At 34.5% G+C, this 72,089-nt stretch overlaps 1 pseudogene; it reads right to left on the bottom strand.

Moving 5' to 3' along the window:
* Positions 1-10,844: 10,844 nt before the first annotated feature.
* Positions 10,845-40,078, bottom strand: LOC143647702 (inorganic pyrophosphatase pseudogene; annotated as a pseudogene).
* Positions 40,079-72,089: the final 32,011 nt, after the last annotated feature.

A 72,089-nucleotide genomic window follows, 5' to 3' on the forward strand; every position in this document is an offset into this window, starting at 1 on the left:
AGTTCTCTTGTTAAACTGTCCCTATTATGATACATAGACATTCACAAATACTACTGTGATTAAAGCTATGCTTTTGGTAAAAAGATAGATCCATTTTAAAAGTGTGCATCTGTACTGGATTAAATAGTGCAGCCCAAAATTGATGTCCACACAAACATTTAGAATGTGATCTTATTTGGAAATAAGGTCTTTGTTGATGTAATTAATTAAGATGAAATCATAATATGTTAGGCTGTGTCCAAAACAAATGCTGTCATGTTTTTGTTTCTTTGGCTGCCCAAGCAAATACCATACAATGGGTAGACTTAAATAACAGGAATTTATTAATTCAGGTTTTGAGTCTAAGAAAAGTCCAAACCAACGCATCATCAAGGCAATGTTTTCTTCCCAAAGACTAGCATTCTGTGACTGTTTGCCTGCAATCTTTGGTCTTTGGCTTCTCTGCCACATGGCAAATGCACGCGGCAGCCTCTTTTGGCCTCTCCTTTCTGTTCTGGAGAACAACTTTTGGCTTCCCAAGGCTTTTTCTCCAGCTGTCTGAATTTCATTTTGCTTATAAAGAAACCCAGTAATAGGATTAAATCCTATTTTGTTTGGATGGGGCCACACCTTAACTGAACGAACCTAATGTAAAGGTCATACACACAGTGAGTTCATATTCACAAGAATGAATTAAGGACATGTTTTTCTGGGGTGCACAAGTTCAAACCATCATATCTTATAAGAAGAGGGAAATTTAGATATAAGCACCCAAATAAAAGGGGAAAAAAGTCATGTGAAGAAGGAGGGAGGGATTAGAATATGCTGCCACAAGCCAAGGAATGACTAGGCTACAAGAAGTTAGAAGAAGCAAGGAAGTATCCTTTTCTAGAGTCTTTGCAGGGAGCAGGACCTGACCAAAACCTTGATACCAAAACCAAAAACTGACCATAAGTAACCTGCTTATAAGCATGACAGGTAATATAGTCTGAAGATTGTTCATTGTTTTCTCCATATATGCAATGCATTAATTACATTTGTTACAAATAAGTATGAGATCCCAAATCTATTCACTCAGAAAAAGTTCTTAAGTAAACATAAAAAAATGATTAAAATGACAGAAAATACAAGAACTATTAAAAGGAACTACTATTCGGTGATAATATTACAGCTGATAATGACTTCATCAAACTACACTCCTATATCAACTTATTTTTTACAATTGACAACTACATTTTAAAATGCATGTTAATAAAGATTATCTCAAATATTTCAGTTAAAATTACTACATCTATTACTGGAAAAAGCTTTTGCTAGGTGCCATGTGAAGAAAGTGAGAGGAGAACATGCATATTAATAAAGCTTAGACCATGTAAATATATCCAATAAGATCTGCTCCATTATGTATTGGCTTTGAGGTAGTCACTTCTCTGCTATCACTTCTTTTTCTCATTAACCACTGATAGCAAATCATCCTGCCCATCAGAATCATTCTCTCCTACAAGTGGAATTCTAGATTTTATTCCTCAGAATATATTTCCAATTCCATTTGAGTTGGTTGGCAACACTATTTGAAATCAAATTCAAAGTCCAGACAAAGGGAGAGGATGATCATTCTTTCTTGCTGTTGCTAGTTGGACCTCGACTGTTAGAGGTCTGGCTGGGTACTGCCTCAGTGATGTCACTGCCAAAGGGAACTTTTGAGACTAAGATGCCTGATGGTAGCCCATGTTAAGCCCTAAAGATATTGTTCTTTTAGTTGCCATGCTCAGTGAACTTGGCTTTGCCTCAAGTCAGGAAAAGCATCTCATACCAGTCAGCATGTCGTAAATCATGCCGCAAAAAGCCACAATCTCAGAAATCTCATGCCCTTATTCTGAGCCCAGTTCAAAGTCTAAACTTCTCCATATCTCATGGTGAGTACTCCTTTTGAGGCGCTTTAGCTTTGCCTATACTGATCTACTGCTTCTTTGCTGGGCTTCTTTGAAAACCCTGTGATATATGTCTTGCTTTGCAAGACAATAGCATTTTTAGCATAAATCTCTCTCTCCCAATCCCACTCCACTCCACCCCTTGAACCCCAGAACATTGAGATGTCTCCTGGCCAAACACACACATAAACTAAGGAGGGCCACTCAAGTTTTTCTTTTCCGTGGTTGTTTTGAATGAAATCAGAAGGACCTATTTATTTTAAAGAAATCCTTTCTCCAAAGGATTGTCAATTTAATCCCTACTTTAAAACTTATTCTGCTACTAAAAGGTAAGTAACACTTAAAATGAACTGTTGGGAATGAATAGAAACTTAAGACATCACTCCACACTAATAGTTTCCTACCCAACCATCCACTTTATTCATTCTTGGTCCTTTTGTATACAATTCTATGTGCTCTCCCATTTCATGGCATTTTTCTTTATAAATAGGACACCATATTTTTCTTTCCCCATCAGTTCCTCCCTTATAATATAGCAAGATAATACAGAAGAATCAATAATGTATGTTCTCTACTCATTTTTAAATAGTTGGTACATAAATATACACACAAACACTTTAATAATATAATTGTTGCTAGTTGTGAAAAACATGAAATGATATGGAATTAATTTCTAACCTATTTTCTAAAGAAAGCTTCTGTAAAACTGCTATATTGAATCCTATTTCTCTTCCCCTCTGTATCCCTATTTGTTTGCATAGATTTGTAGCAGGGAAAAATTAATGTGTTATTCATTGTTTCCCTCCTGTCCCCTTTTCTTCATTCTTATTGGATATATTTTCATAGTTTATGTTTCATTATTGTGTGTTCTTCTCTCACTTTCTCCTCACAGCAACTAGCAAAAGCATTTTCTTGTAATAGATTCAGTAAATATTAATTGAATAATTAAATTATTTGTCAGTCTGTTGTTCATTGTCATAAGCTGATAAGCAAAGAAATCTTGTCATATGAGCAAAAGTCCAGGTGGGAGGAAAAAACAGATATATAGAGCAAATATCTGGTGATAATTTTTTTAATGAGATTCATTTCCCTAACTTTCCAGAATACCTAAGAAACCTAAGAAATTATGTTTAATGCTGTTTCCTTAGATTCTAAGTTTCAATAACATGAGCATCTTTCTTTCAATTAAAATTTGTATCTTATGTCCAAACATTTTATTTTCATGGTGCATAGATAGAATAACAAGAATGAGGGTACAAAGAGTGATGTAGGGAAGGGGAGAAAGCAAACACAGAGCCATACATTAGCCAATAGGATACAGCTTTTCATAGAAACCCAATTGGCTACTGTGACATCTGGGAGCATCTCCTAAGATGCTCCATCTCAAAACACTCACTGTTTTGAGGGTAGGAAAGGCAGATTGCACAGTGAATGGCCATGTCTCTCTGTATGGGATATAACCTTCTAGGTCACCACAAACATGTAATTCAGGGTTGTGTTTTCCAGCTCCTTTAAGCAGTCATCACAAGTACATGCTTTTGGTGGTTTCCATCCCTCTTTCTTTCTTTTTACTTTTTTTTTTTTGTTGTTGTTGTTAGCTCATGGTCCAGGAATCAAACCCAAGTCTCCTGCATGGAAGGGGAGCATTCTTGTTGATTTCTTTTTATCAATGAGTTTGCAACAGGGATGGAGGACACTCTTTGAAAGTAATAAGGCAACAGGAATGACACTCTGGATTTTAAGACTGTGGGCACAGTGGAGAACATCAATAAGACTGACCCAACAAGGAATCAAGGCAAGGTCCCAAAGCCTAGGAGGACAGTTACCAATACAGTTAGGGCTGTGTGTAGACTAGCTTGAGCACAGATTGTTTCATGAACTAAAGTGCCCAGGCTTCAAAACAAGGTCAAATTAGGCAAGGAGCTTCTAGAATTGGACTACCTTTATATACTAAGATATGAGCTATCTCAGAATCAAATTTTGGTACCAATGACTCAAAACATTGGTCCCTAAACCAACAGCATTTAATTGAGCAAGATTCAGAACTATGGCATGATTTGGAAGAGGTACAAGAAAACCTGATTTAAACTTTTCTATTAGCCTAACAATATAAGCCTCTGAGTGAGAAATTATTTCCAATTTTTTTAATTTCTTACTCACTATGTATTTTGTTTCGATTCATGAATGCACTCTCAGGAATCATAGCTCAGCAATTTCAGAGAAGCCTGATTAGATAGACTTTCAAAGTATTACAGAATGTTGTTAAAACAAAATAAAACCAATAAGCAAGCAAGTAAAACCTGGGCAAATGGCAGATGAAAAAGGAGAAAAACAATGAAATTAATTTTTTAATGAGATTCATTTCTCTAACTTTCCAGAATACCTAAGAAACCTAAGAAGTTGTGTTTAATGCCATTCCCTTAGATTCTGTTTCCATAGCATGAGCATCTTTCGTTCAATTAAAAAAACGGCATTTGAACTCGAGTCACCTGATAAAGATAATTTCACATCTTGATTCTTCTAACATGCATCGTTGTGAAAATAATTTACAAATGGAGTTGTGTGCTTGGATCTGTGCACAGAATAGAGCCAGAGGCCACATCATTTTATTTTAGGGTCTTTATGGGACTTAATAATGATATATCAGAGTCAAACTACACATCAACCCTAGTCCCCTGCCTCAACTCCACTCTGCACTATGTAAGGTCCCTTGGTGTGGGGCATGACTCAGGGAGTGGGGAGGGGGGCACAGGGAGGACTGAGGTCAAGAATAATGTCTTTCTGTAGAATAAAGGGTTTAAAGTTAGAAATGAAGTTGTGTCATAGAAAAATTGTATCAGATTTTTGCACAACTGAGCTTCTTGACGCACTCTCTTCCTCTCTGTCTCTCATTTTCTTGTGTAGATATACACCAAGTTAGAAATTTGACGAATTCCCCAAAATATAGTCATATCCCACTTTGAAACTTTATTTTATTTAGTAAACAGTTACCAATATCACTAATGACATAAAAACCTAATTTAAGTAACATATTAAGGTATATGGATGTGCTATGCTGAACTTATTCATAGCTCTGTTAGTGGACATCTTGTTAAATAAACCCTGAGAAAAACTCTGACTACTCCCTAAAGAAGCATTTCTAGAAGAACTATTACTTGTAAAATGTTTAAGGGCTCTTGGGGTATTGCTAAACTGCACTCCAGAAAATTCATTCCAATTTACAATCACTCCAGCAGTATATTAGAGGGCTTATTTTACTGCAACCCTTCACGGGAATTATTATAAAAATATTTGGTAGGGAAAACAAGATAGAATGTTGTTATCAGTTCGTATTCATTCCACCTCCTTTGGACTACTAGTGGCAGAGAACATGTCTCAACACATGTGCTGGTTATTTGCATTTCTTCTGTTTGATTGCCTGCACATTCACTGTTATCTTTTTTAAAAATAATAGTTATGTGATTTTTTTTTTTTTACATTCAGATTTTCAAATGCACTTTAAAGCATAAAGGAGGAAAGTGATTTTGTCTAGTAATATCACACTAAGGAGCACAGGCTTTGCAGTTGGTTTGGAAGGCCATGCTTCCTCATTTCTGTTATTTAGTTTGGTGTCTTTGGATCAGTTACCTATCTTCTTTAGGCTTTAGTTTCTTCATATACACAAATGGAAGGAATAAAAAATACACCCTTCCCAGTGTAGCATTTTAAATAGCATAACATATCCAAAGTAATTAGTATGATGGGAGCATATTTTATACATTCATTAAAGGGTAATTAAAAAAAACTAAATAAAAAATGTTAAATGGGCTTGAATGGACAAAACAAAATGCAATCTTACTTTAAAATATCTTGTAAAATATATAATAATCAAGTCAAGGAGCTCATCCCATGTCGTAAGAAATGAGTGCTTTGATGTCATAGACCCATTAGATTATGTGAGGGAATTCCCTACTAATGACATTATGGAATCTTCTCCCTAATGAACCATGAGCACATTATATGACCTTGTTCATTTTTGTTCTTTTTCCACGCTTTTAGCCTTTTAACTGAAAATGAACAGGTTTTTAAAAGAAAAAGGAAATCGAAACTGGCTTTCAAAATATACTTTATAAATACAGATTTGGAAGTTATAGAAGTTAAGTTGCATTTCATGTAAGGAATAAAAACTGCAGCAAATAGTGAAAATAAAAAGGTCCTTTAAACTATTGAACACATAACAGGGCATCCAGAGATATGCGGTCCTGACATTGTTCTGGGGGCTCTGTGTTGTCATCGAGGATGCAAACCTTTCATCCTGCCTCTCAGCCCTCCATGGAGGCTTGTCCTTCATAACTGCAAGAGGTCTATAGTGATTCCAGACTTTAGGTCCTCACTGAACAGTATTCAAGGCAAAGGTGAAAGGAAGAGGATGGAAAAAGTCTTCTCTCTCTTCAACTCTCTCTTGTATCAGAGATAATTTGTGCCCCTAATTCCTCCCATTGTTTTTTACTTTCTATTTCCTTGCCAGAATTGGATCACACCTGTACCTTTAGACAATCTGAGAAGAATTTACTCTTCAGAATTTAAATGTGTTAAGCCAATGAAGCGCTTTACCCTGGGGCCATCTACCCTTGCTTTCTGTACAAAGTTGAGTTCTGTTAAGATGTGAAAAAAAGGGCACTGGTTGTTAGTATACAATTATATATCTTCAATCAAAACAATTGTTAACAGCTTAAATAATAGGGGTAATCATACTTATTTGTTCATTTAATTCCAACACCACCTTTTGATCAAAATCTCATGATCTCTGGCACAGAAATTAAGGAACACATTCATAGTCACCAAGCTAGCAACTGGTTGAGTCTGAATTCCAATTCAGTCTGATTCCTGAGTTCAAATTCTTAAACATGCACAACTTCAAAGAGATTAACTCTGAATTTAGACAGTTCTAAAACAACAGAGGAAAATTGGTTAATCAATGAAGTTCGATATCTTAATGATAATTTACCCTGAAACAACTATTGTACTTAAAAAGAAAATTGTGCACTGAAAAATCAGCTCTGCAAAAATGTAAAGGAAACATAATCAATGTAGTTGAGAGATGATAAAATGAAGTACAAGAAATTAACTTATGAATCATTTGCACCAACCGGGAGAATTGAATGTAAAATTAGCTTTCACAATTTGAAGCATGCTTTAATGCTGACTGGATAAAATTTTACTATAAGAAATATATATTTTCCATTATGCACGATGACAAGAGGTATGCAGATTTCAAAATTATTAAACATACAAAAAGACACTACTACTGGTTAATTTCTGAGATTTTCCTTGATCAGATACAATGTAGGCTGTCTTTTGTTGGCAACATCAGATCAGATTAAGAAGAAAAACAGAAGCCACAGGTGCTGCTTTTTTTTGTTTTTTAATTAGGCCATAACATATTTTTTCTAAGAGTAGTAGCTGATCCAGCTCATAGAACAGACTTTGCTTGGGTTTTCTTTCTAATACACTATGCAAATACTAGCTTTGAAACTTTGAGTCATGAAAGCAATGTGCTGTAAAGAACATGATCTCTGAAGCCACGTTAAACTAAACTCTAGACTTAGAATTAGAATTAGCTCCATTTCTTGACCCAGAACATTTTCTACTGATTATTTAATGTATCTGAGCCACTGTTTCCACAGCTATAACGTGAAATGGATGTGTGTAAGGGGTGAGTGGGTAGGGAGAAGAATATCATTTATAAGGAAATTGGAAGCACTTAATGACACATGGTAGAAACGTAAGAAAATATATGCTTCCTGCTCAAACTTTTTTCTAGCCAGCTAGGTCATGTTTTCAAGCCTCCCGTCCTATCCACTGACTGATCATTCTCTGAATTGACAAAATATCCTCTGGCTAATATTATTATTAGCTCCTTTCCTTCTCCTTCCTACATTTTCTTTCCTTCCAACATTTCCTTTCCTTCCTAACTCACTATCACTCCAACTTATTTATTTTATTTGAACCATTCACTATATCCTGAAAACTTTTTAAAAAATAAACACATAGATTGGGTCACCATGACAATTATTTCTTAAAGGAAACCTTTTAGGCTGTCAGGACATTTTAGAAATTTACCGCCCACATCACAGGCCAGCTCTGCCAACTTGATGAGGTTACTTTTTAGCCCCATCCTGGCTCTTCCCCAGTTTTCTTTCTCTATTTGCTCTTGCTGTTTTTGTCCTTTGGTACTGAGACCCTTGGAATAATACCAATGCCCTGAAAGCGTTTACATTCTCTATTGCTAATCTAAAGATCACCTTGAGAAGTTGGTTATCTGAGAAGTCATTTTTTTTAATTGTCCATTTAATAATTGCAAGCCAACTCCATTACTAAATTGTAAATGTAAATTCTGAAAATTAGTTATAACAGATATATTCTACATACAATGACTTCAGTAATTTTATTCGATGAAGATGTATGTAATTATAAAGACATATATACATGAGAGAGAAAGCGTTTTTTAATAAATATAATATAGCTCTTACAGCTAAAGTGTAGTTGATGACAACAATTTTTCGGATGTATTTTCCTTAGTTTTATGCAAGGGAATAATTTTTAAAGCTGGCATTTTGTCTTTAGCAAGTGTTTAAAACTTTCAAATAATAAATTGTTCAAGGAAAATAAACATAGAGAAAAGAATGCAAATCATAATTATATAACATAATTTTCAAAAACTGAACACACCCGTGTTCAAACACGTCAAGAAACAAAACGTGACTTGTGCATCAGTCAAGGTTCAGAATACTAAGTGTTTTGTTAGAGGAATGTGATCTTCCATAATTAGCAGCAGTTAAGCAATTTCTGAAAGTTTTTGGTTTTTACGTTAATGCTAGAGCAAGTAGTCAGGAAGAAAAGATGAATTTAAAGTGAGCGAGACCTGAGATAGGCTCTAACCAACAAGCCTGAGCAGGAACCCACAAAGATTGAAAGGTGTGTCAGTTTTCTTTCCCTCCAACCTCCATGCTGTGGCATCCCACAGGAAAAGCTGACACTCTTCCTCATAGACCCAAATGTCAGACTGGTAAAAGGAAGGAGGGGGGGACATGGAGCTGCTGCAGGCCCAGTTGTTACCCCACAGAAAGGAGAAGATAAATAAAAACTTACATGAGCAGCAGAAGCACCTGCCTGAATTTCTGAGCATAAAAAGAAAAATAGCTGCAGCTTCACTTCTGCCTCGAAATGTAAATCAAAATATCTCTTTTTGGTCCATCCTAAGCAGAAACACAAAAGAAAGGGAATTCTGATAAACATAATTTAAGCCAGCTAAACTGACACTTCACAATACCATCAGAACAAACCTCCAAACCTGCCGCTTGGGCCCCTTTATAATTCTCTACCCCACCCAGAAGTAACCATTATCTTAATTTCTATAGTAAATTTCTATTAGCTAATGCCGTAACCTAACATTGCCTGCTCTTGGATTGTATGTAAATAGCATTATACAGCATATACTCTTTTGTATCTAGCTTCTTTTATTCAATATTATATTTTTATTAGATTCATATATATTCATTACTTGTAGTTATAGCTAGCTCTTTCTCATTGCTAAATAGAATTTCATTGTGTAAATATGTCACAATTGGATCATTCCTTCTACTGCTGATGTGTATTTGGTTAAATACCAGTTTGGGCCTATTTTGAATAGTGCCTATTTTGCTTTGCCAGGGCTGCTATAACACGTAGCACAAATACCACAGACTGATTGGCATAAACAAGAGGAACTTATTGTCTCACAGTCTTGGAGGCTAGAAATCCAAAATCAATGTATAGGCAAGCCACGCTTTCTCCAAAGTTTTTAGAATTTTGGTGCTTGTCTGTCAAAGTTAATTAACTGTCTCCTTCTGTCTCCTACTCACTCATCCTGCTATGTCCATATTTTGCTTATAAGTACTCCAATCATTTTGAATTAAGACCCACCAAGATTCAGTGTGGCCTCTTCTTTATAAGATCTTCAAATTTCCCATTTACAAATAAATTCTCATCCACAGGACCAGGGGTAAGGATTTGAACATGCTTTTGAAAGGGAATGACTCAATGCTTCTATTAATATGTCCTTTAGTGAATAATATATATGTATTACTGTTGGGTCTATAGATAGGAGAAAAAATGCTGAATATATGTATACACACATTCAGCAGATATTGCCAAATTGTTTCCAACAATTGTAAAAATTTATCTCCCCACCAGTAGCATCTTAGGAATTTAATTGTTCCATATCATTAATATTATCAATGCTTTCATTTTTACTCATTTTTGTGTGTGCATTGCTGGTACATCATTGTAGTTTCAATTTTATTTCCTTGGGACTACACTGAATACATTTTCATTTTTCACTGACCATTCTGATATTCTTTTTCCTTAAATGCCTATTCAAGTATTTTGACTTATATTGGAGAAAGGTGTGATATTGGTCTATTTTTCTCATATAGATTTGTAGGAATGATTTATATATGCATATATATATATATTTGGGATGGGTCAATTGTTAAATATATATGTGAAATGTTACACCTATCTTCAAAAATTTGGTTATATACTGGTTTGCAGCTGTTATAGACCACAGAAGACTCCATGTTCTTTTTTTTTGACAGCAAAATAATTTTATTTCTAATACATGGTGCACATATACATCTAGTATGTGTTTATCTTGCACATCTATTCACAAATGACTTCCAAATTACAACATTTGCTTTGATATATAAGCATGTAATAGAGTTATCTTAGTTGAGCTATGAACAATGTTTTTAGACTGACAGCATTCCAAATATATGGGATTGGTAACAGCAGAATTTGCTTTAATAAGATTAGTTCTCTAAATTTAAAGCTTTGTAAAGCTACTACTTTTGCAACTAATACTTCCGATGAAAAGGATGCAGCAGTATCAGTTTGTTTTCCAGAGACATTTCATTAGTTTTTCTGGTGATGAACCCATTTATACACACCTGTTGGGAGTGTGCAGGCAGATTCACAATGGGGTGGTAAAGTATCCACAATGGCTTTGGCAGCATTGGGCTCACACTTGAACGGGCTGTCAGACACTGTTGTATTCATGCAACTGATTCCTTTTCCATCAGTTTTCTTACTCACTAATGCTCTCCAATGGTCATGAGTGTGTTTAATATCATCAACTGCAAAGTCCTTATCTTTCAATTCTGCCTTGAAAGCAAATTCATTCTCTGGCTTTCCATCAGGAACCTTGTACCTTCTAAACCAGTCCACAGTGGCTTCTAGATAGCCAAGTTTCAGCCATTTGACATCATTAATATCATTATAATTGGCTGCATCAGGATTATCCACATTAATGGCAATGACTTTCCAGTCAGTTTCCCCTTTGTCAATCATAGCCAAAATGCCCAAAACTTTCACCCCAATTATTTCACCTCTTGCATATACCTTGCTTCCAATTTCACATACATCGATTGGGTCATTGTCACCACAACAGCCTGTGTGTTTGTCATTGTGTCCTGGGTCTTCCCAAATCTGAGGTATAGCACCATAATTCCAGGTAAATCCTTTATAAGGGAACAAATTGGCAACATAATGGAGTTTCACATCCTGTTTAATTGGGTTTAAAGGGTCCTTTGTAGGAATCTCCATTTTTGCATTAGACCATTGTGGTACTTCAACTACCATGTGGAACACATCCTTATCTGCATAAACTGGAATATTATGGAGTGGAAATATATACTGTCCTTTTTAATCCACTCCTGTGGGTGCGGACCTTTTGTGGGTAAGACCTTTTGATTAGGTTGTTTCAATTGAGATGTTACCCACCCAATTCAAGGTGGTTCTTATTCCTTTACTAGAGGCCTTTCTGAGAGGAGAAAAGGCTGAAAAACAAAACAAAACAAAACAAAACAAGAACGCTTTAGAGGAAAAAAAAAAAAAAAACAGTGAGAACAGAGAGAGAAAAGACCAAGAGATGCTAAGAAAGGACCCAGAGCAGAGGCCACTGGAAGGAGATGTTGAAAGCAATAAAACTCAGGAGTGAAGAACTAGCAGATTTCAGCTTTGCAACTTGCTCTCTGACCAGGGAACCCCAGATGTTGGTGGCCTTTCTTCAGGGAAGGTATCACCCTGCTGATGCCTTAATTGGGACATTTTCATGGCCTTAGAACTGTAAATTTATAAACTAATAAATCCCTATTGTAAAAGCCAACCCATTTCTGGTATATTTCATTCCAGCAGCTTTAGCAAATTGAAACAAGGGGATGCCTGTTTGCTCTCTTAAAAAATGTGCCTGACGATTTATGTAAAATAAAAAATTTACATGGAATCTGAGATCAAATAGGCTATATGAAAGTAATTCATTATGTTCAAATTATGCATATGAAAGAAAATATATTATACTAGATCGATGTATCTAAATTTGCATGTATAAGAAATTAATATCTTGTGTAATTATAATATCTTCTATAAGTAATCATTTAGAATATTTGTCCTAAAATTCATCCAATATATCGTTAAACAGTTTCTTTAATATACAGAATAAAAGGAGAGCTTTAAGTTATCAAATATGACATTTAGACAAAAGGAATAACATTTTAGATGAAAACTAATATGTAATTTTATAAAATAAAAATACCATTTTGAGTAAAGCATAATTTATAAAAGAATAAATATCCAGTAAATATAAATACAATAGCATTAATATATAATAAAACACATATGCAATCGACCTTTTACAGAATAGCCAAATACCCTTGAAGTTATTGATAGGAGAAACTATAGTAATATATCAATGTTCTTTCATTTATCCAAGTTTTCTTGCTCATGAATTTTTCAAAATTTTTCTCTTTCTTTGTATATCCCCTCCTCACTCTTTCTCCTAGTTAGGTTAATGTATCTCAGGATTTCTCATGACCTAAAGGAAAATACATTAATTAAACAAGGATCCTCAGGCAGTTAGTTTAAAACTGCATTGGCTTTAACACAGCACATGAAAACTAACCCAAGGCAGCTTCCTCTAGTTCATTGTAGATGAATACCTAGCGGCTTACCGTGAGAACCAGAAGCCACCAATGCACTTTCCCATGCCACCAAGAAAATAAAGCTGAGAGCTCAATAAAAGTCATCTTTTTCCCTTCTAGTTATTTTTGTATTTAAAGATTGCCTCATTATCTAATTTCAATCACTTTGCATTTTAATTTTGTATTTGAGGAGAGGAATGTGAATGTAGACTCTTCCTTATGGCTACTTTCCTATAAATTGAGTGTTTTAAATGTTCTGTAAGTATGAGCCTAATGCATTTCCTGAAGGACTTAATTTGTCTTCATTGTAGTTTATTGGTTTAGGCTAAAAGGATTGCTTTCCAAAATAGTCTTTCTAAAATATCCTCCTGAAACAAAACAGTAATACTAAATGCCCTATCTCCATTGAGAGAAGTGAGGGAAACGATGCCAAGATCATCATCTAGAGAAAAGAGATCGTATATATATATATATTCGCCTATCATTGTTTTCATTTTAAAGAAAGCCCAAAGACACTTGGATAATTACATTTGTCATAAAGAGCTCAATTTGATAAGTTGAAAAATCTACCAAAGTCATGTATAGCCTGGCAGGGTCACTGCTGATGGAACTAAAACATATATTACTGCCATATATTAGGACACTATTTATGTTTGTGACTTTGATACAATTTTGGTAAATTGTTTGCACCTCTTGGTATTTTTTGCTTCCATGAAACTCAGCTGGCTTATTCTACCCCTAAATACATTTAGAGTGTCACAAGGCTTCAATCCCCAAAGGATATGTGACCCCTTATCATTCACCTGCCCATTCCCCTTGAACCTATTCAAGTACTCTTGCCACTTTTCTTGGCATCATCCAATCCATATGCACATTTGTCACAGTCAAAAGAGCAAAGTAATCTTTAATATGCTGGGCAGGTTGCCCCAATCTGTTTCCCATCAGATCTGGGTAACTGTATTGGAAAACCTTAATTCATAGCTATTCCTCCGTCTGTTTCACAACATCTATCTTGTGAGAGTCAAAGCTTATAGATAAATACTATTAATCATGAACCCAATGGTAGTTCCTACTGGTTACCAGACAGTTCAGTCATAAAAAGGTGTTGTTTCACAGCTTTTCTCTAGATTGTATAGGTATAGCATTAGGCAGGGCCCATAAATCAGTAAAAATCCAATTTCACTTCTCCAACAAAATAGATCAGGTAACCCCTCTAAGCATCAGCCATTCATTGGTGTTTTATCTAAGAGAAATATTTGTGATATTATTACTTTTTATCTAGATACTCTTCTGTTCAAGGGTTACCACTTCATTCACAGGCAGCATGATATACACTGTGCACTTTTCTCAGTTTCTATCATATCCTCATTATTTCATTTTCTAATGATTTCGATCCATATTCTTCTTCTCAGAGTGGTATATTCTTGTTAAAAGTCCTACCACCTACCCATTGAACAGGCAAAAACATGGCCCATGCCAAGATTTTTTCCTTCACTTAATTAGCAGAGTGATGTCACAGGATGTGGCAGGTAAAAAAAAAAAATTGTAAGGATATCCCTGCCTCTCCATAATTTTGAAGTTTCACTTTCAAAATTAGCCTTCAATTAAAAACATAAGTGGTGGCTGTGTTCCATCTCCAAGTTCCATTTATAATACACAGTCAAATTCAGCAGTATAATTATAATTTCTCTCTTCTAGTGCAGGCAATTAAATAAAGCTCTTGTTCTTCAAAAACCAGAAAGGGTGAAAAGAAAAAAATCACCATATAAGAAAGATATGAATATGTACCATTTTCCTCTCCTTTTAAATTTTATTAGCAACCTGTAGGATTACAGAAAATTGATGCATATAACACAGAATTCCCATATACCCCCTCCCTATATTTAACACTTTGCATTATTGTGGTACATCTGTTACACTTGATGAAAGCACATTTACGTAATTATATTATTAAACATACCCCATGGTTTACTTTAGGGTTCACCGTTTGTATTATACAGTCATAAATGATTTGGTTTATTTTTTGACATGGGGAGGCACCAGGAATCAAACCCAGGTCTCTGGCACAGTAAGTGAGAACTTTGCCACTGTGCCACCATTGCCTGACCCTTAGTATTTTTAAAATATTTTTATTTCAGTAAAGTGTTTGTCCTAAAATTCCACCTTTTAACAATATTCAAATATACATTTCAGTGCTGTTAGTTACATTCACAATGTTGTGTTAGCATCACCGTCATCCATTATCAAAACTTTTCCATCATCCCAAATAGAAATTCTGCACAACTTAAGCATTAATTTCCCATTCTCTACCCCTTCCCAGACCCTGACAACCTAAATTCTAGTTTCCGACTCTATGAATTTGCTTATTCTAATCATTTCACACCCATGAGATCACACAATATTCATCCTTTTATATCTGTCTGCTGCATTCAACCCGATGTCTTTAAGGTTGCATATTTCAAAATGGCATTTCTTTTTATAGCTGAATAATATTCCCTTGTGTGTATATGCCACATTTGGTTTATCTATTTGTTGGTTGCTGGACACCTGGGTTGCTTCCATCCTTTAGAAATTGTGAATAATGCTATTATGAACATTAGTGTGCAAATATCTCTATGAATCCTGCTTTCAATTATTTTGAGTATATACCTAGAAATGGATTGCCTGTTCATATGGAAATTCCACATTTAACTTTCTGAGCAACTATCAAATTGTCTTCCATAGTGGCTACACCATTTTACTTTCCCACGAACAATGAAAGAGCATGCTTATTTCGCCACATCCTCTCTCATGCTTGCAATTTTCCCTTAAAAAAATAAATAGCCATTTATTAACGGGTCTGAAATGATATTTCATGATTTTGATTTGTATTTCCCTAATGGCTAAATGTGATGGGCATATTTTCATAGGCTCTTTGGCTTTTTGTGTATTTTCTTTGCAGAAATTTTATTTTTGCCTAATTTTAACTTGCATTGTTGGTCTTTTTGTTGTTCAGTTGTAGTATGTCTCTAAATATTCTTGATATTAAACCTCTGTTGGTTATGTGGCTTCCAAAAGTTTCTTCCATTGTAAACGCTGTCATTTTACTTTCATGTTATTATCCTTTGATGCACAAAAGTTTTTACATTTGATAACTTCTCATTTACCTGTTTTACTTTTGTTGCTTGTCTTTGGACATAAATTCTATGAAATATTTCCTCCAAGGTCCTGAAGATGCTTCTCTATGTATCCTTCAAGGAGTATTGTATTTCTGGTTCTTATATGTGCTGGTTTGAAATGATGCATGTGACCTAGAAAAGCCATGTTTTAATCCTAAACCCATTTTGTAAAGGCAGCTGTTTCTTCTAATTCTTATCCGGTATTGTATGTCTGAAACTGCAATTAGACCATCTACCTGGAGATGTGATTTAATAAAGAGTGGTTGTTAAACTGAATTAGGTGGAGGCGTGTCTCCACCCATTTGAGTAGGTCTTGGTTAATTTCTGAAGACCTATAAAAGAGGAAACATTTTAGAGAATGAGAGATTCAGAGACAGCAGAGCACAGCGACATAGCCACTAGAAACAGAGTCCACCAGCCAGCAACCTTTGGAGATGAAGAAGGAAAATGTCTCCCGGGGAGCTTCATGAAACAGGAAGCCAGGAGAAGAAGCTAGCAGATGATGCCATGTTTTTCTGTGCCCTTCCAGATGAGAAAAGAACCCTGACTGTGTTCACCATGTCCCTTTCAAGATGATAAAAACTCTGACTGTGTTCATCATGTACCTTCTCACTTGAGAGAGAAACCCTGAACTTCATCAGCCTTCTTGAACCAAGGTATCTTTTCCTGGATGCCTTTGATTGGACATTTCTATAGGCTTGTTGTAATTGGGACATTTTCTCAGCCTTAATAGTGTAAACTAGCAACTTATTAAATTTCCCTTTTTAAAAGCCATTCAATTTCTGGTATACTGCATTCCAGCAGCTAGCAAACTAGAACATTATATTTAGATATTTGATTCACTGTTTGATGATTTTCATAGAGGGCATGTGGACATCCATTATTCCCAGTACCATTTGTTGAAGAGATTATTTTTTTCTGCATTGAGCAGACTTGGCACCCTTGTTGAAAATCAGTTGGCCATAAATGAGAGGACCAGCTTCTGAATTCTCAATTCAGTTCCATTGATCTATATGTGTGTCCTCCTGCTAATACCATGATGCTTTGATGACTGTGGCTTTGTAATACATTTTAAAATCTAGAAGCATGAGTCCTCCAACTTTCTTCTTGTTTTTCAAAAGGTTTTGGCCATTTGAGGCCCCCTTCCTTATATAAAAGCTTCATTAGCATTGTCATTTTTTCAAAGAAAGCTTTTGAAGTCTTTACTGGGATTGCATTGGATCTGCAAATTGCACTGGGTGGAATTGATATCCTACTAATATTTAGTCTTCCAATCCATGATCTTCCACCCATGTAGGTCTTTCATTTCTTTTAGCAATGTTCTGTAGTTTTCTCTGTATGATTCCTTAACATTCTTAGATAAATATATTACTGGATATTTTATTCTTTTATACGCTACTATAAATGAAATTTTTCTTAGATTTGCCTTCATATTATTCATTACTAGTATATAGAACTAGTATCCAAAACTGCTATTTGGATGTTGATCTTAGACCCAGTCAATTTGCTGAAAACATTTATTGCCCTATGAGCCTTGTTGTGGACTTTTCAGAATTTCCTGTATATAGGATCATGTCACCTGCAAGTATGGAAAGTTTTTCTTTTTTCATTCCAGTGTGGATAACTTTTATTTCTTTTTCTTACTTAATTGTTATAGATAGAATTTCTGACACAATGTTGAATAACAGTGCTGATAGTGCACATTCTTGTCTTGTTCCTGATCTTAGTGGGAAAGCTTTCAGTCCTTCACCATTAGATGGTGGCAGCTGTGGGTCTTTCATTTTTGTCCTTTATTTATTATTTATTTTTTAAGGAAGTTTCTTTCTATTATTAGTTTTCTAAGTTTTTTATCAAGAAGGTCTTCTGGGTATTTTTAATGATTTTCTGCTTCAATAGAGATGATCATGTGTTTTTAGCTTTCCTTAGTTCTCTTAATGTGGTGTATTACATTTCCTGATTTTCTTATGTACCTTGAATATCTGGGATAAATCATACCTGATCATGGTGTATAAGTCTTGAAATGTGCTAGTGGCTTTGGTTTGCTAATATTTCATTGAAGATTTTTGCATCTACATTCACCAGAGATATTGGTGATCTTTACTCCACATTCATAAGAGATCTTGGCCTATATTAATCTTGCCTGTATGATATCTTTATCTGTCTTTGGTATTAGGATGATGTTTGGTATTAAAGAAAGAGTTAAAGAGTCTTCTTTCCTCTCAAATTTTGGAATAGTTTGAGCAGAATTGGTGTTAATTCTTCTTGGCTTCCTTGGCAAAATTGCTCTCTGAATCTTCTTTTGGTCCTGGGCTTGCCTTCATTGGGAGGTTTTTGACTACTGATTCAATCTTTTTTCCTAGTTATTGGTTTGTTGATATCTTCTATTTCTTCTTGAGTCAGCATAGATAGTTTGTGAATTCCTCGATTTCTTCTAGGTTATTGAATATGTTGACATAGAGGTGTTGAAAGTATTCTCTTTTAATTCTTTTTATTTTAGTGGCATTGATAGTAATGTTCCCTTTTTTTATTTTTTGATTTTAGGTATCTGTATCCTCTCTTTTTAACTTGCTCAGTTAAAAGATTTGTTAACTTTAGTGCTCACCCCAAAGAACCAATTTTTGTTTTGTTGTTTTTCTCTATTGACTTCTTAAATTCTCTATTTCATTTATCTCTACTCAAACTTTGCTATTTCCTTCTTTCTGCTCAATTTTTTGTTATTTTGCCCTTCTTTTTCTAGATCCTCCATGTTTGAGTCTAGACTTCCAATTTTAGAGATTTCTTCTTTTTTAATGTAAATTTTTAAAGCTATAAATATCGATCTCAATACTGCATATGTTGCATCCCCCAAATCTGCATGTTTTATTTTCGTTTTTATTTGCCTCATTATATTTCCTAATTTCCCTTGTGATTTCTTCTTTGACACATAGGTTGTTTAAGAGTGTCTTGTTTAGTTCCACATATATATGAATTTTCCAGTTCTATGTCTGATATCGACTTCTAACTTCATTTCATATGGTCAGAGAGGATATATTGTATATCATTATCTTCAATTTTTTGAGATTTTTTTTGCCTAATACGTGAGTTATCCTGGGAAATTATCATTATTAGAAAAGAGCAGGGTCTGCCCTTTCTTTTCAAAACCTTTTCTTGGCTTGGACTTATGCTTTCTAGTGGCTTGAATAATTTGCTTGTTTTCAAGAATTTGAATGCCCCCTCTGTACCCTAGGACACAAATTTTATCCCATTTCTGTGTGTTCCACTGCAGTATTTAAAGTAGATAAACCTTTCGCCTAAGCCACTTGCCTCAAATTTTTCTTATGTCACTTTTGCTGTTCCAAGCTGCTTTTGCCTGGAGGGCAAATTTTGGGTGGTGTGGGGGTTGGGAAGTGGAGGTAAGTTGGAGTAGAGTTTTCTAGTTTAGTCATTCCCAGCTGGAAGCAGGCTAGTGACCCACAAGTGGATTTTCTCAATTTGGCACTTGCTCCGTAAATGCATTAATTTAATTGCTTTGTATAGTTTTGAGAAAAGTGCTGTCTTTGAGACTGCTCTGCTGCTTTTTCCTGGTGTTGGTTGGAACAGCCTGGTCCACAGTTAGCTGAGATAGCTGATTAAAAACAGTAATCAGCAATTGAACTGTTCATCCCTAGATCTAAGTGATCTAAGTTGTTATTTCTCATCCTGGCACTATAAGCTGCACCAAGACCCAGGGTTGAGAGCCTCATTGCTTCCTGTTATGCTGGGGGATAGACAATAGCACCCACAGCATGGAGAGTGGTATTCACAAGTATTTGCCACAATTTATCAGCTTCTACTTTCTACTCCTCCTTGGATGCTGCACAGTATTCTATTAGATCCTGGAGTTTCAAAAAATAGTTGATTCAGATGGTTTCTGCCATTTTGGTAATTTTTCTGGTGGGGAGCTTCCTGTTCTGCTACCTTCCCCAAATTAATCTCAGTATGTGCAGTTTTATCATCACCTATCTCATGATTCCTACCTCCAAATACTTTAATTAGCTTGTTCCAAAACCTTGTTCCAAAATGTCAAGGAACCCTGATCTACCCATCTGTCTTTATCTCTCTCTCTCTCTCTCTCTCTCTTTCTCTCTCTCTCTCTCTCTCTCTCTCTCTCTCTCTCTCTCTCTCTCTCTATCTATCTATCTATCTATCTATCTATCTATCTATCTATCTCCCTATCTATAATTCAATCTCCTTAGAGACTGTTGGCTGTTTAGCACTAACTATGAAAAATAAATATGCATTTTGTAGCGTTTGAAGATCTTAAATTAAAAAAATACAAACACAAAGAGTGGTGAGGCAGTAATCACAAATACATTGTAATGATGTTCTTAAAATATTCATGAAATATTCATCTTTTGAACACAGAGTTCAATAAATCAGAGGTGCATACTGAAATCCCTAAAGGAATCATCGTAAAAATAACTCAAACAGGCTTAACTAAAAAATCATTATTAGACATAAAATGGAATACTAACAATATTTAGTTCAACATAAAAAGGAAGGAGAAAAGTAATGAAAAATAAAAACAGCAAATGGGACACATAGAAATAAAATGCCAGGAAGTGAGCTTAAATCCAAAATGTTAATAGTTATGTTAAATGTAAATAGACTAAAATCCCCAGTTAAAAGGCTGATATTTTCACACCTGAAGAGAAAGCAAAACCTTACATGTTATCCACATGAAAAATGCAACTTATAATTCAAAACATAAATAAGTTGAAATCAAAATGTGGGAAATTAATTCCATGCAAAAATATATATGTAAGAATGCTGGTATTCTATACTGATATTAGACCAAATCGACTTTAAGACTATATATAGGAAAATTTAAAAGGGTAAAAGATATTTCATAATGTAAAAAGTCCAATTGATCAACAGTATATAAAACTACTATATGTGTAGTGCACGGGTGGTTCAGTGGTAAAATGCTCACCTTCGATGCAGGAGATCTGGGTTCAATTCCTGGAACATGCACCACAAAAAAAATAATAATTAATTACTATGTGTATGTATGCACCAAATAATAAAACTCCCAAATTCTTGAAGCAAAATTGACAGAATTTTATATTTCTTCTCAATAATGGTTTGCACAAGTGGACAAAATCAGTAAAGATATAGATTTGAACAACATTATCAATTTCTCTTAATTAACTTATATTAAATACTATGTCCAAGAAAAAAATATACAAATCCTTTTAAGTGGGAGAAAATTTAGGGATTATGGAGTGATTACAAGAATTTGCAAATTTCCTTCATAAAGATATGCCTTTCAAATCTGTTGGAAGAATGAAGTAAATTCTTAAAACAATGTTAAGGAATTGTATTGAAAGACCTCAATGTTAGTGAAGTATGACATAAAGTGAACTGTTAAATTAGAAAAACTGACAGGAGATAGTTTTTTAAACATTTAGAAAATATCTAGAAGATTTGATGTGAATGTGTAATAATATTTTAACAATGGTTGATTTAAATGGATTATAAACAATGCAGGGTGGGTGCTCCATGAATCTGTAACAAGTTATCAGTATTGCTTTTATGCTCAATGATGTCCACAAACTGAGATAACAGAAAGGATACTGTGGAATTGACTCAAAGTTTCAGAATGATAGGGCAAGCATATTAAAAAAATCAAGGAAAATAATAACAATGGGTTTACATATCATAAATAAATGAAAATCCATTATTAATAAAAAAGACTTTCATTTTTAAAGCAAAATTTGGACTCTAGGTTCATATCATCCTTTTTTTATTGTCTCAGGCCTTTTGATATGAAAATCAATCTATTTTTCTTTAGAATATGACAGTATTCTAAATATTGCTAATATGACTGTAACATTTCGGGGGAGTGATAAAAGCTCATATAGGTGCTTGTAAGCATTTGTAGACTAAATGTATGTTTTTAACAGTATTTGTTTCATTAGGGCCAACTGTCATTTAAAAATTATGAAAAAGATAGCATTTCCCACACTTAACCAGTTCTGAAAAAATGCATAAATATCAGAAAAAACACAAACAAATAAACTCTTTATATAAATATATATATATTTAAGGATTGATCATACAGTGGCAAACCTCTTAATTTTATTAGTTGCATTAGAACCTTTTATAAGAAATGAGGAAATTTGAGCTCATTTTTTAATTAAAAGGAATATTTGAAGAAACAGTAAAGACAGAGCAAGTTTCCTTATGGTTTTTTATTTTACATATTATTGTCAATAATAAAATGATATTCTATTATATAGTGTGCTTATGATAAATCTCTAATATGATTATTATCCATAATCCTCCAGATTATCATTTATATAAATTTGGTCCATAAACTTTTTATTTTATTTTATTTCATTTTATTTTATTTATTTATCTGCATGGGTAGGCACCGGGAATTGAACCCGAGTCTCTGACATGGTAGGAGTGAACTCTACCTGCTGAGCAACCATGGCCCGCCCTGGCTCATAAACTTTTAAGATTAGTATTAAAGCATATTCCTTCATAATAAATATTGATATATATATACAGCATGTTTATTTTATGTCTATTTTGTGACACCCTTTAAGGTATGTGTCTTTATCCAGTTATGGAAACAGAAAATACAGGATGAGAGACATGCAGGAAACTCTAGAAATCATATGAACTATTTCTTTTATTTTCCTTTCATGTAGGATGATACTGAGGTTCTAGACAATATAAGTAACTTGTCTGAAGACAACAAACTAACAAAGCAAGGAATCATATGCAAATGTTAAAAAATAACTAACATCCATTGTATTGGGTAAGGAACTGTGCAAATTGCTACGCAGTGCCTGGCTGATTTTCAATCCAGTAACTTCGTCATAAAATTCAATGACATTGCCAGAACTGAATTATTACAGATGTTACATATCACAATTCATTAATAATTTCTTTCCATTGTGAATTTAGAATATAATTGAGCATTGATAGCCATTATCACAACTAAGCACATGGTATATGCATTTCTGCTGGTTGAAATCAGCATCTAAGCTGCACTGATGATAAAAGGGGGAAAAATAAACAAAGTGAAGAGTTGGCATCCATGTGCTGCTGAAAATATTACATTACAAAGCTGCCTGGGTATCTGAAAGTTACAGACCTAAAATTCTGTCTTTGAGTGAAGGCAGCATCTGGCTGATTAATAGTGGACGAAGGGAATGATGAGTGAAATCAAAGAATGATGTAGAGTGAATCCAGGGAACAAATATATTCTTTTGTAGAAGGCTTAATTTTCTTCCACTTTTTAAAAAAAGGTAAAAAAATACTTCAGATTGCTATGTACCCTTCTCTTTCCTGTCCGCTAAATTGCCTTCTTTTACTTTTTTCTCATTTATTTCTTGTGAAATTCAGCTGTACCTCATAGTCCTTTGAACAGTGCTCAAGCAGGTACATTTGGTTATTCAGAAAAAGTAAATTATAGAGAAAGTTTTGAAAAAAATGTAAAAAGCTTTTACATCCTTTCCTTTCCTCCTTTCACCTACGAAAGAAAAATAATATTTGGGTAAATATTACTCATTTTATTCAAAGTACATTCTTTGAAGAAATTGTGTATAATTATTTTATTATTGTAATTATTTTGCATGTAATCATTTATAATCCTTTGTGAGATTAATTACATGCAAAAAATATAGAATTAGCATAAGATTCTATTTTATGAATTTTATTCATACCTCTGCCATTATCTTAGATCAAAATTAAAATGCAAAAGAACGGAAAAATCTTTGGGCTCACTGAGTGGCATTTTATTATTTAACAATCTCTAGTGAATCATCTATAAGAGAATAATGTTCTATATACAAAAGTTTACTAGCAAATTTGTTTTATCTGTGTCATTATCTTTGGGCTTGGAAGGTTATGATCAAAATGTTCAATTAATAGAAGGACTCAAAATCTGAAGGTGCTAACCAGATTAATTTGTTCTCTCTTTTCAAGGAACAGTTTCATTAGTCTCCCTATTTTAGTTTATATCATTTATTGTCAGCTCTGTACTCCAAAAATCTGCCACAACGTGGAAAAATGCTTTAAGTAAACCCAAGCTTCAGTAAAAGCAAAAGAACTAGCATCAAGATCACATTAAAAAAAAAAAATCCTTGAAAATCCATTACAAAAATTTTCTAAAATTATGCTGTTATTTTTTATTTCAAATGTTTATGACTGCTCCAAGAATAACTGTAGATAAACAATGTAATAGTCTGTAACTACAAAAAGGAAAACAGCACTGTTCTAGTTTCGAAATGGATGATAAATAAAAGAGAAGTGATCATGTTCTGGAAAACCCCTCATAATGAATATTGAAGAAATATTTCAGACAGTTCTTGGCCGTGTTGAATACGTGTGTGTGTGTGTGTGTAAAATCTCTCAACTTAAACCTGCCACCAAAACCATACCAGAAAAAGGCAATGAGTTCTGATCTACTAGCTTACCTAACAATCCCCCATTTTTCATATTTTCTGTTTCTTTAAGAAATAAGATATTTTATGTGATAGGGAGTTGAGAGTCATCCTAGATTTTGGAAAGATGGTGAAGTGGATGTTTGTGGTAGGGACAGTTCTAGTGCAGACTGCCATGTTTCCTTGAGATACACACATTCATTCTGTGCTCAGAATCAAATCTATTGGCCTGGTGAGATAAGAACACCATCCCTTAGTAGATAAGGAGCCTGCTGGTCCATTCCCTCCCCAATTTCCCAAGCATGTATGAATATTCATTGTAGACTGATTAAATTGGGCATTTATCATGGCATCTGGTTCACACCCAGGTATATCAATATAAATCCCTGGCAGGGAGGGGTTTGGATAATTTCAATTATCACACACCTACACAAGAGAGGGCTGTTGGAATTAGAATATCTCCCTGCACGAGCTACAGATTAAGACTTGCTGGTTTTGGGAAAATGATGCCCACCAGTGAAATTTACTCTCTTCTATATGGTAGTAGAATGTTGTCACAGCCCATGTTATGTGAGTCATTGAGTCATTCTTCTGTTGGCAACCCCAACACCAGCAAACCATGAAGTGGATTGGGTTCTCTTTTTGACAACTATCCTGGCAGAAATTGCTGATTTTGCCACCTTCTTCATAGTGAGACTCCATCTGGAAGGTTTTAATAGGTTTCCTTCTTCTGACTGAAAATATATTAATCAAATATCTTCCATGGCAACTCTAAAATTAATTATTTTTAGCTTTCTATATGCACACAATGATTTTATGTTTTCCTGTACAAATACATGCTTTTAATTTTTCCAATTTTATAAGTGAATTAACAAGGAAGCAATATTGTTAACTGCCAGGCCCTGCTTTTCCTGGTGCATAAAAAATAGGTGACTTCTTTGAATAATAGTCAGAGATGAAAGGTTTTCCAACTGGTACTATATAAAAATGGCAAGTTTTTATAGGACTGTGAGCATATTGTTTCCCATTTTTTTCATATATCCATCAATTTTTATCATAATTAAAAAATACACAAAAACATTTCTGTAAATGAGATAACTTTCTAGATGGGACTCATACTACCAATATTTTAACTCATTGATTTTCTTTAATCCTTTCAGGGACATTTATTATTTCCCTTTTATCATTCTATTCCATAGAATACAGAAGGACAGGGCAATTTGATCACTGAAAAATGTACAGTACTTACCATGGATCATATTGCATGTATTCAGTAAATATTTGATGAATGAAAGAAGTATAATTTTGTTATTTCAATTACTTTACTAATTTACTAAAGTAATTTTTGAGAAAGAAACATATTTCATATTATAAGAATGATCTTTTCCTTATTTGTGTGATGCAAACACTCCCTCCTTGGGTTTAGTTTGTTTTCATCTATACTTGCATGTAGAGCACAATGAAGCACTGATTATTTCCCTACTTTATTAAAATTATTATCTGAGATGGAATGGTGTTCCATGAGAGCCCTTATAATGTTTATAAACATCCAAAAGGCTATTAAAGTTAAAAAGAGAAGAAACAAATTTAGGATTTTTTTTTTACAAATGGATGTTGCACATGTACTGAATTTTAAAACTGACTCAACATGTTTAAACTTTTTTATTGCTAAAATGTTCATAAACCTGTTAGTTACTAAATAATGAATTTGAATTTGAAGCCCACTTGCAGAATTTTCTAACAGAATGTGGAAATTTCTTCTCTATAATTTTTCAGCAAAGTGTTTATTCAACAACAGGACACTCAACTTGAACACCAGTAATGTGAATATACCTTGAAGTTCCAAGAAGGCAATATTTTCAATATGGCACTGTGACAATAAAATGCATTTAAGTTTGACATTACAGAGTTGAATTTCATTTATTTTATATCCTAGTTCAAATTGAAGTAGATTGATAGATAATCTACTTCAATTTGAACTAGGATATAAAATAAATGAATATCTATAATTAAAGATATCTATAATTAAAGAGAACAGAATACTTCCTCAATTTTATACATGCAATAAATATATACATGTGATTGTGTGTGTGTGTGTGTGTGTGCATACACTTTAATTCCCTCAGGAATGGAGATAAAATACTCAAATAGTGTATTTCTTAAGACATATAAACAACTAAAATATGGACTAACAAGTTAGCATTAAGAATAAATAAATTCAGAAATGATGAATATGCAACTATGTGATGTTATTAAGAATTACTGATTGTACATGTAGAATGGAATGATTTCTAATTGTTTTGTTAATTCTTTTTTTAATTAATAAAAAAAAGAATAAATAAATTTAAATACCAATTCCAGGTTCTCATTTTTCATAATTCAGGTTGCATATGTCTAAAGAAATAAAAGCAACTACAATACTGACCAAAAATTGTTGGCATTAAGAATTTAAAAACTCTCAATGCCCAATATCAGGAAAAAGAAAATAGTAATTGAAAATAAATACAAAATGAAATACAGAAAGAACATAAACTTTGGAGTCAAACAGATCAGAGTTGGGGTTCTGAATCTGATAGGAGCAAAGTGAGCTAACTACAAATTCTTATTGCTAAATATTCTAATTGAGTGACAGTAGTTGTGTAACACTTACAATTCTAATTTTAAATATTCTGTATGCAAATATATTGCATTCACAGATATATATAAAATTAAATCTATTGAGTATTCAGAAGATATTGGGTTATGATTATGGGCTTCTTTTATTTTTTATTTTGGAATAAAAATGGGTAATGAGACATTGGTGAACATATTTTGACCTAGAAATACCTCTTGCAACTTGTAATTTGAATAATTCACTATAATTAACAGTTTTAAGTTTCATTGGCTCGTTCTGTTCCTGATTAATGGGAAAGGGTTCAATATTGCCAAATGAGATAACTCAATTATAAAATTTGAATTAAAAGGTGCTTCATTTAATTTTAATATGCTTTCAAGTTAAGTCTGAGTTATGATTTTCACTTCTATAATTTGTTCAAGTAGGTTTTGTTAGAACACCCATCTAATTATAGTAATCAATCACAAAACTTCAATAGAAAAGTTGTTCAGTTATGTTCTGAAATGACAATTATATCAAATTAACGATTTATATATGCATTATGTATGCATCCTTTAATAATAGAAATTGGAAAGTTTTAATTTATATGTATTCTTTTTTAAGTTCGTAGAGTTCTAGTACTTTGGATTGACATTTATATCTAGCTCTACCACATAGAATGGTTAAGAATTTAGAAATAATGCATTTATTTTTATATTTTTATGAACATTTTATCCTTAGAATAGATCAGTAAAGTCAATTTTAAGAACTGTATTTCTTCCTCTATTTATTGCCACTAACTTTGAGGCAAGCTATTTTTCTTTAATATTTAGCATAGAAATTGTGACTAGTTGTGCTTTTAGTTTGTTACTTTTCTTAATCTCAATGTAATACATGGAATTCCAGTAAGGAAACATAAATGAAGCTAAACACAGATAAAAATAAATATGACTAGCGTAAGCACAACAAATTTAGTATGCATGAATTAAAAAGTGGTGACAAAGAAGGAAATATAGGGAAAAAAAGGCAAAAGAAACCCTGAATGGTAATCACGAAAAACTGTTGCAAACTTATATGACATTGAAATGGAATCTATTGCTGAGGTGAAAAGATATCAATTATTCACTACTGTTCCCAAATATGTTACTATGCCCAAGAGTATTTTCTCATATATATATATATATATATATATATACATTTTTGCTTGTTTGTTTGTTTTTCTCTTGTGACAATTGGTTGGGGGAAAAAGAAACTGCAGGATATAGGTAGAGCTAGTGAATTCATTGTCATTCTCTACGAAGAAAGCAAATCTATAAACTGAGAAAAATATGAAGCCAGAGGAAAAGAATGCAAATATTTCTCCATTATCTAAAAACAAACTTTATGGAAAGGATTTATGAAAGTACCATAAATAACAGGAGCAAAGTGCCACAAGAATGAATGACACAAATTTAGCTGAGTTACCCCTATTCAGGCTACAAAATTGGAACTAGAACTTTCTAGCTACAAGATTCAGTTCCTGGTGGACTGTTAGACCAAGACCCGCAGTTCTTCACTGACTGTTGTCCACAAGCCATCCTCAATTCTTTGCCATTTGGTCTTTCCAAAATATCAGCTTGCTTCGTCACTAAGTGTCCAAACAGAGAGAGTGAGAAAGTGACAGCATGGTAGAAAGAGTGCAACCATTGCATTTAATGCTATTAGAGACATCAGACAAAATATTAGAAACAAATTTTTTAAGGGTTTGGGGAACCTTCAAGATATCACATAATTTCTGGAACAAGATACCAAAGAGAAAGATGTCTGGAGTATTAAGGTTAATACTGAGAATCCCTTTCACTCTCAAGACATTTCCTTATTCAAAGGGAAAACTAAGTAGAGATTTTGGCAACTGAAAGGGTTGGGAAATTATATTAGAATTCAGGTACCACCTAGGAGGAAGGAACCAAAGGGGAAAGAGACCAGCCATTATGAGAACTGAAATATGGTGTAATATATTCTCAACATCTCAATCACGTTCCTAATCAAACTTCCTACTGGAAGCAATAGTAAAACATCTTGTAGGAAGGTAACATTATCAAGTGTCATACTTTATATTTACAGTTTTTACATACAATATCCAGCACTTAGGCAAAATAATAAGGAACAAAAGAAAAGCTTTGACCAGAATCCAAATAAATTAACAGAATGTAAATAGAATAGAGTATAAATAGAACCTTAAGAAATTGAGATACTCAAGCCATTTGACAAGGAGTTTTAAATAACTGATGAAAAGAATTAATTATAAAAATGAAAAGAATAAGTAGAATTTTGAAGAACTATAAAATAGGAAGAAGGGATTTAAATGGTATTGTGAGACATAAAAATATTTAACTAAAATCAAGGTTTCACCATATACAGTTCAATAAAACAAAACACAAGATGAAAAGAAAATTAGTAAACTGAAAGATATGTCAGAAGATCATATACATATTAAAATGGAGCAAAATAAATGATGGGTAAATTACAAAAGAATGCAGGAGACATTATCTTTATATGGACAGCAATAATACTTAGAACTTTCTCTTAAATAGAACAAAATAGAAACCAGAGCATATCAGATGATATTTTAGTGATGAAAGATAATTGCTGACTTAAAATTTCATACAGAATTTTAATATACAAATTTCTTCCAAAATGAAGCAGAAATAAAGACATTTAAAGAGGATAAAAATGGATAGGAAGAGGTATAAATAAAGGTAGGAAAGAGTGAAATAAAAATTATTAGTTTGAGTTTCTTGAGTAATTGAAGATAGTCCAATTATTAAGCCAACTTCCATCATAGTTTGCAAATATTTAGTCCTATACATCACTAGTGGCATGTAGTAATATAAAGGGCACAGACTTTTAAATGCAATTTTATTGATATGTAGTCACATACCATATAATCATTTGAAGTGCACAATCAGTGGTTCATAGAATCATATAGTTGTTCATCCATCAACACCATCAATTTTTGAAAATATTCATTACTCTAAAAAATAAAAGTTAGAATAAAAATAAAAAGAACATGCAAAATATCCCATAACCTTTATTCCCTCCTACTATTTAATTTTATATTTTGTCTTTATTTTCTTACTCATCTATCCATACATTGGAAAAAATGAGTGCCAGGCACAAGTTTTTCACGATCACACAGTCACACCAGAAAAGTATATACCTACACAATCAGCTTCAACAAACAAGGTTACTGGATTACAGTTCAACAGTTTCAAATATTTCCTTCTAGCTATTCTAGTACACTAAAAAGAAAATGTTATTTTGTTTCATTTCTCTTCCCCTTTTCTGGTCAATAAGGCTTTCTCAATTCCATTATGCCAAGGCCAGGCTCATCCCCCGGAGTCATGTCCCATCTTGCCAGGGAGATTTACACCCCTGGGAGTCATGTCCCATATAAGGGAAAGGGCAGTGAGTTTACCTACAGAGTTTGCTTATAGAGAAAAGCCACATCTCAGCAACAAAAGAAGTTTTCTGTGGGTGATTCTAAGCCCTAATTAAAAGTAGACTTAGCTTCTCCATTGCAGGAATGTTTCATAAGGGCAAGCCCCAAGATCAAGGGCTTGGCTTATTAAATTGGTAGTCCTCAATGCTTGTGAGAATATCAGAAATCCCCAGATGGGGAAGTTTAATATTTCTACATTTTCCCCATTCCCACTAGGGGACTTTGCTAATACTTTTTTTATTTTTGCCAAAATTACTCTGGTATGTACTGGGACCTCCAATAACCTATAAAAACCAAGCAGAATTCACTTCCTATTCAAGATTTCATGCATTTATGGTGTTCAAATGCAGTGACCATACAGGTTAAATTAGATGGTGTGCTACAGAAAATATTAATTTTTCACCAAATAAACATCTCTTCCCTTGGTCTCAAACAGATGATGGATGAACATAGCCTTTTTTTTTTAGGTTAGGCATATGCATGCTCCAGGATCGAACCTAGGTCTCCTGCATTACAGACAAGAATGCTACCACTGACTTATCCTTGTACCACCTGAATATAGCCTTTTAGTAGGGAAGAATCTGAGTTTGAATCCTGATTCATAGTGAGATCTGGGTAATATTTTTTTAAGTCCATCTGAAATTCAGCTTTCTCATATGAAAAGTGGAGATAATAATACCAATCTAAATGAACACCAGTGTCACAGTTTTTTTTTTTTTAACTCAACATGAAATAAAGTAATACAAATGGAAAACCAAAGTATAGAAGTATGGTTCTAGAATAATCTGCTAATTATTTCAAAGCCAATTCTCCATGTGCCAATTCTTCTATTTTCTACCTGTTTGATCCTGGGAAATTTACCTAACAGTTTTTAGCCTCAGTTTCCACATGTGTAAAATATTGATAAGTGCATATGTAGTGCATATAACATAGAAGACTTGTGGGATTTGTGTGATATAATTAATGCATTAGAATGCTGCAGATATTTCCTGGTATGCTCTCAACAATGCTTAGATTTCATTTATCCCTAACATTCTTCTCAATGCTAGAAAAACTATAAATTGTGATACTGTATCATTCCAGAATGAACAAGAATTTAATAGAGGCATGATTCTTTTTTTTACTTTCTAAAGTATTAGTCCTCCCTATGAGGGTTTTTTTTTTTTTTTTTTTTTTTGACCCTTAGAGGTGAGTACTGGTTTGAAAGTGTTGTGTACCACCAGAAAAACCATGTCCTTTAATCCTGATTCAATATTGTAGGATGGAAAACTTTGATTAGATTTTTTTTCCATGGAAATTGACCCACTCAATTATGGATTTGAGCTTTTGATTAGATTACTCTATGAAAATGTAACACACCCAATTGTGAGTGTGGCCTTTTGATTAGATGGAGAAGTGACTCCACCCATGCAAGATGAGTCTTGGTTAGTTTACTGGAGTCACTTAAAAGAGGGCATTTTGGAGGAAGTTCAGAAGCTTGGAGAACAGATGCTTCAGAACTGACTCAGATGTGGATATATGGAGATGCTTGGAGGGCTGACAGAGAGAACAGATGCCTAAACACAGAAGATCGCAGATGCATGACTTAGCAGACATCACCGTAAGCCTTCCCATGCAATACTAAGCAAGTCAGAACCCAGAGTTGTGTCCTGGAGGAGCCAAGTGAAGGTGTACAGACAGTTTGAGAGAAAACCACTGTCATCAGAAGTTAGAAGCAATGGAACTAGGAACCAGGATCAGCAGATGCCAGCCACGTACCTTCCCATGTGATAGATATCTGCCTTTCTTGAGTCAAGATATCTTTCCTTGGGTTTCTTAGTTTGGAAATTTTTATGACCTTAGAACTGTGAACTTTTAATTTAATACATTCCCTTTTTAACCATTCCATCTCTGGTATGTTGCATTCCAGCAGCATTACCAAGCCAAAACAGAATGTAAATAGGTTGGAAGTTATGGGTAAGGCAGACGAATCAATGAGAAAAGGGTGAGGTTGAAATTCAAGGAAAGGTAAAGATAGTCTATGTGGTTCTAATAGTAAAAAATAAGGCCGAGAGAAGTGTCGCCCATTGATATTAGTTGCCCAATCACTCTTCCAAGATAATCACTACCCACTTCTGTTTCCTACAGATCTAACCCAGTAGCAACTTGGAAGGAGAACACCTTCCTCCAGATGACCAGGCCATCATGGTGACAGGAGCTTGTCTGAGAGCTGTATTTGCCATCTGATTCCTCACTCTCTCTCTGTCTTCTTTCCCGAGTTCAGATTGACACATGAGGAACTGAACTTCCCTAGCCTCACATTTGCTCTGGCACTAGGAAGTTCCTGAGACAAAGATAATGGTACAGCCATTGGCTGTGTTTTCTTCTTCTGAAACAACTCTCAATATCATGAATCTGGCCAACAGCTCAGTTATCTTCCCTGTTTGTTCACCATTGAACTTATGATGTGTAATCTGTCAGCCACCTTGGTGGGTATTACTGAGTTCACGTCATAATTCAGTCTTAGAAAAAACATTAGACTCTCTAGCCAAAGTAGTGTCTGATGATCACATTACCATAATATTCCTCCTAGCCTAATGTGCTGGTTTGAAGCTGTTATTTGCCCCATAAAAGGTCATGCTCTCTTAATCCATCCCTGTCAGGGCAGATCTATTGTTGGATGGGAACTTTTGATTTGTTTGTTTCCATAGTGATGTGACCATTTCTGTTATATTGCATTCCAGCAGCTTTATCGAATCAAAGCAGATTTCAGTCCCAGAGAATTTGGGTGCTGTGATGTGCAAATACCAAATATCAAATACCAAATATGAAATCATCTTGCTGTGGTTGTTATGAGAGAATAAAAGACAGAAACACTGGGAAAGAAAATGCCTGGGAGAAACAGGCAAAGATGCTGAGAGAGAGAGAAAATGTCACTGAAACAGAAACCATGGGAAAAGTACCAGCAGTTGTCATATGCCTGCCCATGTAACAGAGGAACCCTGGATGCCTGCTGCCTTTCATCAGAGAAAGTATCTTTCTCTTGGACAAATGCTGTAACTTAGATGTTATCATAGAACTGTAAATTGTCACCTAATAAAACCCCATTGAAAAAGCCAACCCATTTCTGGTATATCACATTCTGGCAGCTTTAGCAATCTGAAACCCTAAAAGAGGCATATATAATATTGCTAATATATTAATGCAATGTTGTAATAAATTATGCCTTGTATTATGCCACATGTGCTGCCATACATGGGTTAATACCTCAGGGGAGGTAGAGCAAGATATACCTAAAGCCCAATGGTAAGCCCATTGGTTACAAATTATACAAACAGATTCTATTTGGGACCTCTTCAGCTGTCTCCTAAGGAGTATGAAACCAACCAGTATTTTAGACAGGCCTGGCCGGCTTGGAGAAATGGTATGTATGCATAAATGTAACCTTTTCAATATGCTGCAGTTGCTGGTGTTCCAAAACCTTTACTATCAACATTACTTAAAGCAATAGATAAGCATGCCTAACCCATCTCCACCTTCATGCCTGAGATAGAGGTGGGCATAGGTTGTGGAAGATAATACAGAGAAGGAGGCTGGACTTCTTTGAAAGGCTGAAGGGTAAAGTGTTAGGGAAACCAAGTCAAGAGTACACACTGGGAAGCCTTTCACTACATCAATCTCCTTTTCTATTGTGTGCCATTCCATAAGTAGGGGGAAATGTTAAGTTCAATGAAAAGGCCTGACCAGACCAACAACACAGAAACTGGGAACAAGCAGCCCCAAATGCTTATTAAAACAGGGATTCTCAGTGGCAGGATCCCCTGCTCCCACAGTAGGTAAAAAAAAAAAAGAACACTCAAATAAGATAAACTGGTCTCTCTTTTATGGCAACAAGAGGAGTGTGTGGAGTTGTCATCTATTGACCACAATCAAGAGGAGTTTTTGCCACCCAAGGAGATTGGCCATGCTGGGACATCTTGCCCTATTCATCTGGACCCTTTGTGGTAATTAAGTGACACATTAAGACCCTTAATTTTCCCTATTAAGACCCTTTATTCTGTGCAAATCATAAAGAGATCATTTGCTGAAAGTTTCTGTTGAGCCTGAACCTGTGTTCCCATGAGGCATCATTGTAGCAACTCATTTTACAATAACTATTTTTTGTTTTGAAATCCAAGACACAAATCATTAATGTAGGTAATTGTTAATCTGGAAATTATACCTATTTTATTAAACTAAACTTGATAAAATATTAGAAACTTCTGGTTAGTTGTGTCATTTGTCTCCGAAGGAAAAGAAATCTGTATTTTTATAAATATTGTAACAATTGCTATGATTCTCCTATAACTCACCTTAACATTTCTTTCTTTCTTTTCTTTTTTTTTTTTGAACAGTTTGGTAATTTACTACTCTCTGAAGATCTAAATTGATTCTGATCATTTTGATAGTAAATTCTTGGTGAAAATAATTTCAAAGAAATTATTCTTCAATATTAGAGAAATGTTAATGCATTTTTATTGACATATATACACACATCATAAAAACTATGTGAAGTATATTATCACTGGCTCACAATATCATTACATAACTGTGCATACATCCCATGATCAAATTTAGAACATTTTCTCTACTCCAGAGAAGTAGTAAAAAGAAAACCCAAATCCTCCCATATACCTTTTGCACATATACCCCCCACCCCCATTATTTTCTTATAGAATTAAGCTGGTACATTTACTACTGCTGATAAAAGAGTAACAAAATATTAGTGGTAGCTATAGTCCATGGTTTGCAATAGGCATATTTTTTTCCCATATACCTCTCTATTACTACCTCCTTGTGATAGTGTCATACCTTTGGTCTAGATCATGAGAGAACTTTTTTATATTTGTACGGTTAATCACAGGCGTTCTCCACAAGGCTCACTGTATTATACATTCCCATGTTTTAACCTCCAACTTTCCTTCTGGTAGCACACATGACTTTAAACTTCCCGTTTTCACAATAATGTGCTACCTTAACCTCTGTTCATTTCCAAACATTTAAGTTCAACTTAGTTAAGCATTCTGTACATATTAAGCAACTGCTTTCAATTCTTGACTCTTAGTTTGTATCCTAGTAACTTATTTTCTTCATTTTATGTCTGAGTTTACGTATCACAATTAGTTCATATCAGTGAATCATACAAGATTTGTCCTTCTGTGTTTGATTTATTTAACTTAACATAATGTCCTCAAGGTTCACCCATGTTGTCACACACTTCAGGACTTCATTCCTTGTTACTGTTAAATAATATTTCACCATATGTATATACTACATTTTGTGTATCCACTCATCTTTTGATGAACGTTTGGATTGTTTCCATCTTTTGACAATTGTGAATAATGTTACTTTGAATATCAGTGTGCAAATGTCTATACCTGTCCCTGCTTTCAGATCTTCTGGGTATGTCACTAGTAGGGGGTATTATTGGGTCATAAGGCAACTATATTTATCTTTCAAAGGAAATGCCAAACCATTCTCACAACTGCTGTACTATTTTACATCCCTACCAGCAATGAATGAAAAGTGCTCCAATTTATATATGTCCTCTCCAAACTCATAGTTTCTTGTTTGTTTAATAGAGGACATTCTAGTAGGTGTGAGATAGTATTCCATTGTGGATTTCATTTGTATTTCCCTAAAAGCTGGTGAAGCTGGGCATCTTTTCATGTGCTGTTCAGCCAGCTGAATTTACTCTTAGGAAAAATGTCTATTCATGTATTTTTGCTCATTTTTAAAATTGTTTGTCTGCCTTTTCATTGTTGGGATGTAGTATTTCTTTGTATATTCTGGATATCAAACTCTCATCAGATATGTGGCTTCCAAATATTTTCTCCCACTGAGTTGATTGCAGTTTCACCCTTTCAACAAAGTCCTTTGAAGCACTGAAGTTTTCAATTTTGAGGAGTTCTCATTTATCTATTTTTAATTTCATTGCCTGTGCTTTGGGTGTAAAGTCTACGAAAATACTAGCTATCACTAGATCTTGAAGATATTCCCCTATAATTTTGGGTGGGTGTTGTATGTTACAGGTTCTTATACTTTGCTCTTTTATCCATTTTTAGTTATTTTTTTTTTTTATCAGAGTATGAGATAGGGTCTTTTCTTAATCTTTTGGCTATGGATATCCAGTTTTCCCAAGACCATATATTGAAGACTATTCTGCCCCAGTTGAATGGATTTCAGAGTTTTATCAAAAATAAATTGAGGGTTCATGGGTGTTCAGTGGTAGAATGCTCAACTTTGATGGGAGAGACTGGGTTCAATTCCCAAGCCATGCACCACCACCCCCAAAATTCAATTGACCATTGATCTGAGGATCTGTTTCTGGATTCTCAATTTGATTCCATTGATCAATGTGCCTATTTTTATGCCAGTACCATGATGGTTGGACCACTTTGGCTTTATAATATGCTTTAAAATCAAGAAGCATGATATCTCCCACTTCATTCTTCTTTTTAAAGATGTTTTTGGCTATTTGGGTCCCTTAACACTTCCAAGCATAATTGAGAATCAGCTTGTCCATCTCAGCAAAGTCATCGTTTGGAATTTTGATTGAAATTGCAATGAATCTCTGCATCAATTTGGGTAGAATTGATGAAATTTAGCCATCACTTCCATAAACTCAGAATGTTTTCCAATTTATTCAGGCCTTTGATTTATTTTAGCAATATTTTGTGGTTTTCCACGTACAAGTCCTTTACATCTATGGTTAGATTTATTCCTAGATATTTGGTGCATTTAGGTGCTACTGTAAATGCAACTTTTCTTGATACCTCATTACTAGTGTATAGAAACATCATTGATTTTTGCCTATTGATTTTGTATCATGCCACCTTGCTAAACTTGCCTATTAGCGGTAGTAGCTTTGCTCTCATTTTTTTTTTCTGAATTTCCTAAATATAGGATCAAATCATCTGTAAATAGTGACTGTTTACTTCTTCCTTTCCCATATTATGACAGTAGTATTCAACTTTCTACAAATTGTAGAAACTGCTACAAATTGACAGTTGGTATTCTTGTCTTGTTCCTGATCTTGGAAAGTTTTCAATCTCTCACCATTGAATAAGACATTAACTGTGGGTTTTTCGTATATGCCCTTTATCATGTTGAGAATGTTTCCTTAGATTCCTACATTTTGAAGTCTTTTATCATGAAGTGATGCTGAATTTTGTCAAATGCCTTTTCTGCATCAGTCAAAATCATCATGTTCTTTTTCCTTTTTAATTTGTAAAATTGATGTATTAATTTAATTAATTTTCTTGTGTTGAACTAACCTTGCATATCTCTAATGAAACCCACTCATTTGTGGTGTATGATGCTTTTAATATGCTGTTGGATTCTATTTGCAAAAATTTTATTGAGGATTTTCCATCTATGTTCATTAGAGAGGTTGGTCTGAAGATTTTTTCTTGTAATATATTTATCCAGCTTTTATATTAGGATAATGTTGCTTTCATAGAATGAGTTAGGTAGTGTTTCCTCTTTTTCAATTTTTTGGAAGAGTTTGAGCAGGAACGTATTAATTCTGGAAATCCTTGGTAAAATTCACCAGTGAAGCCATCCAGTCTTGAATTTTTCTTTGTTGTTAGTTTTTTGATGACTGATTCAATCTCTTTACTTGTGATTGCTTTTCTGATGTTTTCTATTTCTTCTCAGATCAGTGTAGGTTGTTCATGTTTCTAGAAAAGTGTCCATTTCATCTAGGTTGTCTAGTTTGTTGACATTCATTGTAAACACTTGTATTCTTTTTATTTCTTCAGGGTCTGTGATAAAGCCCCTATTACTGATTGTTTTTATTTGCAGTTACTTTCTTTCTATCTTTATCAGTCTAGCTAAGGGTGTTCTAGTTTGCTAGCTGCTGGAATGCAACACACCAGAGATGGATTGGCTTTTAATAAAAGGGGATTTATTTTGTTGGTTCTTCAGAGGAAAAGCAGCTAACTTTCCACTGAGGTTCTTTCTTATGTGGAAGGCACAGGATGGTCTCTGCTGGTCTTCTCTCCAGGCCCCTGTGTTCCAACAACTTTCCCTGGGGTGACTTCTTTCTGCATCTCCAAAGGCCTGGGCTGAGCTGCGAGTACTGAGATGAGGAATGCCAAGCTGCTTAGGCTGGGCTACATTGCTCTCTCTCATTTAAGTACCAGCCAATTAAGTCAAATGTCACTCATTGCAGCAGACCCGCCTCCTAGCCAGCTGCAGATGTAATTAGCAACAGATGAGGTTCACGTACTATTGGCTTATGTTCGCAGTAACAAAACTAGGTATGCTCACCTGGCCAAGTTGACAACTGAATGTAACTAACACAAAGGGTTTGTCAATTTTATAAAACGTCTATTTTTTAACTTTTCATTTTATTAATTTCTGGTCTGATGTTGTTTTTTCCTTCCTTCTGCTTGCTTTGGGATTAGTTTGATCTTCTTTCTCCTGTTTCTACACTTATTCAGTTAAGTCGTTGGCTATAGCTCTTTCTTCCTTTTTAATGTATTTATGGCTATAAAGTTCCATCTCAGCACTGCCTTCACTATGCCCCCTAAGTTTTAATACATTGTTGTGCTAGTCTGAAATTGTTATGTACTCTAGAAAAGCCATGTTCTCTCAATCGTGATCCAATCTTGTGGATCAGATCCACTGCTTAGGGTGGAATCTTTGATTAGATTGCTTCCATGGAGATTGACCCACTCAATTGCAGACATGACCTTTTGATTATATTATTTTCGTAGAAATGTGACACATCCAATCGTGGGTGTGACTTTTTCATTTGAAGGTGGTGTGCACTTGCCCATTCAAGGTGTGTCTTGAAGTGGTTTACTGGTATCCTTTAAAAAGGGAGAGATTTTGTAAAAGCACAGTTGCTTCAAAGCTACAACATATTCAGATGCAGACACAGACATTTGGAGATTCTTGGACTGCCAACAGAGAGAGCAGAGGCCTAGACATGGATGTTTGGATGCCCAGCAGACATTGCCATTTAACTTTCTATCTATTGGAGAGAGTGTTGTGTTGAAGTCTCCCACTATGGTAGAGTGTCCCCCATTACTCCCTTCAGTTTTGCCATTTTTTTGCCTTACATATTCTGCATTTCTTCTTGGTGAATTTCTTCTTTAATTAATAGATAGTGTCCTTCTTTATCTAACATTTTTATGTTTAAATTCTATTTTTTCAAATATTACTATAGCTTCCTTAAAGTTTTATTTGGCTACTACTTGTGTGGAATATATTTTTCCATCCTTTTACTTTCAACCTATTTGTATTTTTGCTTCTAAAGTGAGACCCTTGTAAGTAGCATATAGATTAATCATATTTTTTAATCCGTTCTGCAAATTTGTGTTTTTTTATTGTGGAATTTAATCAATTAGCATTCAATGGGCATGAGGACCTATGCCTGGGATTACAGTATCTCTCCACATATTCTCAGACTCTTCATCCCTTCTAACCTGGGCCTTGAGATGTTTTCTGATGTCCCATGGGTTCCCAAACAGTTGCTTTGGATATTTTCCGCATGACTACTTACTGCTTTGGGAAGCTTTTGCCATTCCCTCCCTATTTCCATTTTGGAAATACCTCAATGTTGTCTTTTTATATTCTACCTTCTGTAGTGGATTAAGTCCTACCATGCATCCCTTTGAGGAACCCATGTGTTTAGATAAAGGTGGGTATCTGTCTCACTTCTGTGAAAGATTTTACAATCTTGTCCCTAGTGGGAATTAGGAGGGATCTCAGACGCCATCTCTGGGCACTTCCCAAGCTGCATGGGGCTGAGTGAGAAGGAGGGGAGAGGACAACCTAGTCCAGGACACATGCATCCTACTTAATATTTTCCTCTTTCTTTGATTCAGCATTTGTAGGATCCTTCTCCAATCTTTACCTTTCTCCAGAGTTCTGAATGAGTGAGAATTGCCATCTTTTATTATTTTGCTGAATATCTGGTGAGAGGTTTTCAGTAGCTATCTTACATCACCATGTTGATGACATCACTCCAAACAAAAGCATTTTTAATCAAAGACCTTGAAGTAGAGGAAAAATTGATGAATTGAATAAATTTAGTATCCCATTCAGTTCAACAAAGTATTACTTAAAATGAATACCTAAATAAAAAGGCTTAAATGGCCATCACAGATGATGGCTACTTTCTTTATATTTTTATTTTTTATTTCATATTTTATTTTTGCTTAGAATTGTACTTAAAAGATATATTTTGTGGACAATAGTTTATTTTCCTTTCCAAATTTTATTATATAAATTTTTGTTTTGATTTCTGTGAATCAGAATTTATATTTTCTCAAAAGTTTTTCATTCCATTTCTTTTCAGTCAAAGAAAATAAACTAACAAAAAGAACTCAAATACTTTTATGCTGCTGAGAAAAGTAAAAACACCTTTGAAATTCCAAGGCAGATGTGGCACTATCATCCAAGCTTTGGTATTGTTAAGAGCTGACTTGTGACTCAGAGTTAAGCCTTGATGTTCTACTATTAAATATAAACAATTTTACATCAACACCACACAGCGCCACTCTGTGGCTAGCATGAATCAAGATATAAACAAGACCACTCCATAATCATGTCTAAAAAGAGAAGCATGAATATTTTCCAAACTACAGAAAAAAATGAATTTCTGGTGCATACTGCAACATGCATGAAACTGGAAGATATCATGTTGAATTAAGTAAGCTAAATGCAAAAAGACAAATACAGTTTTATCTCACATGCATTAAATACATAGAAGAAACATTTTTTCTTAGTGACAGATGGTTGATTATGGGTTACCAGGGGCTGTGATGGGGAGAGAAAGAGGGAGCTATTCCTTATTGAGTATAGACTTTCTGTGTGAAATGATGAAAAAATTGGGTAATCAATATTTGTGTCATTAGCACAATACTAGGAGTGTAAATAATACTACTGAATAGTACAGCTGATAGGGGTTAAACAGGAAATTTTGAATTGCCTATATGTTCTTACAGTAAATGATTAAAAATCCAGATAAATTAACTCTAATTTCTCTGCAGTTTCTTAGAAGACCAATGAGATTTTTCTTTCTACAGCAACACAACAAGTATAATTCATTTTCTGGTTACATGTATAATGAACGTGGACCTAAATATATTTTTATCTTCATAAGAAATATTCACCAGTGATTAGAAATTTGTTAAAATAATAATGTGTAAAATGGTTCAATATCATAAAAGCATAACGCTTCAATGAAACACTCATATAAGTGAAATAAAAGTCTGAAAGATAAATCAAAACAAACTTGGAAGAAAAAGCATTATATAACTGAAAAAAACAGGCAAAAACATCTTGATTAAATCAAAACAGACACAGTTCCTCCCAAGCAGTCAAGATATTTCACTTCAATGCAGGCATCATAAACTTATTGTTAAAAAGTATGAAATATAGACCAAATCAATCTAATAAAAACTATTAATACAAGAATATAATCAGAATGCAATGCCTTACATCAGAAGAAATACATGAATGCTAGTGAAGAAGTTGCAACAAAATTCTAATAAACCAAGAAATGTGCATCACTATTGAAGATTTTCACTTCTATATTATTGCAGAATGAATTAATATTTAAATAATTTGCCTCCACTAAATCTTAATCACTGATTAGGTATTGCATATTTTTGAAGTTCTGCTTAAAATTTCAGATTTTGACTGCTATGAAGTATAGGCCTGTTTATACTGCATGCATAAACAAAGTTGAGATACATTATAAAATAATTATGTTACAAAATCTTTGTAAAATGAAAGAGATTAGACGTAGGTAAAGAAGGAGGCAAAGTTTATTTTCTGTAGCACCAAACGCATCATACAACTCATGAGTATTTTAAAATTACAAAATTAAGTCTGTAATTATGCCATTTACTTCTATTCAACAATTCATGCTATCTACTGATGGGAAAGAAGTTATGTTCAAATGAAAATCAGTTTTGTCGTAGGAGCAAATTCTCCATGATCATCTCACAAATATTTCTAAATTACTAGTTGACCTTTTTTCTATTTATTCTAAAGCACATATGCAAAATTTGCAAATGTGGGAAAAAACTGATTAGCATACAACCATTCAAATTATAAGAAGCCTAGTTTTTTCCAGACTCCTGTACCAGTTTGAAAGTAATACAGTATTTAATCCTGATCCAATCTTGGATCTATTTCCTTTAATCTTGAGTCAATACTTTAAGTTGGAATCTTTTGGTTGGATTGTATCCACAAAGATGTGATGCATGCGATTGTGGATGTGGTCTTTTGATTATATAGAAATATGACTTCATCCGTTTCAGGTTGGTCTTGATTAGTTTACTGGAACCCTTTAAAATAGGAAACGTATTGGACGGAAGTTTAAATGACAGAGCTCATAGAAACTTGAGAGCGTAGTTGGCACAGATGCTAACATTTGGAGAGCAGAGACATGGAAGTTTAGAGATACTTGGTGCCCAGCAGATGCCACATGAGATGTTAAGATGCCAGAACTTGAAAAAAGCCAAGAGATGGAAGAGAGCAAAGGGAAGAGGCCCCACAGGAACAGAGGCTGAAAGCAATGGAGCCCAGGAGCAAGGGTCTGACAGAGCTGTTCTAGACCCACTGACCTTTCTTGAATTGAGGTATCTTTATCTGGATACCTTAGTTTAGACATTTTAATAGGCTTAAGACTATAAACTTGAAACTTATTAAATTCCCTTGTAAAAAGCCATTCCAATTCTGGCATATTGCATTCTGGCAGCTGAAAAACCAATACATTTTTTTGATGCCAGAGACATAAGGTGCTGCTACAGTTTTCAAATACCAAACCAACATTTTTACATGAGTAAGGTGAAAATTCTGGAAGAGTTGTGAGGATCTTGATAGAGAAGGCCTAGAGTGCTTTGAAGAGACTGCTGGTAGACACGTAGACTTTAAAGATACATCTTATGAAGCTTTAGACAGAAATGATTAATGTGTTTTTGCAAACTGGAAGGAAGGCATTATATATGGATGGATGGTAGAATTTGAGAGTAATGAACTTAGAAATTGAGCAGAAGAAATTTCAAAATTAAATGTTGAAAATGCAGTCTGGCTTCTCCTTGCAGCTTTTAGTAAAATGCAAGAGGAAAGAGTTAAGTTGATAACTAAACCCTTGGGTGCAAAGAAAACAGAAATTGATGGTCTTGAGAATTCTGGGCATCCAAAAAGCAAGACTTCAGTGAATAGGGCACCAAATGAAGATTTAAGCAAACATGGCACCAGTCAGATATTTCAGAAAAAGCCAGGAGCTAGTTATCCAGAAAGGATTTGCAGAATATCTTGTTGTCTGATAGATACAATCCCAATATACTGCATAGAAAACCTACACGAATGATTCTGGATCTGGATAAATGGAACCACTGCCAAGCTGGAATAAAAATGACAGAAAAGGGACAACCTTAAGGAAAAATGGCTTCACATGCAGAAGCAAGGAAACTAAGGTCTGGAGCCAAGAAACCTTAGGCCAGTAGAGCACACCCACTCATTCATGTGGAAAGGGTACATTTGCCCAGGAAACAGAGGGTGGGCTTTCTGCTTCTTTGTTCAAGAAAACTTGTGTCACCACAGGCCTGAGAGAGGGTGGAGTTGAGCTTGCACCCCAGAGATGGCAGAGATCCTGGGTGCTGCCCTGATATATGGAGAGGATGGAGCTTAGAAAAAGGTCATCCACCCAATGAACCCAAATATTGCAACTTGCCCCAGCATTTGGAGAGAGAGCAAGATCATTTCATAAACTGGAAAGGGTAGGATTTATGCTTTCTAAAGCCCTGGGGATAAATGACTCTCAGACTTTGAAATCTAATGGAATTTGCCCTGTAGGTTTTCAAAACTCTTTTTATCCTGTAATCCATGTTTACCTTTCAATTTTGCCTTATGGAAATGGAAATGGAAATATGTATTCTATGACTGTCCCTCCTTTGTACATTGGCAGCAGATAACTTGTTCTAAGTTTCACGGGTCCAGAGTCAGAAGAAAATTTAGAACAGACCATGCTTGTAAGAGACTTTGACAAGATTTTGTACTGGTTTTAACTTTGCATTGTATTTGTATTGCTACTAAAATGGTTTAGGGATTTTGTGATATTGTGATGGAGTGAATGTATTTTGTATACGGAAAAAGCACGTCTTTTTAGGGAGTCCACAAGGTGGAGTGTGCCAGTCTGAAAATATTATGCACCTCAGAAAAGCTATGTTTTAATCCTGATTCAATCCTGTGGAGGCAGCCATTTCTTTTCATCCCCTGTAGGGCAGAAACTTTTTATTAGATGATCTCTATGTAGATGTGACACAATCGATTGTGGGTGTGACCTTTTGATTGGATGGAGATGTGACGCCACCTGCTCTAAGTGGGTCTTGATTGGTTTTCTGAAGACTTTAAAAAGAGGAAATGTTTTAGAAACCTCAGGAACAAAACAAATGATAGAAATTCCTGTCACCAGGCAGCAGGTTCATCATCTCAGGGAATGGTGTCATATTGGGGACTGAGTGTGGATCTCTGCTGTTGGCAGATTGGGCACTCAGCAGTGGCCATAGACAGGTCAGCTTTAGTGAGCGTAAGTCCATGTTGCTGAGCCCATACAAAACCTCCATCCCTACCTCCATGTCCACTTTGCCCATGAGCCATTTGGGCAATGGCAGGAGTGGGCTGAGGAAAGAGGATTACTTGAACCCACGGGACAGATAGGTTATCTTATCTACTTGATTATTAAAACATTTCTCTGTTGAAGTCACCATCTGATGAACATTCACATGGGACACAAATCTCTTCAAGTCCTTTGTCCACTAAGAAAGGCATGTCCATATACTTCTTCCCAGATCTCTTTATCACCAACTTTCCAATCATGCCGCTTCCAAATCCCCATTATTCCATTCAAACAATTAGCAACAGTTCATGGGTCACTATCAAATGTAGCTTTGGCCAGTTTTGCTTCTAAGAAAATTGAGCAACCAGATACTCTTCTCAAAGTTTCACCCACTGGGAGTATTTCCCCTCACCACTGTCCTTTAATGGTGTTGTAGTGCTTCAGCTGTTCATTTCCAGGTGGTTCCTACATATCATGCAGAACCATCTGTAAACCAAGCCCGAGTTTTCTCTTCCTCAACCAACTGACTATAAGGAACTCCACAAGAGGCCATAGTTCTGGTCTGGGAGAGAAGGTAATGTGGCAGGAGTGGAGCCCATGGGCACTTGAGTCATTTCACCATGAAATTTACTTGGCTTTCAGGACCTGTTTAAGCCCTATTTCTAATGTACCATTTCCATTTATGATTGAGTATTGTGGTGTGCACACCAAACTTTATGGTTTTGTGGGTCAGACAACACCCAGCTCATGATAGGTAACTCAGATCTCTTGGTAACTTGGCAGCCCTTGGTTAAGCATCCAGTCTCTACTAAGACCCAGTAGCAGGCTAAAAGTGGTTCCTCAAAAGAAGAGTAGTTATGTGCAGCAGACGGTAAGGATTTGCTCCAAAATCCTAAGGGCACTTATTGTGATTATTAAATAAAGACTTGCCAAAGATTCTAGACAGCATCACTATTTGCCATTGACAATTCCAGCATCATTGAATCTGCTGGATCACATGGCCCAAGTGACAGAGCAGCTTGCACTTATTCTGGCTCCCTCTCAAAACTAGCAGGTTTTCTGGTCACTTGGTAAATAAGTTGGAGTAGCACAATCTGAACGAGGAATACATCGTCTCTAAAATCCAAAAAGGCCAACTAAGCATTATGCCTCATCTTTGGTCATAGGAGGGGCCAGATGCAACAGCTTATCCTTCACCTTAGAAGGGATGTCTTGACATGCCTACAACACTGGACACCTAGAAATTTCACTGATGTGAAAGTCTCCTGTATTTTTGTTGGATTTATCTCCCATCACCTAACTCACAAATGCCTTACCAATAAGTCTAGAGTAGATGCTACGTATTGATCACTAGATCCAAAAAGCATGATATCGTCAATATAATGGACCAGTGTGAGGTTTTTTGGGAGAAACGATCAAATTCCCTGCAGATGAGATTGTGACATAGAGATGGAGAGTTTATATAATATTGAGGCAGGACAGTGACAGTTACTGTCAGCCTTGCCAGATGAATGCAAGATGTTTCTGATGGTCCTTACTGACAGCTATTGAGAAAAAAAAAGTATTTTCCAGATCAATTGCTGCATATCAGGTACCAGACAATGTGTTGACTTACTCAAATGATACCACATTTGGAACAGCAGCTGGATTGGAGTCACCACCTAGTGAAGTTTATGATAATACACTGTCATCCTCCATGTCCCATAAATGTTTTCTGCACAGGTCAAATAGGGGAGCTGAATGTGGATGTGGTGGGAATCACCATGCTTATATCCTTCAAACCCTTAAGAGTGGCACTAATCTCTGCATTCACTCTAGGAATACAGTGTTGCTTCCGATTCACTGTTTTGCTAGGTAGGTGCAGTTCTAGTGACTTCCACTTGGTCTTTCCTACCATAACAGCCCTCACTTCATGAGTGACAAAACCAATGTGGGGATTCTGCCAGTTGATGAATATGTCAATTCCCATTATGCATTCTGAAACTGGGGAAATGATCACAGAATGGGTCCAGGGACTCACGGGATCCACTATGAGATGGAACTGAGCTAAAACTCCATTAATTATCTAACCTCCATGATTCCCTAGTCTGACTAGTAAACCAGAGTGACATTTTGAGTTTTCTGGTATTGTGACACTTCTGAGCCAGTGCCTAATGACCCCTGAGATTTTGATCATTTATTTTTCCAAAGTTCAAAGTCACCCTGGTAAAAGGCCTTATGTCTCCTTGGGAAAGACTGGGAAAAATGTTAACAATGTAAATTTTGGTCAATGTAAAAGGGTCCTTCTCCAAGGATACCCAGACCTCCCCTCATTCAAGGGGCTCTGGGTATGTAAGCTTTCTCAAGTCTGGGAATTGATTAAGGGGCCATGATTCTCTGTTTTTGCAATTCAAGTTAGACTTCTGTTTACTTGACTTAGAATTCTTCTGCTTATACAATACAAACAAATATTTATTAGATTGCCCATCTATTTTATTTCTAGTTGCCCCGTAATCTACCAGCCACAAGTCTCTGTGAGTCAGATTATTTTGACTGCTGTTTTGAGTCTGCTGTCCATTTTCGTGGTCATGTCTACCTTGTCTATGGGGATTAACTATCACCACATGGCTTCTACCAACTAGAGATCTGAACATCTCCATTGTGCTTAAGGATTCCAGCTTAGTGACAGCAATTCAGTAACATCTGACCTACAGGGAAGAAGATCTGGAGAGCTCTTTAGAGATGATGGAGCTAGTCCCAGTAATTTGTTTCTCAAGGTTCTGGTGAAAGATGTGTCCTCTGGACATTCCTGGTGCGTGTGAGCAGATCTTCCATGATAAATCCACTCTAACATTCACATCTATCTAAGCCTGTGGATCCCCTCATCTACATGATACTAGGGCAGTTCTGACATTTCAATCTCAGGTAATGTTGGCTATTTTTGGTTCAATATTTCAGTCAACCATCCAAACAAACTGTCTAACCCCTTGAGCTACAACATTGAATGCAGAATCTCTATTTAGCTTGATCCAACTTTATATTCGTTCCACCATTATCCCACACCCTTATTAGCCATCCCCACACATATTCCTCTGATTTAAATTCTATTTAGATTGGAAAACTCATGCAGTTCTTTTGGAGTATAGCATACCTCCTCATGGGTCACTCCTTGTACCTCACCCTTCAGGGCCTGTTGGGACATTAGTCTAGTTATATGTCTTGATGAAAAGAGAGGTTGTGGGGGTGAGTCATGAAAAGTAATCAAGTGTCTTTCAAGCCAATTACCTCAGGTCATTCTGTTGCAGTTTCATCTGGTAAAACAGTATTAGTTGCTCCAGACAAGCGAGTGAGGGCTGTTTCCCCAGGAAGAGGTAATCAAAGGGTTAGCAGGCACTGAATGGTTAATCTCATTAGGTCAAAGTTGGATGACAGACAAATCTGAGGAGATGGAGTACAGAAAATTCTTTCCTCAAGGCAGGCTGGAGGTTGGGAAGTTCTTTCTTAGGGCAGTCCATTACAGATCTGTCTAGCAAAGGCCCAGCAGATTCCAGGGATTCTGTATTCTTATCACCATCATTATCAAGCCATATATCACGATCCCACATTTCAGGATCCCGTTCTTTTCCTGTAAAAGCCCTGCAGGCACCCTGCAAGGTTAGGCTTTTAGTTTACTTTCTAAATCTGTTACTCTCACAATCAGCCTTGGTTTCTGGTTTTTGGACATCTCAACTCAGCTACCACAGGAAATAAGATTTTCTTTCAAGTAACACATGGAAACTTTTACATCATTCATACAGCACTGAAGTTTCAAATTTAAAGCCCTCAGCTCATCTGTTTACCTCATCACTGTATTCACCATATCTAACAACAACCAACCAACATCATTAACCTCTTAATTCCACAAAACTAAGTAAAGGTGTCAAAAAACATTCTCACCCAGAGCCAAGCCAGGTGTAAGCATATAATTAACAGAATCTAATGTTGATATCTTGAGTATCTCTTTTGCCAACTCTCCCATGAACTGTCAGTGCTATCTTGATTATTAGGAACAGAATCATTAGTTCCTCTGAATCTAGTCAGAGTAGAAAACCAATTGTACAAACCCATTTTTAAGATTCTGTTTTTCAAGAACCACTCCTGATATTAAGTTATGTTAGTCAGGGTTCCCTGGAAAAACAGATCTGAAAGGAGAGAACTGTAAATATGAGATGAATAAAGGTGCCTCACACACCATGGGAATGGAATATTTCAAAATCTATAGGCTAGTCTGTGGAACTGGTGACTCTGATGAAGGGTCTGGAGAAACTCCACAGGAGAAAATTGCTGGCTGAAGAAGCAGTGAAAGGGTCTCTCTTCTTCCTTAAAATCCTCCAACTGATTTATCTACTAGAGGGCAGGCCTGACTTGCTCACAGGTGTAATCAGCCACAGATGTAAGCAACTGATTGATGGTTTAGTCAACCAGTAATGAAATATTCTTGCAGCAGTTGTGAGGTTAGTGTTTGCCTGACCAGACAACTGGGCATCATCACTTGGCCAAGTTGACACGAGTACCTTACCATCACAAAAGCCAAGAGATGAAAGCCAGCCTTGAGAAACAGTGTGAGGAACCCCTACAGGAAGAGAAGTAGAAAGCAATGGCACCTAGGAGCTAGGAACCAGTAGAGTCTGGCTTAATGACAGGTGTTCCTGACCCCATTGGCCTTCCTTGTATTATGGTATCTTCCCTGGATGCCTTAGTTTGGACATCTTACAGGCTTAGTACTGTAAGATTGTAACTTATTAAATTCCCTTTATAAAAGCCATGCCAGTTATGGTATGTCACATTCTGGCAGCTTGAAAACTTGTACAGTTCTCTTCTCCAATGATTTCAGTATTTCACAATGGATGTATAACTATTTCATACATGATCTTTATTCATTCACATCACTGAGCTGCAGTGCCCCTCACAGAATGACTGTCCCTGTCATCTACTGATCACATAATTCTATTTTTTAATATTCAATTGCAACATTTATTTCTATGATAATTTTCTCTAAGACTAGTTATAAACCATCTCTCCTATCCCTCAAGTCCTTAAAATTCAACCACGATCAGACTGTGATTTAAAACCAAACAAACACTGAAGAGAACACTTAAAAATTGACAAAGTGTCATCTTAAAAGATGAAAAGGTAGTTATTGTGAGAGCTCATTCACCAAGAATCAACATTACAGCCAGTTGCTGACTTCAAGAAGGTGACTCACCCACTGATCTGCACCAAGGAGCATGGTCTCCAGAGGCAGATTTCCTTTCCTTTCCCCTCCCATGGTCTGCTGACTTTTCTCTCTCTGATGTAGGAATCATTGGCTTCTCTGTTTTCTCAGAAAAAAAATACATGAATTACTCCTTTACTCCCCCTTAACTACCTGCTATGGATAAAATCATGCCCCTACAATTGTACATTCAATTCCTAATTCTTTGGATGTGAACAAATTATGAACAAGATCTTTAAAGGTGGTTTTATAAAAGATGAAGTGAAATGGAATCAGGATGGGACTTAATCCAAAATAGCTAGAATCCTTATTATCAGAGGAAATTTGGGCACAATAATAGACAGGAGACAGCTGGCAAAGGGGCAGAAGTTGAGACTGAGTTATGATGGAGGACCAACACCAGAATGCTAAGATTTATTTGAAGGAATGATCCTGCCAACGCCTTGATTTTGGACTTCTAGCCTCTTAAATTATGAGAAAATAAATTCCTATTTTGGAAGCCAGCCAGTCTGTGGTAATTGATATAGCCACCCTGGAAACTATGGATATACCTGCCTTCTGTGCTCCAGACATGAAAATCTCTGAAACTGCAAAGCATTTTTCAAAGCTGGCTTATTTATGCTTAAACACCATTTGCTGGAAACTGACAATCTAATCCCACATTTGTCCAAAAATTCAGAACAATACCTTTTTGCAATGGTTCCTCTGTTGTCATGGGGAGAGATGACCAGGCCTTCATTCCCTTTGACATTGTGTCAATCCTCATTTTTTTATGAGTGAAGGCTTTTACAACAGCACTAATTCTTTTCAAGAAATATGATGTTCAGGAACATACCAATCCAAATCCTCAATTGGAAGGAATCAGCAAAAATAATATGTTTATTTTTCTTTATTTCTCAAAGGAAATAATTCTGATAATACATCTAATTTTAAACAAAATGAAACAAATGCCTTTTGATTAAATCCTATGCATTTTTTGCTATGTTAAACTTTCTTGCTCCTTATTTTACTGATGAAGGTTGTGTAAATTTGGAGGATGCCTCAATGAACCCCTGTGGTGAAACTGTCCAAGTATATTTTACTAATGTTTTCCTGGAAAAAGCAAACATGTATGCAATAACTTCACTCATAAAGGACTCTAAATAAAGCAGGAAAAAACATTGTAAAATACATTAGCCTCAGGAAGTACTGAAAATAAAAGAGTATTTGGGCTTGATACTATAGGGAAATAGGGAATGACTATTTTATTTAAGACCACTCAGTCCTGGGCAAATCTATATTCCCTTTCATTGGGTTTCTTACTGGAACAATAGAGTATCACAAGTACTGATCCAATATTTGATAGATTAAACCACGGTGCTGAGCAAAGAAAGCCGTGTGGTTTAAGAGGATATTGTTCAAGAGAAAGGTTTATGGATTTATCTTCAATAATTCTGCCAATATCAATAAAAGTTTTGTCCACAGGGACAGGACAGAACCTCCTTGAGATTTTCATTTGGAAGCTGATTTAAGCACAAAAGTGCCAGCAAGTCAGTATCCCAATTAGCTATGTCTGTACTTTGAATAGGGGAGTGTTCAGGGATTTTAAGGAAGAGGCACCAGTAGAGATTTAATCTGGGAATTCCTCTACATAGTATAGTCTTTCCTATATAGTACAACAGCAAAATTGTGTTGTCACAAAGGAAATATTAATATTCCTTGGCTAAAAATTTGAGTGAGCAGGAAGAAAGGGGATGTCTAAGTGCTTTTATAGATGACAACTATTTAAATCTGCTGACAACAAACCAGAAGCTGTGATAGAGGAAGCATTAATGGTGATATTGTTGATAAATTATTCTTTAATATTTACAGAAAATGTCTCTCATGCATTTAATTGTAAAAAGAAAACATGAGTATTTTTTTCCTAGTTGGTATACTTTATTTCTCATACACTGTTTTAGTTTTCTAGGATTGCTTTAAGAAAGAATCTCACAAATTTGGTAGCTTCAAACAATAAAAATTTATTGTCTTGCAGTTCTGGGGACTAGAAGTCTTCAATGAAGGCATCAGCAAGGCTTGCTTCTTCTGAATAATGAGCCAACCATTTCATAAGGCTACATGGAGGCTGTTGTTTTGGATAAGGGAGCTATGATCCTTGTAAGAACTATTTCATAATCTGTTGAGGTTCAGGAATTTCTAGAAAAAAAAGTTAATTACAATTTCACATTCCTGTGCAAGAATTCCTCAAAAATAAAGTCATGTAAATATTGACATTTGAATAGTAGTCATTTAATGTGAATAGTCTTATTTTTTAATCCTAATATGTCATGTAACTATACAAATTAAGTCTTGATATATAACCTAGAGAGACATGATATATGCAAACAAATGCCTAAAAATATACCAGAAAGATACATATTCAACAGATAAGGGGAGGCACAGCTACTGAAGGAATTGATAAGAAATATGGTAATCAAAAAGAAACTCTTTCAATTTTAATTTGTTGAAATGTCTATTCTAATAACATTTATATTTTTATTAAGTATAATATATATTTCAAATTTGATCACCTGAGATATTATTTCTTTGTACTATCCTATAGGGAGTTGCAATTCGGCAACTATATATTGACTGATTTTTTTAATTAGGAAAAATTTTGTGCTCCACAGAGCTATATTTTTCTCTACCAACATTTAACAGTAACTTTCAAATTTATGTTTTTGACAACTATGGGAGTGAGCTAATAGAAAAAGAAAGAATATTTAAATTCAAAGGAAAAATGAATTCTAATAAATGACTATGGGAACACATTTACAATAAACATTCAGAATACAAATTTTATATACCGTGATTCCATCCTCATGTGGAATGCAAATTTGTTGTGCCTTAGGAAATTAGTCAAAATATCTGAAATTTTATTGCCTAATCACCTTCAATTACCATAGATATTTCAGGAAGATTTTGGTTTGTTTTCTGCTGTTATCTTAGATATATTTTATTTTTTTAAATGTGTGTTTATGTGTAATACATACATCATTTTTATTCTGATCTTATTTTAACACATTGGAATTTCCTGGTATTAATAAGAGTTCATATGTAAGTTTCAAAATATATTGATAATGCTATAAATAAAATATATTAACTGCAAAACATTGACAAAATACATAAAATGCAAAGGAAACCACTAAAAATCTTTAATATCATTTTAATATATACATTCTTATAGAACATATTTAATGGCTCATGAGACTATATCCTGTAGACATTTTGGTTACTTAAATAGTCCTGTTCTGGTTTGCAAGCTGCCAGAATGTGATATCACAGAAACATAACAGCTTTTACAAAAGAGAATTTAATAAGTTTCAAGTTTACAGTTCTAAGACCATTAACTTGTCCCAATTAAAGCAAGCCTATAAAAATGTTCAAAAAGGCACCAACAAGAGGATATCTTCACTCAAGAAAGGCTGATGAAGTTCAGGATTTCTCCCTCAACTGGAAAGGCGTGTGGAAAATATGGTGAGGTCTGATAGTTTTCTCTCCAGGTTTCTTGTTTCATGAAGCTCCCGTGGGGGCATTTTCCTTCTTCATTTCCAAAGGTCTATGACTGCATGGGCTCTCATAGTTCTCATGGCACTGTAGGTTTTTCCAAAATAGTTCCCTCTTTTAAAGGATTCTAGGAAACTAATCATAACCACCTGGAAAGGGTGAAGTCATATCTCCCTTCAGTCAAAGGTTAATACCCACAGCTGGGTGAGTTACATATGTGGAGACAATCTAATCAAATTTCCAACTCATAGTACTGAATAGGGATTAGAAGAAATGGCTGTCTCCATGAGATGGATCAGAATTAAAACATGGCTTTTTAGGGCACATCATCCTTTCAAACTGGCACAGTCCCCTAAACTTATTTTTAGGTAATTTACAATGTATACTATAACACATAATACATCATGCAACAAATTCATACCCAATTCTTCGTCCTCATTTCATATTATCCTTAAATTAACTTATCTCAAAACAGATTCAAAATCAACTAATTTGGTTACAATTTTTCAGAGAATTGTACTAATTCTTACTCATGTCAGCATTGCAAGCATGCCTATCTTACCATTTTGGGGTATTGAAGCTCTTATAGGTAGCAAGTAACTGAGATTGACACCACTTTTATCAAAAATTAGAGACAGATCATTTTGTGGGAATCCCAAGGAAATTAACAAAGAACTTAAAATAATCACAAGTTCCCAAGTAAGCCGTCATGAGTACTGTGCCCTCATTCATCATAAAAAAATCCTCAATCTGTTCATTGTACATTTAATTCAATGGTTCTTTGGATGGACTTCACTCTTCTCTCAACAGCAGCTCTAGCTCCAAAATATACTGCTCTGTCAGCATGTATCACCTCATCTCTCTTTACTATTTAATAATCTCTTTATTTCTTCTCCCTCATGGTTTCTTTGTTCAGATAAGCTGTTTATAAGTTTACAGATAAAAACACCATAAAGTACATTGTCCATCATCTGACATATTGAGGATTATTCGAAGCATATGAATGGCAAAAAGAATAATGGCAAACCTTCATGTAACCTAAATCCACACTTTACACATTTACTATAGACTGTGTTATATATTGACTTTAGATAGGTATTTAACAAAAATTAAAAAAAAATAAAAACCTTTAAAGCTTAAATCTTTAGTAGCTTATTCCATTGCCCTTACTTTCCGGATATGCTAAATAATTGAAAACTAGTGAGTATTTATCCTGTGGAAAAAAAGTTGCAGAAAAATGCTTACTGTCGAAGTCCATCAATCAAAGATCATAGAAGCATTAAATGTGGTTGAAATAAATTAATCTTATTTATTTGCTGCATTAGGGATTAGTGCACAGCAGAGTAACCATAGGACATCTTAGAAGAGAAAAATGGAGAAGAGGCCTTTTTAGATTCTGCAATTAGGTTGAATGATACTGGTAAGAATCAGAGATTTGACAGCCAATTTTGAATGCTATTAAGAAGCTTGGACAGTTCAGCAGTTGATTGTCTCAGGTATCTTTACTTAGGAGGAGGTCAGAAAGAAGCAGATGTCATTGATAAGAAATCAACAATCACTGGGGAGAAAATGATGGTTAATCATTTTGGTGTTTTAAGTAATTTCCTTAGGAAACATTGATATTCTATTAGGATCAACACAGTTCAATTACCAGCAGAGTTGATTTTCACTTCATTACTACAAAATAAACTTAATGGTAGATACAACAATGCTACATATTGTAGTTTTTAAAAATCTCTATATATTCATGTTTTAACTTTTATTTCACTTATTGCCAAGAATGATGTATCTCGTAGTTAGTTATTAGAAATATATGTATTTTGTGAGTGTGTAGGTAACCCATGAATAATTATGCCTATTTGAAAAAAAAAACCATATACACCCACTTTTTATTTGGTGAACTTAAGATGCTTCAATTATCCATGTGGTACTTGGTACTTTGTTATTGATTTCCATGGGTTTTTATGGATTACGTTTACTAATTTCTAGTGGTCATTATGGGTTGAATTGCACCTCTCAGAAAGACATTGAAGTCCTTCTTAATCCCCAGTACATCGGACACCACCTCATTTGGAAATAGGGTTGTTACAGACGGAATTAATTTAGAAGACGACAGACCAGAAGAGGGTGGGTTTTAATACAATATTGCTGGTGTCCTTAGAAGATGCAGGAAATCTGGCCACAGTGACTAACAGACATAGGGAGAAGAAGGCCATGCAGATGGATTCAAAAACTGGAGTGATGTAACTGAAAGCCAAGGAATACTGAGGATTTCCAATAAACCACCAGAAGTGAGGGAGAGGCAAAGTGTCCTCCTCTACAGTTTTCAAAGGGAGGTTAACTTTATTGATACCTTGATTTCAGACTTCTAGCATCCAGAACTGGAGACAATATATTTCTATTGTTTTAAGCTGCCAAATTTGTGGTTCTTTGTTACAGCAACCCTAGGAAACAAATAGTGTTCATATTTGTTGCAAATTATATTCTATTTGGTTTTCTTTTAATACTGAGTTTTAATACTGCTATTTTTAATAGGTCAGTTTTTTAGGTAGTTATACATAGGGATTTTTAAATCTCTTGTTTTTTCCCCCATATTTTGAAGGTTTTACTTTTTATTTTTTATGTTGGCTCCTTAATCCGATTGGAAAAATGTGCTGTATAACTGGGTAATTTGATTTTTTTTTAACACTAAATTTTCAATTTCCCTAGGATCATTTATGGTTCTTAGATTCTTTTGCAGTAATATACTGTTTTAACTACTGTGACCTTATATTTTTGGAAAGTTTGCAATAGATTTTGTAAAAATAAGATTAGGGACTTGGGAAGTTATATTCCAGTTTATCCAAGATGCTTTGTTTATCTCTCTCTCTTTTGCTTTTGCATCCCTGTAGCATTAGATTGAACTTTATTAACTGTTTTTCATAACAAAGGTATTAATATCATGTGGTCTAACCTGTGGTTCAAATTAATATTACATAGTCCTTTATTCCCTGTTCCCACTTCAATGTAAAGATTTTTGAGGACAGTGTCCATATAATATGGCATTTTAAAAAATAATGCCTAAAGTTTGATGGGCATGACTTGAATGATAGTTTCAGTAGAAACTTTTAGAGATTCTCTCATTGATTTAATTTTTAAAAGTGTTTCTGGGTCATAAGATCAGTGAAATTTTTAGACTGTCTTGATTTTAACATAAAGCATAGCACTATTATACTTGTAACTATACAATTAAATATGATTTGTATTCCAATGAGCCCTAATAATTTTGATGAAAGTCTTTGTTCCTTTCAAAAATGTGTTTTTTATAATCAATTTATGGCTAATAGGAAGAGAAGAATAAGTTAATGTGCTTTTCTTATTATAAATAAAGAATGGATTAGAGGAATATTATTATTAAAGAAGTTTTGTGTTTACAAAGACCATTAATGAAATAGAGGGTTTCCATATAGCATCATGCTGTTAACACCTTGCTTTTATGTGTTACATTTGTTACAGTTGAAGAAAGCACATTTTTATAATTGTACTAATACCAACAGTCCATGATTTAACCTAGGGTTCACTGTAATGTGCAGGTCAATGGATTTAAAAATATATATATTCCATTAGCATATATAAAACATAAATTGCCCATTTTAACCACTTTAAAATGATAACTCAGTGTTGTTAATTATATTCACAGTGTTGTATGACCTTTACCACCAACCGATATCAAAAATTTTCTGTCATCCCATAGAGAATCTCTATAATTTTTATAAGTCTCAACTCCCTATTATTTACTCCCACCTTATTCCATAGTAATTTATATTCTAGATTCTGACGCTGTGAATTTTCTGTTTTAAATATTTAATATCAATGAGACCATAATTATGTTTAATCATTTGCCAGTTAATGCTTCCATCTTTTTGGCAACTTTGAATAATGCCACTATGAACATTGGTGTTCAAATATCTCTTTGAGTTCTTGCTTTCAATTCTTTTAGGCAAATACCTAGAAGTTGGAATGCTGGGTCATAGGGTAATTGTATGCTGAATATTCTGAGAAACTACAAAGTGTTCTTCCACAGTATGAACCATTTTACATTTCCACCATCAATGAATGAATGTTTCCATTTCTTCACATCTTCTACAATACTTGTAGTTTTCCATTCTTTTTATAGCAGCCATTCTAGTTGCTGTGAAATGGAATCACATTGTGGTTTTGATTTACATTTCCCTAATAGCTTATGATGTTGAGGCATCTTTTCATGTGCTTATTGTTCATTTGCGTTTCTTCTTTAGAGAAATATCTTTCAAGGTTTTGTTCAATTTATAATTGAGTTGTCTTACTGTCATCGAGATGAACAATTTCTTTATATATTCTGGTATTAACTTCTCTTCAGAAATGTGCTTTCCAAATATTTTCCCCCATTGTGTAGGTTGTCATATGCATTTATGATAAAGTACTTTGATGTCCAAAAGTTTTTAATTTGATGAACTCCCATATATTTATTTTTTGTTGTTGCTGCTTGTGCTTTGGTTGTGAAACCTAAAAAACCACTGTCTAACATAGGTCCTAAAGATGCTTTCTTACATTTTCTTCTGAGTTTTATAGATCTGGCTTTTATATTTAGGTCATTGATCCAATTTCAATGGATTTTTTTTCTGTGAGTTAGGGGTCCACCTTAATTCTTTTGTATATGAACATCCAATTTTCCCAGCACCAAGGGATTAATCTTCCCAATTGAGTGGTCTTACTCACTTATAAAGGTCAGTTGGCCATAAATATGAGGGTTGATTTATATACTCATAATTTGATTCCATTTGTCTATACGTCTGTCTCTGTGCCAGTAACATGTTGTTTTGATTACTGTGGCTCTATAATAAGATTTAAAATCAGGAATTGCGGGTCCTCCAACTTGATTTTTCTTTTTAAAGATGTTTTTTTTCTATACCATCTTTATAAATTTGATTATTTGTTTTTCCATTTCTGCAAAGAAAGCTGTTGGACTTTTGATTGGAATTGTATTGTGTCTGTAAATTGCTTTAGGGAGAATTAACACCTTAACAATATTTAGTTTTCCAATCCATGAATATGGAATGCCCTTCCATTTATTTTGACCTTTAAAAATTTATTTTAGAAGGGTTTCATTGATTTTGATCTATAAGACCTTTATATCCCTGGTTATACTTATTCCTATATATTTGATTCTTTTAATTGTTATTTTAAATGAATTTTTTCATGACTTTTTTTCTAAATGTCTTATTAATAGTGTGTAGAAATACCATTGATTTTTGGATGTTAATCTTGTACTCTGTCACTTTGCTGAATTCATCCATTAGTTCTAGGAGCTTGTTTGTGGATTTTTCAGGATTTCATGCATAAATTATCATGTCATCTGCAAAAAGGGAAGTTTTTACTTCTTCTTTATCAAGTTTGATACCTTTTATTTTGTTTCCACGTCTAATTGCTCTGACTAGAACTTCCAGACTTATTTTGAAGAAGAATAAGAGATAAGATCTGTTTCTGATCTTAGAGGGAATGTTTTCAGTCTTTCAGCATTAAGCATGATGCCAGCTGTGAAGTTTTCATATATGCCTTTTATTGTGTTGAGGAAGGTTCCTTCCATTCTTAGTATTCTAAGTGTAGTTATCAAAATTGGTGCTGGATTTTGTCATGTGTTGTATTAGTTAGGGTTCTCTAGAGAAACAGAATCAACAGGAAACACTCGCAAATATAAAATTTATAAAAGTTTTTCACGTGACTGCGGTAATTCAGAGTCCAAAATCCGCAGGGCAGGCTGTGAAGCCGATGACTCCAATGGAGGGTCTGGACGAACTCCACAGAAGAGGCTCACCAGTCGAAGCAGGAATAGAGCCCGTCTCTTCTGAATCCTCCTTAAAAGGCTTCCCGTGATTAGACTAAACTTCACTCATTGCAGAAGATACTCCCCTTGGCTGATTATAAATGGAATCAGCTGTGGAGGCAGCTGACGTGATCATGACCTAATTCTACGAAATGCTCTCATCACAACAGACGGGGCAGCACTTGCCCAATCAGACAAACAGGTACCACCACTTGGCCAAGTTGTCACATGAACCTGACCATGACACATCTTATCTGTTTCAATTAAAATGATAATGCAGTTTTGTTCCTTTATTCTTTTAATGTTGTTTCTCATCATAATGATGATCTAACGCTTAGCTACCTTGGCATAATTATGCATCCCTCTTGGTCAAGGTAGATAATTCTTTTAATGTGTTGGGCTCAGTTTGCTAGTATTTTATTGAGGATTTTTGCATTAACATTAATGAGAGAGAATGGCCTGTAGTTTTCTTTTCTTGAGGTATTTTGTCTGGCCTTGGTATGATGGCTTTGTTGGCCTTGTTGAATGAGTTAAGGAGTGCTCCCTCTCTTCAACTGTTTGAAAATGTGTGAACAGGATTGCTATTAATTCTTCTTGGAATATTTGGCAAAATTCTCCACTGAAGCTATCTGGTCCCGTCATTTCCTTTCTTGGTGGATTTTGATTACTGTTTTTTTTTTTTGGAAGTTTACTAGTTATTGGTTTGTCGAGAGCTTCTACTTCTTCTCAAGTCTTTGTAGGTAATTTATCTAAGTTATCAAGTTTGTTGTCATAGAGTTTCTCACAGTATTCTCTTACAGTCTTTTTTTTATTTCAGTGTGGTTATAGTAATGTCCAATTTTAATTTCTGAATTTATTCTTTTTTTCTCTTTTATCCTTTATGTATCTAGCTAAAGATTTGTCAATTTTATTGTTTTTTTTCAAAGAAGCAACTTTGAGTTTTGTTGATTGCATCTATTGATTTTTATACTCAACATCACCTATATCCACTTTTGACATTATTTCCTTCCTTCTGCCCACTTTGGGCTTATTTTGCTCTAAATGTTCTTGTTCTTCCAGTTTTGAGGTCAGGCCTGTGAATTAAAATATTTCTTCCTTTTTAATTTAAACATTTAAAACAGGAAACTTCACTCTTGGCACTGCACTTGCTGCATCCCATACATCGTTATGTTGTACTTTAATTTTCATTACCCTCAAGGTGTTTATTAATTTATCTTGTGATTTCCTCTCTAACCCAATGATTATTGAAAAGGATCCTTTTAATTTCCACATATATGTGAATTTTGCAACTCTCTCTCTGTTGTTGATTTCTAGCTACATTACGTTGTGGTTGGAAAAGATGCATTGGATGATTTCAGTGCTTTTCAATTTTGCTGTGACTAGTCTAGTTGTTTTGAATATGATTTAAGTTTTCTATTTTCCTATTGATTTTATATCTAGATGTGCTATGCCTTATTGAAAGTGGTGTATTGAAATCTCTTACTATTAATGTAGAACCATCTATTCCTCCCTTCAAATATGTCAGTACATGCTTCCTACATTTTCGAGTTTTGCTTTTAAGTGCATATATATTTATGACTGTTATGTCTTCTTGTTGAATTGACCCCTTTCTCAGTACGTACTGAACTTCTTTATCTTTCATGACATTTTTTTACTTAAAATCCATTTTATTTGATATTGGTAAAGGTGCTTTAGCACTTTCTTCATGTGTCACTTGTATGGTATATTTCCTCCTACCCTTTACTTCTTTCTTTGTGTTTTCCTTCATCTCCTTAAGCAAGTTGAATACCATTTATTAAAAGTCTTTGCCTGGCAGGTCTGCATGCAGGTCTTCTTTACATTGTGCAGTGCTGTCTGTCAGAGTTCAGTCCTCCTTTCAGTAAAGTCAGCCCAAAGTGAATGCAAAGGACACTCCTGTGTTTTCTGGAGTGATCTTTCCTTGGTCGTATGCTTGCTGCTGGCCTTGGGAGTTCCTGTATTTTCAGGAATTTGAATGCTCCTTCTAATTTCTAAAAGGCAGACCTTTTCTCTTTCCCAAGTGTTCCACTGCAGGGCTGAAAGCAGGGTAGCCTTTGCCCCACACTGCTTGTTCCAATTGTTTCTTACACTGATTTAATTGTTCAAGGTATATTTACCTGAAGGGCAAATTCAGGGATGGGGCGCATGCCAGAGAGGATTTTCCTAAGTCAGGCTTTCCCAGACAGAGCAAGACCAGGGATCCACAATGGGAGTGTTGACTGACTCCAAACTGCCCTGGAGAGGAGATGAAGGTGGGGTCACTAATGGCATCAGATTTTCTTCCACAGTTTCCCAAAACTGCACTTCTTGATTTAGCACCAGCTCAGGAAATGCAACCCTTCAACTGTCCTCTGAGGCTCTGAGGAAGTGCATCATCTTTAACCCTCCTCTGCCACCTTTGCTCTGGGCAGCTAAGATGAATAGCCTGCCTCAGAGTCAGCTCTCAGTGAGAGTGGGGAACAGGCTGGCTGATGGTAACCCTGGCATGGAGAGAGCAATGTATGGATATTAGCAACAATTTACCAGCTTCTTCCTTCCACTCTTCCCTGTAGAGCATTTTACTGGACTCCAGAGTTTTGAAATAGTTAACATGGTTACTGCCTGTTTAATACTTTTTCTGGTGGAGGGACATATTCCTGGAGTTTTCTACTCGACAGTCTTCCAAAAATCTCCCCATTTTATTTAAAATATAACATATTTTTTTTTCCTTTAGGATTAGTATATAAAAGTAACATTTCCTTTATGAAGTCTTTATGTGTGGTTAATGATTAATGTCTTGGGGAGAAAGTTTAATGGCTTATTTTCCATTTCTGAACCACTTCAAAGAATAATTGTCTAAGCCTTCTACTCACTTATGGTTAGGTAAAAAATGCTATCTCTTATTTATAAACAATATATATGCTATTGTAAAACACATACATTGAAATCCCACAAAATATCTAAATTTAAACGTTTATTTTTGCCTCAAATATTCCCAGTATCCAGAAGAAATATTTTAAAGAAACCTTACTTATTTGTATTATTGGTATTTTAGCAGGCTAAAAAAATGTTCTCTTATAGATGTCCATTTCTTAATAACCAGAATCTTTGAATGTGATATATTACATGGCAAAAGGAACACTACAGATGTGATTAAGTTCCGGACCTTGAAATAGAAAGATTATCCTGGATTATCTGGGTGGGCCTAACATAATTCCAAGGACATTTATAATAGGTACCAGGTTTGTCAGAGTCAGAGACAGATTTTATGATAGATGGAGATGTTAGAGAGATACAATTGCTGAGAAGGGGCCTGACGCCAAGGAATGTCAGCAATCTTTAAAACTGGAAAAAGTAAGGAAATGGATTGTCACCTAGAGCCTGAAGAAAGATGAAAGCCCAACTGACAAAATAAATTTAGCTCACTGAGACTGATTTAGGACTCTGACATTCCAAATAGTAGGATAATAAATTTGTGTTTGTATAAACCACTAAACTTGTGATAATTTCTTTCAGCAACAATAAGAAACTAAGGCATGTAGTATTTCATTTTTTGCATTCCTTCAAGAACCTGAAATATTATGTTCTTCTCTAACACAAGGTCAAGCATACATAGAATAAACTAAATATCAAGAGTTCATGGCTTCATTTAGAGATGTGAATGAAACTGATTTGGGAGGAAACTAAAGGAAGAGATGTTTATTTGGTACAGAATTTTGTATTTTGGTAGCACTCTATCTAATTTAACTTCTAGGATCAGCTTATTAATACACCATAATTACATGGAATCTTGAATAAGGGGTAAGATCTTGTTGGTTTGTACAAGTCGGCAAAGACCTCTTAAAGGACTGGTGGGAGTGGTGGAAATAGGAAACTTCCCCACCTGATATTCCTGATATTCTTCCAAGCATTGGGACTGCCAATTTGATGGGCCACACTTCAATCTTGGGGCTTGCCCCTATAAAACTTATTCCTGCAGAGAAAAAGCCAAATCTATGATTATGTCTGAGTCATATCCAGGGAACCTCTGTTGTTGCTCAAATATGGCCTCTCTTTCTAAGCCAGTTAGGCAGGTAAACTCTCTGCCCTCCCTACTACATGGAACATGACTTCCAGGTGTATAAATCTCTCTGGCAATGTGAGACCTGACTCCTGAAGATGCATCTGGTTCCCAGCAATATAAGAGTGAGGAGGACTTCTTGACCAAAAGAGTGAAGAGAGATGAAACAAAATAAAGTTTCAGTAGTTGAGAGATTTCAAATAGAGTTGAGAGGCCATTCTGGAAGTTATTCTTATGTAACATTTAGATCACTCTTTTCAGTTATTGGTGTATTGGAGTAGCTGGAGGGAGAGACCTGAAATTGTTGAACCTAATCCAATAACCTTGATTCATGAAGATCATTTAATAACAATAGGGATTTTAAAGTGGGTTCCTGTGATTGTGCAAACCTTGTGACTGACACTCCCTTTATCCAGTGTATGGACAGATGAGTAAGAATAAAAAGGCAAAAATAAATAAACATTAGGAGGGTATTGGTGGCAGAATTATTTAGGTATTCTTTATTACTTTTTTGTACTTTTTTTTTGGAGTAATCAAACTGTTCATGAAGCAGTTGTGATGATGAATGCACAACTATACAAAGATACTGTGAACCACTTGTACAGTTTGGATGATTATATGGTATATAAATAATAATATATCTCAATTAAAAAGAAAAATATATATAATCAGAAAAGAACAGAAAATGAAAAAGAAAGATTATTGCTTATGCATTATTTTTATTTCATTTTAATGCTTATTCTCTCACTCTGAAGTATTTCTCCCAAGTACACGTAGTCAATATTGGCACTTTTTAAACTGCGCATCAGTAAAAATATTTGGGATGATATTTTCTCGCATCAAATTTATTGTATAAATTTCTGACCACATACCAAAAATTCAAAATCTGTATTTTATTTTTCTCTATGCCTCTGATGAAAATCATTTGCAGAATCATATGCATAGCCAGAATAAAATAAGATAATTTACTGGAATTTAGATACTGAGAACTATAATGATTTAGGTTAGAAGCATGTTTTTTTTAATTTTTTTTTTAAAATTATTTTATTTTGTTTTTTTAAATACCAAAAAAACACCAAACAAACACAAACATTCCTATTTTGATCATTCTGTTCTACATATCTAATCAGTAATTCACAATATCATCACATAGTTGCATATTCATCATCATGATCATTTCTTGGAACATTTACATCTATTCAGAAAAAGAAATAAAGCATGTTCTAAAAGGATGGCATATTCTGTGAAATAGGAAAAGAAGGCAACTAAGTCTTAGCTCAAGCTTAAATTGAAATGGTAATTTATTTTTAAGTAGTGTTCTTACTTTTTTAACTGAGAAAAGAAACAGTAAATGTATTTGTGGTTTATACACCACTTTTTGAAATAAAAGTTTTCTCTTCCAATATACATAATACTTCTAGCATTAGGAAAATAACATACTTCTAGTACTTTCCTTCTTTACTTATTTTTCATCTATAGGACTTCTAAATACTTCCAAATTGAAAAGAAAAAAACTTATTTCACATCTTTTCACATAATATTGATTAAATATGAAGAAAAGTAGTATTTCCTCCCCACTCTATCCAAAATAACACACCCTAAACTCCTATTTACCTCAGATCACTCTTTGCCCTTCACAGTGTTTCATATTTTAAATGATATTTTTCACCATTTTTTTTTTTTTACTGTCTGTTTCTCCTATTAGAACAGAGCTTCATAAGGCTAAATATTGCTTATTTGGGGGGGTTAGCATGCATTTCAAAACCTAGAATAAGAGTGTCATCCCTGGAGTGGCAGTAAATCCATATCTGACAGATTAATGAAATGAAAAATGATGAGTAAATTCCATTAAAAAGATAAGTCAAAGCCATGTGTCCCTATTTTCTTAGAAAAAAATTGATTGGTCAAATGTCCTTATTCTTTTATCCAACAATAAATGCTAAAAGCGTAAAATAAACTTTATTGTTTCTTTGGTTGTTGTGGTTTAACTATATATTCAAAATATCTTCTCCAAACAACCCCAAAATACTCAGAGCATAACATACTAGAAATTCAGTCTATTGGTTTGCCAGGGCTACTATGACAAATACACCATAAACTTGTTGGTCTAAAAGCTAGAACTTATCATCTCACAAATTTGCAGGTTAGAAGTCCAACCTCGATGCCTTGGTAGGGACTACTTTCTCCCAGATTCAGTAGCTTTCCAGCAATTCTACATCATAGTAATCTCTGTCTTTGTGTCTGCCTCTATTTTGCACTATCTTTTGTCTTCTAATTCCTTATCCAATGTTCTCTGCTCATAAGATTTCAATATCAGATCAAAGCCCACCCTCATTCAGTCTGACCATAAGGTAGCTAAAAATAACTTCTTCAGAGGTCCTGAGTTCACATACATGAATGCAGATTGACTTAAAAAAGTCTTTTTCAGGGTACAGGATTCAATCCCCAACACACATTTTTTTCACCTATCACCCAAATCCACCTGTCTCTGACCCCAATTCATTTCATAAACATTAGTTATAGCATTGCTATTTCCACCAGCAAAACCAGAAAGCTTCATAATCTGTGGTACATTGGGCAGAATCTATAGAAGTTCTTGTTTCAGTAGTGGAGGAAGACTAAATACTCTTCTGGCCTCTCCTAAGAAAATCTTAAAAGCAAGATCTGAAATGATCTTTCCAAATAACTCAAATAGGCTTCAGAACAAAGATCAAGACTATTCATAGAAATAAAATAATATCTTTGTATACAATTTATAATGTCAACTATCTAATCAAAATTTAAAGGTCATGTAAAGAAGCAATGACATAGTACCTGTAATGAAGAGACAAGTCAATTGATTGAAAGCAACGTAGAACTGATATAGATGTTAGCATTTTCAGAAAAGCACCTATTATAACCATATTCCATATATTCAAATAGTTTGAAAAGAAACACAGACGATATAAGAAGGACTCCATGCATACTTCCAGAGATATAAACTGCAATGCTTGAAATGGGAAGTGCAATAAAAGAGTTTACTAGAACTTTAAACATTGCAGAATAAAAGTTTAGTGACTTGAAGAAATAGCAATAGAAAATATCCAAAAAGAAACATAGAGAAAAAGACAAGAAAGAAAAAAACACCATTGAATATTGGGAAAGCCTCAAGATGCTTTATATATGTAGTTTGATTTCCTGAAGCAAAATGAAGAGAGTGGAGAAATAAATAAAGTTTTGGAAGAAATAATAGCTTAGAATATTCTAAATACAATGAAAAATATAAACCCACAAATCTATAATGCTCAGTCAAGCCTGAGCACAAGTAACATGGATTTAATTAAAAATATATATATATACTAAAGCACACTATCATCAGTTTGCACAAACCAGTGAAAAAGTAAACTATTAAAAACAGTACAGAATAAAAGTACAGAGAAATAAATATAAAGATGACAACAGGTTTTTTTTTTTTATCTTTGGGAAAATGACAACTTGGTTTTAATGGAAATTCAAAGAAACTTAAAGAGACAAAACAACTTTGAAAAGAAAAAAATTGGGAAGCTAACAATACTAGACTTCAAGTAATCAAGTTAGTGTAGCATTGGTATAAAGACATAAAATAAAATAGGTCAATAGAAAATAATATAGTCCAGATATAGAACCATGTGTAAATGGGCAAATAAATTTTCCACAAAGGTGCAAAGGCAATTCAGTGAAGAAATAACAGTCTATTTTTAAATGGTGCTTGAAGGTTTGGACAGCCACATGAAAAAAAAGAACTTCGATCTTAACCTCATATTATATGCAAAAAAATCTCAAAAAGGAAGCATATACCTAAAGTTAAAATCTAAATATTTTAAATAAATAAATGTTTAAATAAAACATTTTTTGGCCTAGTGTAATGAATTAGAACAGCACCAAAGGAATATCCATCCAAGAAAATTTTTAAAATTATAATTCATCAAAAGTGTAAGACAAAGACAAAGATGAGGAGGAAATATTTACAAACCATACATCTGATAAAGAACTTGAATAATTATATAAAGAATTGTCAAGCTCACTAGTAAAAATAAAACACCAAAGATTTGAACACTTTACAAAAGAAGATGGTAAAATAACAAAAACATGAAAAATTGTTAACCTCATTAGCCATTAGTGAGATGCAAATTAAAACAAACATGAGTTGCTACTGTAGATACCTTAGAATAATTAAAGAATGACCATACAAAGTATTGGTGAAGATGTGGAAGAAAAGGAACTCTTGTACCCTGCTGATAGGAATGTAAAATGATATAGCCATTTCAGAAAATATTTTGGAAACTTTCTTAAAAGTTCAGTATACAAGTAAAATAAGATCTAGTCATTTCATCTGTAGGATTTACCCAGGAGAAATGAATTCATTTTTCCATTTAAAGACCTCTATTCAACCGGTTATAGCAGAAGGTTTGTTTGTAATAGATAATCCAATGTCCTTGGATAGATAGGTGAATGGATAAATACTCATTGCATATCTATACAATACAATATTCTTCAGCAATAGAAATAATTAACAATTTGATACTAAAACCACATGAATTTCTCTAAAAAAATGTATGTCAAATGAAAGATGCCAGAAAAGATAGGTTGCCCTTCACTACTACATTTTTATAAAATTCTACAAATTACAATCTAATTTCTAGTGATGGAAAGCAAATGGATGTTAGATTAGAAGTGTCAGAACACTGATAAAGGGAAAGGAAGGATTAACAAGTAGAATAAGGGAATTTTGGGGGGTGTTGGTATATGCACTGTTTTGTTTGGGATGATATTTTCATATATGTATACATATTCTTATCAAATTTAACACTTTAAATATGTGCAGATTATTATATACAAATAATATCTCAATAAATCTGTTAAAATCATAGTCAAAAGTGAGTGACTTTTAGCTAATGTCCCCATCCATCTTTCTCACCAGGTTTTAAATGAAAGCAGGTGACTTACCAAATTCTGCCATGCATATCATGTATTAGCAAGGAGGTGCAAAAAGAGTCATATAATTTATTCTACAGGATTAATATAGTTACAATATGCTGCTCTTTTAGATCTTCTAACAATATCTGACAGGAGTACCTCATTAAAATAACAAAAACAATATTTTTGAGGTAGAATTTAGCTATTTATATTATCAGTATCAGACGACCAAATGCTCTGAATCCATGCCAGGACGCAGAAATTTTAAGGTATTATGTCTAATAACTCTTCTTTGGCTAGAGCCTAGGGCATAACAAATTGTTACATCTTCCTTTTACAAAGGAAGAAACTATTTCCAAGATAATTTTGCCAAATCGTATATCTTCAGCAATAAAACTATCATCAAATAAAAGCTTGTCTCTATTATCCATTAGGCTAAAAGATACTATCTTAAAAGATGGAAATTGATTAATAGCTTTCATTACAATATTTAGCAGAGTTTCTGGTATTAAAGATAAGAAAACAGAAATTATTTCAGGAGCCACCACTGGGTTATCAACAATTAAATGGTGAATTGAATCTGGTTGTACATAACAGGAATAAAGAGGAAAATGCACTCTGCAATGTTTTCCAAAGTTGAATGATAATAAGAATCATCTGGGGTATTTGATAATGTAATTTCTTTTTCTCAGCACAGATTTACACAGATGCTTATTCAGTCAGTTTTGGAAGAGACCTGGGGAATTTGAATTTCTAACAAGTCCTTTGTGGAATTCTTATTGTTAGGAAAGTTTGGAAAACACTGAAGATGTGTTTTATAACTCAAACACTTCTTCAGTAGGTAAAGTATTATATTTCTCAAGAAGGACAAATCTCAAACTAGTTATTGGTCCTCAGTATTTTATTATCAATTTCTCTGTTGTTTACATGTACTGTAAATAAATAAATTATACATACATATTCACTTTTAAATTCACATTCCTTATACTCCATTTTCATTCCATACTTTACAGTTACTCTTAAAGTTACAACTTTCCTAATCACCATTCTCACTAAAACAGGTCTCAAGCTAATTTGCTAAGAACGTAATCTTTAGGGGAAGCACTAAGTATTAGCTTTCATGCCACCGTTCCACGTTTCCTCTAGTCTAAAAATTTTAAAAGAACAAAAGTTCCTTTCACAAGTTCTATTCCTGTTAGCATTCTGTACCAAAGTTAGGTATTCCTAAGATTTCTAAGACAGAAGTGATATGAAAGCCACATTGCTATTATTTTTCTTGTTGTCAGGCAAAGGGTGGAACAGTGAATAATTGTAAGAAATTAGGGTGGCAAGAAATTTGAGTAGCCTGAATTTGGTATTCTAGTTTCATGGGTATCAAATGGCAGCAGTGCTAGTAATGATGGCTGAAACAACAGCTTTCTGATTTGGGCATCTGAGCAACCATGAATTAGTAAATTAAAGTATTTGATGATACTTATGTTAAAAGATGGCACTTATATCTCCTCCACTTCAATCTGAACTGGTTTGTGGCAACTTTGACCAATGATTCTCCTGTTTCCATTCTCACCTTTAAGAGGACTGAAAATTCCTGTTACATTTCTCTTGGACTCCATATCATAATTTGAAGCCCAACTCACTTTCCATGATGTGAAGAAGCACAAATAGCCACGCGGAGAGGCTATGGAGAACAGAAACTGGTGTATATTCATGCTCTGCTGTTCCAGCTCCTGACCTTTAGAATCATGCCAGTAAATGACACATCTATTGTCTTTATTTAATTAATAAAAATTAAAAAAAACATGAAAAAGTCAGAACAGGCATTGTCCAAAGATCCCTATAGATTGGGAGATGGCTCAAAGGAGAAGGAGGAGGTATAATACAGAAAATGGAATTCAACAAACGAGTATGACTGCTAAGCCAATATATTAACATTCCTTCCAGCCGCTAGTGTTTTGGAGCAGCTGGAAGGAAGCTGAGATGGTAGAATGGTCGCCCACAACAAACTCTGGAGTCTGTTCTGTAGCTATCTACTGGAGTGTGCTTAGAAAACTATTGCTTTTTCTTTGCTTTCTTTGTATATATGCTATATTTCGCAATGGAAAAAAAAAAGGAATCTTGACTTCAAAAAAAAAGGAAAGCAATAGCTGATTAAATCAGTGACCAGCAACAAATGTTAACAAAAAAATAAATAAAATAAAAATAAAATCCAAAGAACTGTCAAAAAAGTCTCAGGGTAAAGATGAAGCCAATTTTGCGACTGAAAATTGTTAATTAAAACCTCAGAAACAATCTCAAAGAGAGAAGAGGCTTTGTAAGAACCTTAAGAGTATTTTCCACAGGGAATTTTAAGCAATAGAGCTTTAGAGAGTCTTAAGAATGTTGCCCTTCAGTAGCTCTGGAGCAAATCCTAAATAGAGAATAACTTGTTCACAAAAAGTTTCGTGGATGTAGCATTTCTTAATGGAGCAAACCTAACAGTTTCCTTAGAAACCTAGAAAGATTTCCAGAAAATTGTATAGGTTTAGTCTTCTCCAGTTTGGAATAAAGAAAACAGAGATAATACAAAGAGAAGATTCTGCATCCTCAAAATCCAATCCACAATAATAAAGCTGAGAAGGCTACTCAACTGTAAAAATTGTCCATTTCTTCAAAGAAGAAAGGATAATTCAGGGGACAAAACAAAAGCACAGATAGCAGTGCTGAAATCACAGAAAATTGCTCTCAAGGAGTCACACGTTTATGGCACCGATCAATAAACCAGTAACATGACATATACTTGATTGGATTTCAGTATTTCTATGGACCAGTGACTGATATATGTCTTTGCTTTCCTCGATGTTGAGTGGGAACGTCTATTGAAACTATCCTACGCTTTCTCACCATTGCACATTGGGGTGATGTGTGAGAGAGGGACAGATAACTTGTCTTTATCAGCAGTTTTAAACTTGAGCAGAACTAGCTCTGAAAGTCAGCATAACACCATACAACAACGTTAAAAAGCTGTAAAAGAGACAGACTTCAATTAAAGAATGAAGCTCATCTGGTTGGGACCAAGGTAAATCAGAATGAAGGGTAAAGGATGATTTTGTCTGTGCTTTAAAACTTCACCTTCTGTGTGAGACCAAAAGAAGAAATGTTTATTTTGTCCAAAATTTAAATTTTCTGTAGCAAACAATCTAACTTAATATGTCTGGTCAGTTCATTTAAACAATCTAAACACATGGAGCCTAGAATAGGAATTGATATCTTGCAATTCTGTAGAGCTTAATGTAATACCCTGATATATTCCAGAGTATATTGGGCATAGAATAAAAAAGTATTTGCAAAGTCCCCTGA

Source organism: Tamandua tetradactyla, chromosome 10 (assembly GCF_023851605.1).
Source record: "Tamandua tetradactyla isolate mTamTet1 chromosome 10, mTamTet1.pri, whole genome shotgun sequence".
NCBI lineage: Eukaryota > Metazoa > Chordata > Mammalia > Pilosa > Myrmecophagidae > Tamandua > Tamandua tetradactyla.